At 42.2% G+C, this 72,089-nt stretch overlaps 2 protein-coding genes across 4 annotated transcripts in view; one reads left to right on the top strand and one right to left on the bottom strand.

Moving 5' to 3' along the window:
• The window catches only part of LOC122655199, a 15,447-nt gene extending 5,647 nt beyond the window's left edge, over positions 1–9,800 (bottom strand). The window contains exons 1-2 of the mRNA XM_043849415.1: positions 9,648–9,800; positions 7,303–7,650 (exon numbers count right to left, since the gene is read on the bottom strand). Coding sequence (XP_043705350.1) covers positions 7,303–7,650; positions 9,648–9,800 — 501 coding nt within the window. The remainder of the gene's footprint in view (positions 1–7,302; positions 7,651–9,647) is intronic.
• Positions 9,801–20,902: 11,102 nt separating this feature from the next.
• LOC122655988 (peptide chain release factor PrfB1, chloroplastic) lies at positions 20,903–69,889 on the top strand. Of its 3 annotated transcripts, XM_043850400.1 has the most exons (8): positions 20,904–21,121; positions 21,823–21,894; positions 25,484–25,704; positions 42,844–43,047; positions 55,645–55,860; positions 66,657–66,843; positions 68,600–68,948; positions 69,872–69,889. In XM_043850400.1, exons 1-7 carry the CDS (start codon positions 20,938–20,940, stop codon positions 68,902–68,904), a joined length of 1,389 nt encoding a protein of 462 aa, XP_043706335.1. In that variant the 5' UTR covers positions 20,904–20,937; the 3' UTR covers positions 68,905–68,948; positions 69,872–69,889. The 3 variants fall into 3 exon arrangements, with proteins under 3 accessions (XP_043706336.1, XP_043706335.1, XP_043706334.1); XM_043850399.1 differs by lacking the exon at positions 69,872–69,889 and having other exon boundaries at positions 68,600–68,962; XM_043850401.1 differs by lacking the exons at positions 42,844–43,047; positions 69,872–69,889 and having other exon boundaries at positions 20,903–21,121; positions 68,600–68,962.
• Positions 69,890–72,089: the final 2,200 nt, after the last annotated feature.

Below are 72,089 nucleotides of genomic sequence, written 5' to 3'. Positions count from 1 at the left end.
TGAGGGACCACCTCATACCCTTGGTTCACTGTGGACCCCACTAGAGTGCCCAAAATCATTGTAAATCAGTTTAAAAACTCATTTTCAAAAGGGGCCTTAGCAGCCAAACAGACCCTAGTATGGGTTAGGCCTATAAATAGATGAGCCTAGGGTTCATTTAGAGCCTTTGGTACTGCTCATTTCGTGGGAGAGAAAAGAAGACAAAGAAGAGACAAAGAAGAGAGGAAGAAGAAGAAGAAAGAGAGGAATGAAGGAAGAGGGGGAGCTGCTCACACCTGAGCCCAAATTTCGTGGCATCCAAGCTCAGCTCAGGTATACAGATCTATACCCAAACTTGCTGCTCCTTTTGATGCTTGTGTTTTGGATGGATTTTTGCTCTCTGGCAGCCCAGAACAGCTGGGAATTGCCTAGAATTTCTCTAGATCTTCCATGCAAGCATGGAGCATGGAAGATCTGAGATTTTTGAGTAAAAATACAAGGCTGTTATGCTGGTCTTGGAGCCGAATGCTAGCTGTGCATAGCTGTACTGCTAGATGCACAGCTACTTGACTGATTGGAGCCCTGGATGCAAACCCTGGTTGCATGGGACCAAGCCCTAGGTAGTAGCAGCCTTGAATCATCATTTTACATCTGTTTATAGCCTTGCATACGACCAAAATCCAGATCTGCTATTGTGGAAAACCCTGTGACACTATTTACTGGGTTGTCTGGGCAGCCTCTGGTAGCCAAGTGGTGGGCCTAGTGGAGAATCCACATGGACCAAAATGAAGATCACCCCTGGGGGTACCTAACACCCTAACATGCATAGGGAGATGTTTTGGTCACTGCCCATAAGCAACAACCTGGGGATCTCAGCCAAATCTCGGTGTGAAGACTCTGGGCGATGCACCCAATGCCCAGAGCCATCGCCCAGGTAATGAAACACTTCTATTTTAGCATTCTGACTTGGGGGACCTCACCCATTGGTCATGGTACTATGTGGGAAGGTGGAAATGACCTAAAAGCCCCTCTCCACATCTGTCCATAGGAAGGGAATGCTTGGGAACCCAAGTGGACCCCGCAGGTGATGGAAACCCTGCCTGTGCTTAGTCCTGCAGCACTGCCAAGTTCAAGATAGCACTGTAAGCCTATTACGACCTAAGGTCAGGTACTAACACTGAGAATGACCATTTTACCCCTAGACTACCATCTCTGGATGATGCACCAGGACATAGATCTAAGGCCCAGTGCAAGGCCCAGAGAATTCCAAGTGAAAACCAACTGAACACCGGATCAACCCAGTGAGCTTAGATTAACCCTAGGACCCCCAGAGATAGATTGGAATATTTAAATGACAACTTCTGATTTATATCTAGGATTTGTTCCCGCGCTCGAGGCCTACAACCAGACTGCAATTGGAACTGAATTTGCGATCGAGTTCCTAGAACCAAACCCAGGTGAGTGAAATATTATTGTGTATGTACATGTAACTGTGATGCTATGCCAACAATTAAAATTCATAATATAAACGCTGTGTTATTTAATTCTGTTCAATTACTCAAATTACTACACAATGATTGTCTATTGATCAACACTGTGAATATTATCTGATGATTATGAATGTTAGACTAGATGCTGTAGTCGACTTGGAAATGAGGCATGTGGTAGCCCGTAGTATAGGATGCGGTTGACACCACCTGACTCATACGATGCCATATAGACATGGGGTTAGAGTTTCATCACCCGTGCTACGCACCCTTGCCAATAGGGGTTAAGGTGTTGGATGCCTGTGAGAGTGACCATATGTGTATATGAGAAAAGAAATGAAATGAAATGAAAAGAAATGTGTTTGCAGCAGAATGGTGATTATGGGCTATATGCCAGGAATGAAAAGAAAAGAGAAAAGGAATGGATTGCCCTATAGGTTAATCACAGAGGGTTGGTCGGGCTAACCTTGGTGAATGAATGCGGGAGCTGACTGGTCCTCTCCGACAACTCAATGGGTGTATCGCGGGAAGGGGTAACCAAGCCCGCACCAGGGATACATGTATTGGGGATTGTAGTAGCACTGACCTAACTTAGTTGTATTGCTAGGTGGCTAATAATTAATCTGGACTTGCATATCATGTAGGATCATGTGGATTGTGGTTGCACGTGCATGCATGATGATATGTTTTGCTCATGAGCTCAGTGGGGCTCACACTCTGTTATATATATGTTTTTCTTAGATGATTTTACAGATCGATGCCACTGTGGGATGGAGGCTCATTACGAGGAGGAGAACCCTGATTGTTATGATGATATTGGTGTGGACCCTGACGGAGGTCGTGCCGATGATGTGTGCATTCTCGGTGGTCATTGATGAAGACCATTGAAGAGTGCACTTGATGCTTTTTATCTTGGGGACTCCTTTTTGCTTTTGTTAGGAGTTTATCCCCATTCTGCTTGTGGTTCTGCAATAGTTTTTCTTTCTTTCTTTTTGGGGTTGAGTTATCTCACCCTGTATATATATGTATGTATTTCTTCTTTTCTTCTAGCTTTTGTCAGCTTAGTTTCTCTTTGTGGGTTATATCTGGGTGGGAATGTTTCAGAACACTTTGTATATATATATATATATATATATATATATATATATATATATATATTACCATCATTCCCGTATCGCTACGCTATCTCTTTTGTTATTATAATTGTAGTATATCTGTAGCACTCTGATCTTGCTTATGGTAAAGTGATGAATGTGGGACCGTAAATGTAATAACTGCTTCTAGATCCATGGGATTTGGCGGATTGCCGTTACGCAATTCGGGTCACCTACCTAATCCTCCCAGGGGTAGTTTGGGGTGTGACACTCCCAGTTTGATTTTTGCCCTCTTTCAAGCCTTTGTGAGCGCGGTGTTCTGAGTTGTGGGTAGATCCATCGATTACCCACTCGAGTTGTGGGTAGATCCATCGATTACCCACACCTTCGAAGAGAAATCCCATTCTGGTCAAGTCGTTATCCCATCTGTATACGAATAACGAAAGTTTCTTTTTATAGCCGTGATTCTGTCCGATTACAGATAGCAAAACTTCTTCTTTACTAGCCGTTATTCTGTCCGCTTACAGACACATTCAGAGAGCCGTTACCCTGCTCAAGAAACCAGGTGTTGGTCCATTCGTCCGTCTTCCCCTGACCCAGGGGATCATCGAGATCTGAGGTATACCCCTATGAAGGTATAATCATTACATTTTTGTCGTTACAATGTAGTCTTTTGTGTTTTCCCGTTTTAATGTATATATTGTAAATATAGGTATAATGTACATTATATAGCCTCATTGTTGTAGGAGGAGAGAATATTCACCCTTTAAGCATCTATAACAGAAAGACTGGTTTTTGTCGGGTAAGATGGGTGCCTAACACCTTCCCATGCTTGTAACCTGACCCCTTACCCGAATCTCTGCCCAGACCATATGGAGCTCTGTAGCCCATTTTCGTTCATATTGGATAGAGCTACACCTATTAGGTCCTAGGCCCTAATCCTAGGTGGCGACTCCTCATTTTATTTTATTATTTTTATGAAGTATGACCCTTACCCCATGATGATGTATCAAAATCATACCCCTATTATTAGACCGATAGTTTGTCACCAATAAGGCTGAGGAAACCTTGTCGCAGAGGACCACAGTACTTACAATGAGATAAATTTTGAATCTTCCAAAATTCTTTGTGACAATACTAGTGCTATTAACCTATGTAAAAATCTTATTCTTCACTTAAGAGCAAAAGACAGAGATATTCGCCACCATGTCTTTAGAGACACTGCTCAAATAGGTGAAATTGTCCTCGAACATATTTGAAACAGATAAGCAATTGGCGGACATTTATACAAAACCATTGAGTGGGGAAAGGTTTTTTATTGAGGCGTGAATCCTATTCGAGTAAGTTTGGAGCACACAAGTGGTAAAACCACCAAAAACCAGCCCATTATACAACGCAAAGTTGTATTTTGCATAACAAGGGAATCTGGACCTGTCAGATTCCATGCACTGCATGAACTGGACTCGCAGGTTCCGCTCGGGTTTAAGTGATTTAGGCAAACCCAAATCACTCATTAATCAAACTCACTCTCTCATTTTTGTGCCTTTCATTTCCAAACCTAGGGTTGCCATCCTTTGGGGCAAGAAACCTTAAATCTTGCCCAAAATCTCTTACTTTTCATCTCAAATCAAATCCATTCCATCTCCATTTCACTCCTACACCAAAACCCCTTTGTCAAACTCAACCCAACACCTTAGTTCTTGAAGTTGGAGTAAATAAAACCCTCCCAAGAGACAAGAGAAAGCACTTGCCACAAAGTCAAAAGGGAAACAACAAGCCTACACATTTCAATGGTTCCTATCTCTAGAAGCAAGAGACAACTGGGAAGAATATGAAAAATGCCCCATTGAGCAAGGTAGAGAAGTTGACATTACTTCTTTCATTCCTTTAGGCTTGAATGAAAGATTCTACCATATGCGTTGGTCCCCCCATGCTTTCTTTTAAGTTTCCTTATTATCCTAGGCTTGTGTTTTATTGCAATATGGAAGTTAGCGGATCTGAGTATACCTTCAAAATCACATCTCTTGTTAAGGGTGTTTCTATCGAATTCACTGGGTCATATTTTTGGCACACATTCTCAAAGTTTCCAATGCAGGTCTCATGAAGTTCTGGGTCCCAAAGACCAAAGTAGATACTCTATTCAATGTAGATGAAGTCTACAAGGATTACAAACACACTACTATCGTAAAAGCCAAATAACTTAAACCTCTACCCAGGATTGTCAGTCGCATAGTGCAGCACAACATCATTCCCCGTAGTGGTCATCGGGATGATGTGTTAACCCTCCAAGTATATATCACATACTGCATATGCTCTTTGACTCAAGTCAATCTTCCATTCATACTCATACGCTATATGGAGGCTAGCACCAAGGCTCACAATATCAGTCTCCCATAAGGACAACTTCTGAGTACGTCTTCCACTACTTCAAAGTCCCTTTGAAAGATGAAGAACTAGTTGATACTCAAAACTCAATCACTACATCTCACTTCCATAACATTGGTTCCTCCCGATCCATCTTGTCGAAGCAATAAAGAACCCTCACATGCAGAAGATACACCTCCAAGCACATCCTTTACTCACGCTTTTACAGAGAAAATTCCTGTCATCTTGAGCACATTGAAAAATAGATGGGTTAAATACGTGTACCCCCCTAAAATGCACCCAATATTACTCGTACCCCCCCTAAGGTTCTGACAAATCCACGTATCACCCCTGAAAATTCCACGTAGCACCCCTACTTTACCCCCTAAAGCCATTTAAGTCCACACCAGGTGTTAAATGCTAAAAAATGACCAAACTGCCCTTTCTTCTATCTTTTCTAAAATTTAAAAAGACCTAATTGCCCTAACCTATTTACTAAAATTTGAAAAGACCAAAATGCCCTCATCTTCCCCAAATCATCATCTTCTTTTACATAACCAATACTACCACTACCACCACCACCACCACTACCACCACCATTAACACCATCACCACCGTGAAGCCCCACCTCCCGATACTCTTCAAACAAGGTCACCATCTTGGGCAGGTGTTGAACCTTGAACATCATCTCAATCCAACCCAAAAACACCTTTAGTGATAGCTCTTAATCTTCTTCTTGTTCAAATCAGTTCGCCGGAGAATGTTTTGCTGGAAGATCAAGTAGTTCTCTTCTCTCTAGATCCCAAGACTAGTTTTCCATTGTTTATGTCTGCTCTTACTTTTTCAAGTTATTGTAGTAGTACGTAAGTGGGAACTATGCATTACCATTTCTCCGGCGGTGGTAGGAGCCCTCCTTTTTATGGTTTTGTTTTTATTAGTGTGAATGAGTATCCTTAATTCATTGATAGTCCAAGAGGACAATATATATACAATGTGTACAATTGAAGATGGATATGGTAACCCAATATTGGGTTGTACAAGAATAAGAATAAACATGGTAACCTAATATTGGGTGGTACAAATATGGATGAAATAATATGTAACCATAGGAGATGCCCAACCGATTGAGTTTCCATAATAATCCTGATCCATATCACATGTGATCATAAACCGAGAAAGGTAAGTATATCGTGATCTTTCTCTCTATACACCCCCTCAAGGTGGAGAATCAGGAATCCGAATCTTCAGCTTGTCCCGTAATGTCTCAAAACGTGAATATGCCAAAGGCTTGGTTAAGGTGTCAGCCAGTTGATCCTATGAAGAGATAAACTGAACCTGTAGCTGCTTCTTGGCCACACGATCACGCACAAAGTGAAAATCAACCTCGACGTGTTTTGTATGCGCATGGAACACAGGATTCGCTGATAAGTAAGTGGCCCCTAGGTTGTCGCACCACAAGATCAGTGGAATAGATATGGGCTAGCCAAGCTCCTTGAGGAGAGATTCAAGCCAAACGAACTTGGCAGAGGCATCAGCCAAAGCTTTATACTCAGCCTCGGTAGAAGACCGGGCCACAATTCTCTGTTTTCTTGAGACCCAGGAAATGAGGTTTGGGCCAAGGAAAATTGTGAATTGAATTTCTGGTCAGAACCATCCCCGACCCAATTTGCGTCTGTGAAGGCCTGTAGGGTATGCAATGGAGACCGTTCAATCAATAAGCCGACCGATTGAGTGCTTTTCAAGTATCGAATAATCCTCTTAGTAAGCTGCCAATGTTCCTTTGTTGGTGAATGCATGAACTGGCAAGCGCGATTCACCATAAAGGAGACATCTGGACGGGTCAAAGGCACATATTGCAGGGCTCCCACAATTGACCTGTACTTCATTGGATTGGTCAGCAGTGCACCCCCTGAGTCAGAGAATTTTGTAGTGGTGGCCATGGGGGTTCTGACAGGTTTACACTCGGTCATGCCCTTGTGCTCCAATAGATCAAAAATATAACGCCCTTGAGACAATAAAATCCCTTTGGGATGCCATTGAACTTCAATCCCTAAGAAGAAGTGAAGATCACCCAGGTCTTTAATGGAAAATTCATTCGATAGGCACTGCAACAAGGACTGTATCATGGAGGGATCGCTTCCTGTGACAATGATATTGTCAACATAAATTAATATGTAGCATAAATGAGCCCCAGAGTGACGAATAAAGAGGGACGTGTCTGTCCTTGAACCAGTGAAGCCCAGACCAATCAAAAATTCTGATAATCTGTGAAACCAAGCACGGGGTGCTTGTTTGAGACCATATAAGGACCGATGGAGCTTTCACACGTGGTCTAGATATGATGGATCAATAAAACCCTGAGGTTGAGACATGAATACCTCCTCATCTAATGACCCATGGAGAAATGCATTCTGGACGTCCAGTTGCTGAATGGGCCAATTTTGAGATACACCAATGGACAACACACATCGGATCATGGTAGGTTTCACGACCGGACTGAAGGTTTCACTGTAGTCCAAACCATGCTGTTGATGAAACCCCTTGGCCACCAAACTCGCTTTGTAGCGCTCTAAGGAACCATTAGCCTTCTGTTTAATTCTGTAAACCCACTTATTGCCAATGAGATTCATGCGTGGGTTGCGAGGCACAAGGGACCATGTGCCATTACGGATGAGGGCATTAAATTCTTCGGCCATAGCTGTGCGCCACTCTGGAACTTTGTTAGCCTGCGAAAAAGATGATGGCTCAGAGATAACTGTATTAGTAGCATGTGCTTGAGGCTTGGTGCGATGGGACCTGAGGCACATAGGATGTAGAGATGATGCTATTGATGTGTTTGGGTTTGGGTGTTCGGGTGGTTCAGGGACATTTTGGTAGAAGTCATGGAGTGGTCGAGTGCATAATGGTGGTGATGGTGATGATGTAGGTGAGTCAGGAATGGGGCTAGGAGAGCCCATAGAGGTGGAATCGGTTTGATGGGTGGTTGTGGGTGATGGCATAGGTAAGGGCGTGATGGGTGTGCCCATTGGACGTGGGGAAGGTGGCGATGGCATCGTTGCATGTGATAATGGTATAGGTGTAGATAGAGATGAGGAAGCCCGAGGAATTGGAGGGCTAAATGATGGTTGAACTGTGGGTGAGGGGAACTGACCCGAAAAAGGGAAAGTATGTTCATCAAAACGAACATGACGGGCGATAATTATTTTTTGGGTTTCCAAGTCAAGACATCTATAGCCAGAGTGAGAAGGGCTGTAACCAAGGAAGACACACGCACTGGACCGGTAATCCATCTTATGACGGTTGTATGGCCTAAGATGTGGAAAACATAAACACCCAAATACTTTCAAGAATTTATAGTCAGGTGTTTTGTGAAAAACCAACTGAAATGAGGAAATGCCAAGAGAAACAGAAGATGGCATTCTGTTGATGAGAAAAACTGTAGTTTCGAAGGCAAAATGCCAATATTTATGAGGCACAGATCCATGAGCAAGTAGGGTGAGACCGGTCTCAACAATGTGTTGATGTCGTCTTTCTACTGAACCCTATTGCTCATGGGTATGTGGCACAGAAACACGATGGCTAATACCAAGTTTTGAAAAATAGGTGGGGAGGGACCAAAATCCCCCACCCCAATCAGACCGCAGGGCCTTTATTTTCCTGCCAAATAACCGTTCAACCAAGGCTTGAAATTGGGGAAAAATATGGAAGACATCTGATTTGTGGATTAAAGGATAAAACCATATATATTTGGTGTTATCATCCACGAAAATGACGTAGTAACGGTGATTAGAGATAGACGGGGTGGGTGATGGTCCCCACACATCAGTAAAAATTAAATCAAGTGGAAAATTACTTTTGCTACTAGATAAAGGAAGAGACAATCGGCTTGCTTTGCCAAGTTTGCAAGCCTTACACATTGATTTAAAACTAGAATTAGAAAAATTCAAATTATTGGTGCGTAGCATATTTTGGAGAATACGATGGTGGGGATGCCCAAGACGGTTATGCCAAAGATCTAGGGATCCACGAACAGCCAAATGCACAGAAGGGGAAGAAGATGGAGTTGATAGAGGCCATCCTTACTCGGTCTGGAGAGCAGTGTTTCCTTGGTTACCTGGTCCTTCACAAGAAAGTGAGAAGTGTGAAACTCAAAGAATACATTATTGTCTTGAGAAAATTTCTGAACAAATAAAAGTGATTTGGATAAAGAGGGACCATGCAAGATATTATGTAAATAAAATGCACAAGAAGATGAAGATGGAATGGAGGCTGAACCAATATGAGAAATATGCAAACCCTTACCATTACCCACATGCAACTGATCCGTACCAATGTATTCATCATACTGTGAAAAGGCCTGTAGATCTGGAGTTACATGATGAGATGCGCCAGTGTTTGGATACCATGGTAAAGTCGTGGAAGGGTGGGGTGTGGGTAACAGGGGAGGGTTGTTGGATTCGGGTAGGTGTAATGGGCTGCTGGAGTTGGGTTTGGAAAATTGTAGGGTGAAGGGTTAAAAAAGGCATTTTGTGGACGATAGAAGCATCTATCAATGGAGTGATTTGTACGCCTGCAGATTGAACACCAAAACCGACCATAGCCCATAGGAAAGCTATGGCCACGACCAGCACCTCGACCCCCCGCCACGACCCCACCGACCTCCTCTACCACCACGGCTTGGTGGAGAGGAAGCCGAGGGAGTGGAAGAAGAGGATCTTTGAACAGTATTCGCAGTTATTTGAGTTCCAGGGGCAGCAGGCTCAGTGATGGCAAGTTTCTTCAGAGATTTGCCATGTAAGAACTCATGGCTCAACAACATTGCATGGAGATCATCATAACCGATTGGATCGGTTCGTGTAAGCAACGAAGACACCATGGACTTGAATTCAGGTTTCAGCCCACGATATACATGAAGATTAAAGGCTCCAGGATGCAAAGGATGACCCGCAGCCTCGAGTTCATCAGCAATAGACTTGGCACGCTACAAGAACACTGATACGGTTTCATCGGACTTTTGTTCAAGGTCTGTGAGAGCCATGTTAAGTGCCATCAATCGACTCTTAGATGGAGATGAAAAAGCAGTCTACAAGGTCTCCCAAATCTCACGGCTGGTACGCTTACCAACAACCAGAGGAAAGACTTCTTCAGATAGGGATGCAACAAGCATACTACGGATGAGGGAGTCCTGACGACGCCAAGCAGCAGCTTCTGTAGGATCGGTGGGACAAGGCTTGGAACCATCAATATGTCCAAAAAGGTTTTGCCCATCCAGGAAAGGTTCAACTTGTGTTTGCCAGAAAATGAAATTTTTAGAGGTAAGCTTTAAAGATATGTAATGATGGGCATGGTTGAGAGATGGAGGAGAGACCGAAGTAGGGAGGGTAAGAGGGGTGGGCTGTTCTTGGGCGGCCAGAGTAGTGCTACAATCGATGGTGTTGTTGGTACCTCCGGCCATTGCAAGGAAGAGAAGGAGGACCGGAAAAAAAAATTAGGAGTGGCTCATTGGAGCACTTGTGGCTCTTGATACCATATTAGTGTGAATGAGTATCCTTAATTCATTGATAGTCCAAGAGGACAATATATATACAATGTGTACAATTGGAGATGGATATGGTAACCCAATATTGGGTTGTACAAGAATAAGAATAAAAATGGTAACCTAATATTGGGTGGTACAAATATGGCTGAAATAATATGTAACCATAGGAGATGCCCAACCGATTGAGTTTCCATAATAATCCTGATCCATATCACATGTGATCATAAACCGAGAAAGGTAAGTGTATCGTGATCTTTCTCTCTATAGTTTTTACCTAAATGCTCAAGCTGGAGCTAGGGTAAGGATGGTTTAAAATGGGTTAAGTTTATCTCTTCGATGTTAGGGTTTCAGATCACCTTCATACCTCATGTACTCATTTCTCTCTGAAGCATTTCATTGATGCTTCTAAGAGAGAGATTCATAGTATTAAATACATGCCATGAATGCAAAATATCACTATCTGTACCAAATTTGACTAAAATCAGAAATCATTATCACTCTGGATGAACCCTAATTAATTTGTACCTTCTGAGTTCTGATCGCTTATTTTATTGGTTATGGAATGTGTTTTGCAAAGAAGATGTTACTAAAGAAGCCATCTCACTCGTGATGGTTTGACAGTCACAACAGCCCAAGACGTTCTCCATGGCTTCAATCCACTCTTTCAGGTACATTTCATCTATTGACCATTAAGATCTTTGATGGTAAAGCATAGGGGTTTTTAATGGTTTTATGACAAATATGGTGGGTTCTATATTTTTATCAAATTCTAAGGGAACAAACACTTTGTATCATGATCAGAACATCAGATTCTCTAATTTTACTTGAGCAGAGCTAGTAATCTGAAAGATTAATGTTTATTTTACTTTGAGCAGAGCTAGACTAGAAGACGGAGGCAGTGCTGAAATTGATCGAGGAGGATGCAAACTCCTTCGCTAAGTGAGTAGAGATATACTACGAGAAGCAACTGGAGCTAATAACCATGGTTGAAGATTTCTACCGTTCCTTGGCTGAGTATCGGGAAGCCCCACTTCCCGATACTCTTCGAACTGGGCCACCATCTTGGGCAGGTGTTGAACCTTGAACATCATCTCAATCTGACCCAAAAACACCTTCAGTGGGGCTTCACGGTGGTGATGGTGCTAATGGTGGGTGGTGGTGGTGGTGGTAGTAGTAGTATTGGGTATGTAAAGAAAGATGAGGACATTTTGGTCTTCTCAAATTTTAGCAAATAGGTTAGGGCAATTAGGTCTTTTCAAATTTTTGAAAAGATAGAAAAAAGGGTAGTTTGGTCATTTTTAGCATTTAACCTCTGGTGTGGATTTAAATGGCTTTAGGGGGTAAAGTAGGGGTGGTACATGGAATTTTCAGGGGTGATACGTGGGCTTGTCAGAACCTTAGGGGGGTACGAAGAATATTGGGTGCATTTTAGGGGGTTACATGTATTCAACCCAAAATAAAATGAGTAGCTCTTCTAGTACATAAAAGCTCTATCTCTTCATGTTGGACTTCCATCACTTGATGACGACTAGGCTCCTCATTTCTTTATAGCTTCAAAGTATTTTGATATAGTACTCTTTGAAAACTTTTAGTGGAGTAATTTTTTGAACATTAATTGTACCTTCATGAAATCAAAGTCATATGTGCTCCATTTTGATCATAAAATGACAGTCGGATATAACTATTTATACTTGTTTGCTCATGATGATATATTATTGTCTTGCATTATTGTTCTCCCATGCACCCATGTAGGGGTAGCATCTCCATATTTTAAATACAATTCTTTGATTCTTCCCTAAAATGATTTTAGGGGGAGCCTTTTGGGCTTTGCCCTCACCATTTGTTGATGACAAAAGGGAGAGAAATTGCAAATGATTCTCATCCCAAATTTGACATTGAAATTGGTATGATATATGAATTGAATGAGATTAAGTGCATAAATATAACTCTTTTATTTATCATTCACACATTTGTGCTCCATTTGATATTACATTTATGATCAAATCAATGTTTTAATAATCAAGATTTATTATGAGAATCATATGTTTGTCATCATCAAGAAGGAAGAGATTGTTGGGAAATGCTCTTCTATAACAAACATATTAAAATGTATATAACATCTTGTTCAAAGTGTGAGAATGTATAGTGATCACATTCAAGAGGACAAAGGCAAGAAGAAGACAAGATCTATCAACCCATCAAAGCTCAAGAAAGACTTGAAGAAAATTGACGACTCAATAAATAAAACTAGAAGATGTTCGTGTGCACCTAGCTTAAGATAGAACACTCATTGCATAATTTAAAGTTGCATATGCATTGCATATATATTCATTACCTAGATACACTCTAGGCGATGCCTAAAATACTCTAAAAATGACCTAAATACTGTAGGAGGTCATTAGCAAAGAATTGGAGAACACCCAAGTGAAAACAAGCCAAAACTAGGCAACCAAAACTGGTTTGGCCTACTCTGACGAGCCCGGATTTCTGTTCGAGAGGAAACGGCATAGTCCGAATGTCCCAGACCTCTCCAACGGCTAGTTCCCAATGGTCATTTGAATAATCCGGTGAGTCTGATTTCTGAAGCAGCGAGTCCGGATGGGAAAAATTCTATCCGTTAGAGTTTTTTTGTCACCAAATTTTTGGGCAATAAAGGCAAAATATAAAGATAAACCTTGTACTCCTTTATGACTATCAACTTCCATCCAAACTAGAGCTTTATTGTTGAGAGATCAAATCAATTCCAAAGAACAATTTGTCTTTGAATTCAAGAATATTCTTCAAGTTAACATCAACAAGAACTCAAGCTCTCAAGCCTCTACACTCTCTCCAATCTACTACATCAGATGAGTGTACCAAAGAGCTTAAAGTACATTCATCATCATATCATCATTTGCACTCATCACAAGGAGTAGTGTCACACTACTTGTTAGGTAACAGTTCAATTCTCCTATTGAAATTACTTTTGCTCTTGAGTTTGTGTAAACTCTAGATTGAGCATTGTTGCATTGCATTAGTCTAGATTGCACTTAGACTTGTGCAATGATCCTCTTATCCTTAAAAGATTAGATTCTCTTATCGTTAAAAATTTGTAACGGATCCTCTTATCCTTGAAAAAAAGTTTGTAAAGGTGATATTTCTTCACCTGTTGTATTGAAAGAGAAATACTAGTGGAATTCTCTCAAGTGTTGAGAGTAGTGGATGTAAATTTGTGAAAGTCGAACCACTATAAATGTTTGTATCTCTTCTATTTGTATAGTTCCTTATTTATTAATTGTAAATTTCAATAAGATAATTTTGCATTATAAATCATAATTCACATATCCATCTAATTAATTGAAAAAAGAGGCAAAATCCACTAGTAATAGCCTATTCACCTCCCCTCTAGGTTATTTCACAGTACAGATTTACATAAAAATCTTACAAACTTTCCATTTGGAATATGGTTGAAAATTGTACTGTATATGTCATACACCATATCCAAATGCTCCAAGTTTGCCTTCGAAAATTGAAATTATCTGAATTTAGATTGTTGAACCTGATTTTGTTTTCTGCGTTCGGTTCCTGTCTTAATCTGTCAATTCATAAATGCAAACCTCCAATTAAAAAAAAAAACAAAAAACAAAAAAACCATATACAAATACTTATACTTGTTTGGATCTACCAACTTAATTTCCACTACCATCATAATGGTAGTAAATGGTCTACACATCCATCCTGTAATGGTTAAGAATTAGGCAAGCATTAGTTGCTATAATGAAGAATTTTACATAGTTGAAGCATGGACAATAGGAATGCATCAATGAGTTAATAAATCTTCGAATACAGTGCAACGCATCAATGTAGGTATTCATATATTTATAGTTGCATACATTCACCAAGAGCTGTAGCATTCATTAGACATACCCATGCAATGCAGATGCCTCCTCTTGTGTATAAATGTATCTATAGGAGTCAGGCAACTGATGTGGAAGAAGAGGAAGAGCATGTATAATTGTATCCATGAATAATTTGTATCTATGAAGCATTGTATCCATAGCAGTCGTCTAATTTATCTTTATTCAGGAGTAAATTGCAGGTCAATAGAGAGGAGGCTGACTACCTACACATGGGGCCTGCCACTGTATTACAAAATAAACAGACATGTGGGCTCTTCACTTATAATTGTTAGGAAGAATTTAGTAGATCTGATGGTTAAAATCTAAAAAATTTAGCACCTTGGAAGCTTGTTAGTGATAATTAGACCGACTCACTATCTGTCCCATATAGTCCCAGGATCCCCTTAGTCTCCTCAAGTGGTGTTTGTACTTACACTATGCTATGGGGTGATCCCCTTAGTTTCCTCAGATGGTGTTTGTACTTACACTATGCTATGGGGCCTATTCACAATTCCACTGTAATGGCCTCTCTCTCTCTCTCTCTCCAAAGTTGATGTCGAGGTGTGTGGATCATCTCAACTTGACGCAACAATACTCTTATCGGATATCCATCCGGATACACACCATCTCACCTACCTCACCTTCCTTATCCCTCTTTCCATAACTGTTGTAACTCCACCTTGTAATTAGCAGTAGATTGATTGTAGATTGATTCATTTTACTTGTATATATACACCATATTATCAATGAAATATATACAATCCATTATTGGATACAAGTCTTAACATGGTATCAGCCAAAGCAATCGATCCTTGGACATTTTCTTAATTTTTTCTTCATCTTCTCTTCACCATGGGCGATCAATAGCCTTCTGTAACCATGCCGGCAGGTTCTTCTCCTGCAATACTAATCTCCTCACCCCACTTTCTTCATCCCTCTGATCAGCCTGGAATTGCACTTGTTCAGCCTCTGCTCGACAGGGATAACTACCCCACTTGGCACCGATCCATGATCATGGCCTTTGAAGCAAAAAATAAACTGCCATTCATTGATGGTTCTTTAACCAAGCCTGAAGCTACTTCATCTGATTATCATAACTGGGTCCGATGTGATAGCATGGTTTGATCGTGGATTGTTCATTCCACGATACCATCCATCTCCCACAGCATTCTTTGGGTTCCCTCAGCCATGGCTGCATGGTTGGATCTTCGTGAACGATTCTCGCCGAAGAACGCTCCCCAGATATTTAAAATCAGGCGTGCCTTATCCACCCACGATCAAGGAACCGAGTCAATCTCGGCTTATTACACTGCCATTAAGTCCTACCGTGATGAGCTCCTCTCATATCGCTCGTTACCTCCTTGCTCGTGTGGTTCTATGAAGCCTCTCCATGAGTTCTTAGAGACAGATGCCTTGCTTGATTTTCTCCAAGGGTTAAATGACTCATATGCCGCTGTGTGGAGTCAAATTCTTTTAATGGAACCGCTGCCCACCATCAATAAAGCTTATTCCCTATTACTTCAAGAGGAGAGGCAGCGATCCATCACCATTGCAAAGCCCTCCTTACCCGATCAAGCTGCTATGGCCGCTGGCCGTACCCCTGTTGCCCCATCTCGCAAGGCCGATTCCTCATCCAAGCCGTAGTACCATTGCACTCACTGCGACAAGGATGGTCACTCGGAGAGCCAGTGCTTCTAGAAACATGGCTATCCGGAATGGTGGATTGCTCGCTGCGATTCCAAATGCAACGATGTAGCCTCTTCTCGTGGCACTTCTTCTCGGTTTGCTGCCAATGCAACCACCGAACCTGCTGCACCACCAACCGGCATGCCCTCTCTTACAAGTGATCAGATTCAGCACTTATTGACACTCATTCCCTCTGGTAATAGCACCATAGTTAATATGGCAGGTATTATTCCTCATTCCCATCCATATTCCCCTTGGATTTTGGATTCAAGGGCAACCGAACATATTACCTATGATGCTTCCCTCTTCACTTCATTGTTTCCTTGCACTACTTCATTACCCATTACTTTACCTAATGGCTCTACTGCACATGTTACTCATTATGGTTCCATTACATTATTTCCAGGATTTGTCACTGAACATATGTTACTTGTTCCCACTTTTAAATACCATTTGTTGTCCATTAGTAAAATCACTTCCACTTCTAAATTAATTGTGACATTCACTTCCACTTCTTGCCCTTTTCAGGACCCACTTTTGAAGAAGATTATTGCGATGGGGAGTAGGCATGGTGGTCTTGATGGGGAGTAGGCATGGTGGTCTTTACATCCTTGATTCCACTCCTCCATTTTCAACGGCAGTCCCTGGCAATCATTATGATGTTTGGCATTGGAGGTTGGGCGTCCGGGTCCTTCTATCATTTCTTCTTTGCATCGCACTTTTCTTGATATTTCTAGTTCCAATAAGTGCACTTGCACAGTCTGTCCTTTAGCTAAACAATCTCGTCTTCCATTTTCGAACAATTTAATTACTACTAGTTCTTGTTTTGAGTTGGTACACTTTGATGTTTGGGGTCCATATCAGACCACTTCTTTATCTAGTGCTCGTTATTTTTTAACGATTGTGGATGACTTTTCTCGTAGTACATGGACTTTTCTCCTGAGTAATAAATCTGAAGTTAATTATTTAATTCCTAATTTTTTTGCCATGGTCCATACACAATTTAATGTCACTATTAAATGTATCCGGTCTGATAACGCAACTGAATTTTTTAATCACCCTATTTCTCAATACCTTCAATTTTTGGGGGTTCTCCATCAATCCAGTTGCGTTGCCACCCCACAACAAAATGACATTGTCGAACGTAAGCACAAACATCTTCTCAATGTTGCTCGTGCCCTTCACTTTCTGTCTAGCATGCCTATTGAATTTTGGGGAGAATGCATCCTCACTGTTGCGTACTTGATCAACCGCCTCCCTAGCCTTGTTTTGAAAGGGCATTCTCCATATGAAATCCTTCATAACAAACTGCCCAACCTCTCCCTTCTAAGAGTGTTTGGGTGTCTTTGTTTTGGAAGGAACCATGCCGCCCAACATAAGTTTGATCAACGGGCTTCACCTGGGGTTTTCATTGGTTATCCTCCTGGTCAGAAAGGTTACCGTATTCTTGACCTCCAGACAAACAAAGTTTATGTTTCACGGGATGTCGCTTTTCATGAACACATATTTCCATTTGCCATCTTACCCAAGCCTGTTCCACTTGGTTCCCCCGTTTTACCTCTTCCCCCATCCCCCCTTGATGACCAAGATCCTGAACCCACAGCTACCACAACTGCAACTACTGAACCCACACCCACCACCACTGCCACTGCTGAACTCGAATTACCCCCACCAACCCCTGACCCTGCACCAAATCCGTTACCTCCCCCCCCCCCACCTGCCCTAAACGCAATACACCCCCTGGCCGCCGCTTGGATGACTACCATTGCCCTACTTTACCTATGTAATCGTCTTCTTCAGGTACTTCTTCTTCTCACTCTTTAGCCAATTTTCTCTCTTATGACAAATTTAATTCTTCTTATAAGGCTTTTCTCACCTCTATTGCTCTTGATAAAGAACCTGCCACATTTACTGAGGCTATGAAGCATAGGGAATGGAAGGATGCAATGCAGGCTGAATTACAGGTTTTAACCAAAAATGATACTTGGACTCTGGTCCCACTCCCACTTGGAAAGAAACCCATTGGTTCTAAATGGGTCTTCAAAATTAAGCGTTGTTCTGATGGCAGCATTGAAAGATACAAGGCACGCCTTGTTGCAAAGGGGTATACTCAAATTGAGGGGATTGACTACCATGATACTTATGCTCCAGTGGCTAAGTTAGTCACTATCCGAGTTCTATTGGTTCTTGAGACTGCTCGTGACTGGCCCCTCCACTAGATGGATGTAAACAATGCTTTCTTGCAAGGTGATTTGGACGAAGAAGTCTATATGTCCCCTCCTCCTGGATATCGTCGAAAGGGGGAGAACATTGTTTGTCGCCTCAATAAATCACTATATGCCCTAAAACAGGCTTCACGACAGTGGTATTCCAAATTTTCTGCGGCCTTATGTGCATACGGCTTTCGCTATTCCACTACTGATCATTCCCTCTTTACCCTTCACAAGGAAAAGCTTCAATATTTATACTACTGTACGTTGATGATCTTGTCATCACTGGTTCAGATCCCTCTCTGATTGTAGATGTACAAGCCATGCTCCACAGGCAATTCCATATCAAGGATCTGGGTTAGCTCAAATATTTCTTGGGCATCGAGGTCGCCCGTTCTAAGACGGGTTTATATTTATGCCAACACAAATATGTTCTTGATATCCTGAAAGACTATGGTTACACTGGTGCATGCCCGGCCGACACACCAATGGAGCAAAATTTGAAGCTATCTACTAATACAGGTGATATCCTCCCTGACCCTTCTAGTTATCGTCGGCTTATTGGGCGTCTGATTTATCTCATGGTCACTCGGCCCGACATTGCCCACACAGTCAACATACTGAGTCAGTTCATGCACTAGCCTCGACAACCTCACCTAGACGCCGCTCACTGTCTACTGAGATACCTCAAGACCACTCCAGGGCAAGGATTTCACTATCCATCCAACACCACCTTAGACCTCATGGTCTACTATGATTTTGACTGGGCCAGCTGTCCGATGACACGGCTCTACTACTGGTTACTGTGTCTTATTGGGCCCTAGTTTGGTATCCTGGAAGACAAAGAAACAACAGACTATCTCTCGTTCTTCCGCCGAGGCTGAGTATCGTGCCATGGCAGTCACTACTTGTGAACTCATATGGTTAACTTACTTACTTCGGGACCTCCACCTCCCTTACAACACTCCGGTCCCACTATACTGTGACAATCAGACGGTCCTTCACATCGCTGCTAATCCGATTTTCCACGAATGCACCAAGCACATTGAAATCGATTGTCACATAGTTTGAGAACGGATGCACCAAGGGCTAATAGCACTAAGTAAGGTGCCTTCAAAGGACCAACTTGCAAATCTCTCCACTAAGGCACTTGCCCAAGAACCGTTCCATCAGCTATTATCCAAGTTGGGCGTTCGCAACCTCCACGCTCCAACTTGAGGGGGAGTCTTACCGGATATCCATCCGGATACACACCATCTCACCTACCTCACCTTCCTTATCCATCTTTCCATAACTGTTGTAACTCCACCTTGTAATTAGCAGTAGATTGATTGTAGATTGATTCATTTTACTTGTATATATACACCATATTATCAATGAAATATATACAATCCATTATTGGATACAAGTCTTAATAGATACCCTTTTGGATAAACTATGAATGTATGAGCAGGAAAGGTAATAGCATTAAAGCATGATTGAAGGTTGTCAATGGATATGGATTCATGCACATCTAGTCCCTGAAGAATTTTCTCAAACAAATACTGAAGATTTAAAGTAATTTAGCCAATATTCTGTTGGGAATTTTCTCAAACAAATATTGAAGAATTAAAGTAATTCAACCAATATTCCTGAAGAATTTTATTACCCTTTGTATGTCCTGAGTAATTTCCTTCAATGTACACCAATTGGGTTTAGTTCATTCTATTTTATTTGCCTTACTTCAGATTAGCATTGAACTTGTCCAAATTGGAATATGAGAATCAGGTTCTACATAGTACTTTACACAATCAAAATTCCAATTAAGGGATTTCAGCTCAATCAACAACTAAAACTAAAGGATTTCAGCTCCCAAAACCCCCTCCCCCCAAATAAGGGATTTCAGCTCAATCGACAACTAAAACTAAGGGATTTCAGCAATTTACTAAACCCCCCAAACCATAACACTAAGAGATTTCAGCTCAGTCGAGCTTAAACATAGAGATAGAAACGAGGATGGCAGTGAACATAAGTCACTTACATGTGACGTGAGAACGATAGTTGCTGGTGTGAAAGGCTGTTCGTCAGAAGTCGTCTGTTGTCGCCGGAGTTAAAATCATGGTCGTCGGGGTGAAGTGGAGGTGATCAATTGTTGTCGGAGTGTATGGATGCAACCAACTTAGTTGTAGGGTCCATATCCAGATCTCCTACGGCCCGCCCGTAGCAGCCTGTGTGATGTGACAGGACCGTGCGCGCAATGATCGCCTTACCCCTGCTCGGGCAAGGCACAAGGCAGGGGGTAAGACGGTCATTGCGCAAGCGACCTAGTCTGCGCTACACAGGCTGCTACGTGCAGCTGGGCCGTAGAAGATCTGCATTGCCATCTTTTTCATATTAATGACTAAGGGTTTTGGTCAAAAGGGTAGAATAGGTAGTTCACTACGATAAAGGGTATTATTGTCTTTAAATTTTTTTGGCCTAGATGACGTCACTATTTAATAGCGATTGATTAACGGAGTGGGTACGTTTGTAATTTACTTCCAAAAGTAAGGGAGTTTTGTGTAAATTCAGAAGGAAGGGGTAATGGTTTTCATATTGGGGATAAGTTCAGGTGTTCAGGTGTTCAGGTGATGGGAGTGTAATTTTCCTTAAAACAATTCACCTTATCGGTTTGTATAAATTTTTCTTCTTTTTTTCGGCTCCACTTGCTTTCTCCATGCCATGGAGTGTCTGCGTCTACCTGCAACGTCTCTTGGACTGCGGCCCTTCTGTTTAACGTTCACAGACGGACCAAGTAGAACCTTTCTCAATCCCAAAAGAATAACTTCTTCTCTTCCTCTTTTATTGCACTCGAGCATCTTTTCCTCTAGAAATCTTTCAACCCCGTCTCAGTTTTCTCATCTTAGTGAGTAAAACTTCAACTTTTCCTCCGCAATTCTTCTACTTGTTGATGTTTTCAGATTCTTCCTTTCTTTTATGTATACTGCATTGTACTTCTAAAAGAGCTTGGTGGGTTTGCTGAGTTTAGCTAGAAATTAAACGAGTTTATTTTATCCTATTCTATTTTGTACTTTGAACTCTTTATCACTGCAAATAATTGTTTCTTGAGACTTTCACTTCGTTTTTATTTTATATTATTTCATTAATTGGTTCGTATTTGGGCACAAATTGAAAGCCTGTAGAATTATTTTCTGAACCCACTTGTTCAATTTGCTCTGGAAAAATGCTTTTAGGGACGAATTTTATGACATGTTTTTCTAATGTATTTACCAATTTTCTTGTCCAGTACAATTTGCAACTCTTGAAACCACGTATGTTTATTTTATTTCTGAAAGAGCTTCATAGGTTCGCCCAGTTTAGCATGAATTTTGATGTGTCTATTTTATACTAGTTTGTTTTTTTACTTTGAACTATGTATCAGTGCAAAGTATTCTTTCTTCAGACTTTCACCTCGTTTCTGTTTTTTCTAATATCATGAATTGGGTCGCATTTAGGCACAGATTGAGAACCTTACCCTTATTTGTTCAATCTGCTCTGGATAAGCTCTTTTAAGGAGGGATTTTATTAAATGTTGTTTCTGATGTATATACCTATTTTCTTATTCAGTACAATTTGCAATTCCTGAAAGCCAATCGAGTGCTCGAGTCAGTACCGAAACAGCTGAATGGGCAATGCAAGGTATGTCAAGTGTTTGAATTTGGAGCTTGCTGTTGGAAACTTTTTCAGTTAAGTTATAGCAATACAGAGTACTTCTACGTCTTTATTATAATTAATATGGTAGAATGTAAAGATTCATGTTTTTGGTAAAAATGGATCATTAGAGGTGGCATAATATTAAATAATTTTTCCTATTAGATGGACTTACAAATCCAGATGTCTACATTCACTCTGTTTTCAATATGAATGCGAAAGTAGATCATGATTATGAGAAATGGACATGTCTGATACAGCTGTATGAAGATGTAATATTTTTCTATGGTTACAACTTCCAGAGGGACATTGGGAATGCTTGGAGAATGGATTTGCATTGCAAAAGATTCATTGAAACATCTTTTGGTGGATGGGTTCATTTTCCCTTTGGGGGAGGGACACAGGGAGTTTCAAGATGATAACTTACTTGGCTGTCCCAAAAGAGGAAAAAGAAAAGAAAGCCCAATCTTTGATTTCTATGATTGTTAAATCCTTTCTCCGTTTTGTAGGTTTCGCTCTGATGAATGACCATTAGAATATTAATGGCCTCCAAAGTTGTACCTGAAAACTACCAGACCATTTTTTTCTTAACACATCAATGGGAGGCTAGGACATATACTTACTTTGGTGCCTAATTAATCATGTAATTACTTCAGTTGCTCTTGGTTTCCACGGAATTATTTGGTCTCTTTCAATTTCTAAACTAGGGATGGCAACAGGACTGGGAATAATACCAGACACAATCCATTTTAAGACACATCCCATCCTGTGAAACATGCATTGGGCCTACCAATTTTACAAGATAACTGAGGTGGGCCAAGGACCCTAGGTTTCTTAAAACTCAGAGACGATCCTAATCTGTTTGTGGTTACGCCAGAGCTGATCAATTAGGGGTGGGACAAGCTAGGGTCATCGATTTGACTTGCTCCATTGCTATCCAAATTGTAAAGAGGCATTAGAGAAAGAAAATTTGATCATTTTTCTAATTTGAATGTACATACAAGCAAAACTAGCACTTGACTTGGTGATCACCTTGCAAAAATTAATGGTTGGAAAATAAGCAGATATTGATATAGCTCAGGTCGCCACTGCCTAGACCTTCGAAACCAAGAGAAGATCTTGGACAAAATTGCGTAAGAGCTTGCAACAGATAATTTAGCACCATTTCCTGTCTGGCACATTGAAATAAGGTCCATAACCTGGTGCAGGTTCTCCTTTTGCAAGGTCCTAGGAGGGGTGGATTGAGGTCTTGCACATCTTAGTCCTAATAGGTGAATTGTTTCGTGGTATTGAACTTGGATATATTTCTACAACCTCTAAGATGTCTCAAAGTCCAACATTTGCAGGTGATGGAACTGAAGAGATTAAGTGGATATTAGGGAATGCTTCCAATGCGCAGCTTCGTGAAAAATAGAAGCCAGGATGTGATGTCCGGGAGGTGCTTCTTGGCTTCTGGTGGTAAAGATTCCAAGCGCTAGCTTCTCATTGGATCCACTTTTTTAGAGATTCTCTTATGGAGAAGCTGGCTCCCCCAAACATGCACCACGACACACTTCCACCAACATTCTTTATGTAAATCTTGATGAACTTTAGATACCCATTTCCTTCAAAATTCCTGTTATTGATGTCAAAGAGTGTGGTTTAGCTGATAGAAAAGTAAATGGGAGGATCTTTCACAGCTCCACCTTTCTCCACCATCCTTTCGAAACTATATTCCAGCCAGAAAGTTCCAAAACTTTAGGATCCTTTTGCTATGTCATATTTTTTTGCACTTAAATTTCCTTAGTTATACTTTCTGTGGATGTTCATATCAAAATATTACCAGATTCACCATTCTCACCAATTAACTGCGAAACAGTTGACCTGAATTGATTCTTGATTCAAAGCAAATTAATTTAGACAATGGGGTGAATTTAAGCCAAGTCTTGAATCTGGTTGTTGTTCTTGAGGACCATGTATCTTTTTTATAATGAAGAATATAAATAAGCTACAGAAAGTGATTCATGTATGATCATGTTCATCAGTACATGGACATTCCGTATGACCTTTTGAAAATGCCAGATTAACCTTCCAAGCTTAATAATCAATGTCATGAAGCCAAAATACACATCATGAATTACAATTTTCTTACAGTTGAATTATGAACCTGGAAATTATGGTTCATAATGGTCATATAAACAAATTTCAGGATATGAAAGTCATTTCTATCTTTCTAAAGTTATTTATTGAATACAAATATCTGTTAATAAGAAGAGACCAAAAAACAAAGGCCTTTGAGATCAATAGATGAAGTTGCTGTAAGGGCAAGGTTTAAATTATCGGTATTGTGTACTGTATCGATCGGGTGATTTTAAGAGACATATCGTATTGTATTGGAGATACGTATCAAACACTACAAATACGCATAGAAATGGGCAAGATACACATGGAAATACACTTTTGGAGCAAAAAACAATATAAATAAGTAATACATAACAAGTATCATGCATAAACACTAAAATGGAGACTAATGTATAACCAAACAAGTGCATTAAATTGAAATTGTTATACAAGATGAGGTTTCTTACATGTTTTAATCGCCTATAGCCATGAAGAGATTGGATGATGCAAAGGAAGAGATTGGATGATGCAAAGGATGATGTTGTAGCACTCCTTGATTCGTTTTTTAGTCCAGAAGTTTGAAAAACCAAGATTAAATGCAAGATTTTAGAGTCTTGGTTGAGAGTTTTCCTTCATTTTCCCATTAGAATAGGAGCTGTATCGAGTCTATAAGTGAAAAGGGCTTTTTTTATAAAATGCATGATGGTATCAGTATGTATTGGTATGTATCGAGATGTATCGAGCCGTATCGGCCAATATGTATCAATACATATTGATACGTATTAAACCACCCACAAAACCCTTTACTGGACGTATCGATATGTATCGGTCGTTTCGTAACCTATCGGCCCACATCGACCGATACATTTCGATACAATCCGAGACAGTCCATTTAAAAAAAAAGAAAGATACATATTGGTATGTATTGTATCGGTACCAACCGATACCCATACGTATCAGCCGATACGATACAATACGTACCGATAGTTTAAACCATGTGTAAGGGAATACAAAGAATGAACAAATGACTAGGATAGTAAAGACTACCCTTTGTACATTTCTGCCTACTTACTACCAGATTCAGTGAGGGGATCTGCCATAACATTTGCATAGCTCAGCACCAAATTTTAGTTGGGGGTTCCTTGCGAAAGTGGGAATTTCCAAAGAGACCATATCAGAAATAGTAGTCATAGACTTCAAACATTTTAATGTTATTAGATATTATTTGTCCACTTTGTTGATGTTATATGCCATTTATACTATAAACGTGGTTTAGACTTATTGCATTTTAGTAGATAAGTACGTTTAACTTGTTTAGGGTCTAACCGTAAAAGGGCTGGTTTTCTATACCATTTCTTCCATTCTACTTTAATAAAAAGAGTTGAGTTCATGAACTTGGTTATCTGAAATTTGTTTAAAATAGTTCTTAGAAACCAGTTGAATAGAATTTCAGTTATCTCCTTTGTATTGGCCACAGATTTTTATACCCTAAGAAAGGATGTGGAAATAACAATTGAACGTGTTGAAGAGATTAGGGCATCTGCTGGTCTTCAGCAGTTAGAAGAAGATCTTGCAGTTTTAGAGAAAAAGGCTGCAGATAGCTCTTTGTGGGGTGATCGAGCTAAAGCACAGGAAACGCTTCTTTCCTTGACAGATGTCAAAGACAGAATTAAACTTCTGACTGATTTCAAAACCCAGGTTTGTCTGTTTCCCTTCTTTCCGATTGAATCTTTCTTATAACTGGTTGTATCTTTTGATTAACAATATTAAAATCAGTATTTTAAATACAATATTCATAAGATCCTGATGATTATATTTTGGGAAAATATCATCCCCCTCCCCTCTAAGTTTCCTTAATATCAACCCAATACCCAAGTTTTGGAAAATGATAATGCCCTCCTGTTGGTGATAAAACTCCCAAACACTTACACGTGGGGTACGCACGTGGTGCGAATAGTGCAGGCGTGCCAGAACCTTTGCGCAGGTTCAAACGAGGCCGAGATCAGCCTAATCTGACTCCTTACCAGGCTAGTAGGTTTCCCTCCTGCCTGAGTAGCTCTAAGGTCTTTTGGGTTAAGCCAACAACTACGGACTGCAGCCCGAGCTGCTATTGCTCAAACAAAAAGGGAAAGAACTTCGAGACACAAACAACAATGAACTGAAATAGTAAATGTATTAACCAATCATACCAGATACAAGTGTGAGCCTTGCGCATGCACCCCCGCTGCCCTTAGTATGTGACCGTACATTCCCTTCAGCCTCAAATGACAAAAAGCAATAAAGAGATGCAGAGCAAAACAAGTAAAGGTAAAATGTAAAACGAGTAGAGACAAAATGCTGGTTGTCAGATGTATTTTTGTGTGTTTTTCGGATAAGCCCTCCCCCTTATATAAGATAAGCCTTGGCAGTTATCAGTCTGCGCAACCGCTCCCTCCAAGGCCATCCTCCTCGGCCCATATCTCCTAGGCTCTAATCAGGCGCTGCCACGCAAGCCACCACCCCTGCTCTCACTCCAACTGCTGCAGCAGTGGCGGGCCCCACCAGCATCGCCACCATCCTCGCTCCTTGCGAAACGCAGACCTGCGCCTGGTACTGTCTGTGTCTTTGACACGTGGGCCAGCCCCTAACCGCTATGGTGCAACCACGTTCCGGCTTCCTCTCTCGACCTTGGTCCAACGCCGAGTACCAGCCTTGGTTCTCTCCCAACCCTGCCTGGCCAGAACCAGGTGGTTTGGGCCGCAAACAATGCCCCTCACAACCTTCCTGAGCGATGCCACGTGGCCCAAGCTCAGAGGAGGTTGTGGCCGAAACGGCAGTCACCTCCAGCTGATCCATCGCGTGCAGACTCCCTTGCCGCTTCATCTTCTCGGGCCATTAGGGATTTTGAATTTCAAACCCCCCGCCATAATGATGGCGTAAGTTCCAGCCCATCATTAAGATCCCTGCTGATTACCGAGAACTCTCAACGGAGACTCTCCCCGCCTGGCTCCTCATATCGCCCTTCGCCTATCTTCTTCTCCATTCTTTCTTTCTCGCCTCTGCTTAGCCCCCCACCCTGACGCCATGGCCAAGAAAAAAGAACCAGCGGTGGCGGAAGAAGCAGAAGACCTCCTAGCGCTAAAGCGCTCACTGTTGCCTCCATCAGTCCTAACCGAGGTACAGATCCATTGCTCTGAGCCCTCTACTTTTAGACTAGGCCCAGCCTTCACCTCTTTGCCCCATGGTTTGTCTAACTTCCTGAAATACGACCAGGAGCAGCTGCTTGCCCAATCGCCAGACCCCCTGAAACTCAAGGATAAGGCCTATGCGCGCCTATGGCCTCATTACCTTCTAGACTGGAAAACCTGGGTTGACAGAGTAGTCTGCGACTGTTCTGAGCTGTTAATCAAACTCGGCGTTCCCCAAGCCCTTCAGCTTTCAACCACCTTTGTTCCTCTTGACCGTCCCCTGCTCCAGGCTGCGCTGCAGTTTTGGTCACGGTCTACCAATACCTTCCATTTTCGTTTTGGAATGGCAGCCCTAACCCTCTTAGACGTTGGAGCTCTCACAGGCCTGAGGGCCGAAGGCGAAGAGTTCAACGGCTCCTCCCCTGGCCTGGTTGATGCCCTCAAGGCTGAGGTACAACACGGTCTCGAGTTCACCAAGCCTGCCAGCTACAGCTTCTACCTGCGGACCTACCGGGAGACCCGTGGCTCTGTTTCCCCTAAAGAGCTCACCCCTGTGGTCAGTTATCTATTTGCCTCATCCCCTCATCATGACTTGAAGACCCTGCGAGAGTATTATGATTTCTTCTCTTCGTTTGAGCCCGACCCAAGTGGCGCTTTCTTCCTCCCCTATCGGACGGGAGAGTCCATCCCTGAGTGGCTTTCGTTAGCCCTTGACTGTCCTACCTCTGAACCAGCCCTATGGGGAAAGTTCCTGGTCTGTCAAGACCTTCATGTAGGGGTCACCTTAGAGCCCTCAGGAAATAACACTGCGGCTTTGAGATGTACAACCCCCATTTCTGTACGCGCTAGTTCGGTCTCCGTCAGGCAATCCCTTGCCCCAACTACTACTCAATCACGGACTGCGCACTGGACAGGATGATCTACTCGAATGTGGCCGACATACTCCATGTATCGGCCATGAACGCATTAGTCCTCTCACAGTTCTAGTTGCAGTTCTTTGTCAAGGAGCCTTCAGCAACCGAAGATTTCACGGCCTGGTGGGGTACATACTTTAGGTCCCTTTCCCCACTTTGGTCTTGTCATAAAAGCAGCAAGCGTCTTCCCTCTTCTTCAGGCACCACCAGTCATCAGACCGCCGCCCCGAAGCGGAAAAAAGCATTAGTCTCCAAGCAAACCGCTGGTGAGCACTAACCCTCTTTTCTCATTCTACAATTTTGTCCGTCTTTTGCTGACCGATTCTTCTGTGACCTCAGCCAAATCCTCCGTCAGGCCGATATCCTCCGTCCAGTCAGCCCCAAGTGACTATGGGTCCACTCCGAAAGATGATGAAGATACTGAAGATGACTCCCCCCGGGTAAGTAAGAGGCCCAAAAGCACTAGCCCGATGAAGTCTGCCCAACGCCAGGCCTCCCTGCCAAGTATGTTTCAAGGAAGTCAGCCCGCCAGCATCAGGCCTTATGCCTCCATCACAGCATCTGCCTCGGTCACCTCCCGCTTAGTAAAAGACCGTACTCAGTCCAGTGCCCGTCTGAAACAGGTTGTTACCGTGAAGTCTCCTCAGGTTGTTGTCACTAGTTCCTCATAATCTGGATCCTTTTGTCATTTGAACGGCGTTTCCGAGAGTGGTTCTGAAGAAGAGGAAGAGGAAGAAGAAGAAACCGGCGCGGAGGCGCCTGGTACCTATGATGTGGCTGAGCCCAGTGGATCCAAGACCCCAGTCCACAAACCAGCCTCTCCATCCCCTTCGAGTCCTACCCTTCCTGCAGCGCCCCCCACGGTATGTGTACCTTAGTTCCAACGCTCGTCTCCTCACCTCGCCGGTACTGACTTATCCTTCTTCTTCTCAGGTCACGAGCCTAGAGACTCTCCTAGCCGTCCTGAGTTCCTCCGACGACGAAAAAAGCGACCGGCGACGCCCCGAGCCCTGGACTTGTTTCTACCCAGGTGACCGAGGCAAAAGCGCTTCTGCACTCTTTCCTGCAATCACCATTCTGAGAGGCCGTGGGTGCCGGAAGCCTGACGTCTATTGCCGAGGTGCTTCGCACGCTGCTGTTGTTGCCGGACCTTCCCGTCCCAATCAAGGAGTGGTTAGACGGGACCGTCGCTTTCATGTTTGATATGACCACCTCGGCCCCCTTGGCCCTCCAGAATGCCCAGAAGAACGAGGCCCTTCTCAAGGAAAGTGATGTCATGGACGAGGACTTGTGGAAACGACGGGACGATCTCAAGACTATTGTGGACGAAGTGAAAGAAGGATAGGACCGGTTGGCCCAAATGGATCAAGACATAGCAAGCTTGGAAGCCCAGATTGCGACGCTACGGTCTGACAGGGCTGCTTTAGACCAAGAGGTTAAACAGAAGCTTCTAGGCTCCGAGGCCGTGTCTACAAAGGCCTCCTCTGTCAAAGCCCAAGTCAAGCAGCTGAAAGCACCGAGGACAAGCCGCGAAGCCAACCTAACCGTAGCTAACGAGCGCCTAACAGTGATGGAAAAGAAATGGAATGAACTTCGCGAGTCCACCCCCCAAGACTTTCTTTAAGTGGGCCTGCGTGCCTTCCCTTCCCCTGCCAAGAGAACAATGATACTTTGTTTTGTCTTTTGTCTTTTGTCTTTTGTCTTTTGTTTGTTCGGCCTACTCAAGCCGTGTCTAAACTTCTTTTAGGAGTAAAACCTGCTTTCCTTTAACTCGCGGTCTCGCTCCTGTGGTGCGATTCCTTTGTCTTGCTCACCCCAAATCCTAGATTGTAGGATGAAAAGCCTTAAGGAACTTGTTGTTGATAGGCCTATCTGGATGCATCCTTCTAAGTCGCGCAGCCTGTAGGCCCCGCCCCGAAGCACCTGGCAGACCGTAAAAGGTCCTTCCCATGTTGGGGACCATTTGCCCAGCCTGGGATCCTTTGTCCCAACCGGGAGTATGGCCTTCAGGACGATGTCCCCTTCTTGGAAGTGCTTTGGGCATATCCTTTTGTTGTAAATAGCTGCAACCTTCCTCTTCTGAACCTACATCCTGTTCAGCGCGGCCAAGCGCTATTCTTCCAGATCATCGAGCTTAGCCATCATTGCCTCACTGTAGGCCGTTGGCGTGAGTCCCTGTTGGAATGCTACCCGAGCTGATCTTACGCTAACCTCAACTGGTAACATTGCATCGTGGCCGTATGTCAACGCAAAGGGTGTAGTGGCCGTGCTGGTCCGCTATGACGTCCTGAATGCCCACAATACCTCAGAAAGCATGTCTGCCCATCTTTGTGGGTTGTCATCCATAGCCTTTGCTAAACACCCTTTGAGAATCTTATTACTTGCCTCGGCCTGACCGTTGCCTTGTGCGTAGTATGGGGTGGAATGGGTGAATGTTATCCCTAGCTCCGCTGCAAACGCCACCACCTCATCCCCAACAAAAATGCTCCCGTTGTCGCACATAACAATCTCTGGCAGCCCAAACCGGTGAATGACGTGACTCTTAAGGAATTTGATGACTTCGGCCTGACTGACTTCCTTCATTGGCACGGCCTTAACCCACTTGGTGAAATAGTCCGTGGCCACGATAATGAAGCAATGCCCCCGCGTTGCGGGCGGGGTAATCTTCCCTATGAGGTCCATCGCCCAACCCCTGAATGGCCATGGCTTGACCACTAGATTGAACTCTATTGTTGGTAACCGCTGCACCGGTCCATGAGTTTGACACGCCCAACACCCCTTAGCGTATTTGACGTAGTCTGTAGTCATGGTTGGCCAGTAATACCCATGACGCCGGATCAACCACTTCATCTTCGGCCTGGCCTGGTGCGCTCCGCAGATGCCCTCGTGAATTTCGGCCATGACCAACGTTGCCTCGTTCAGGCTGACACATTTGAGCAATAGGTCATCCCTTGCTTTCTTGTAAAGGTCTTCCCCAATCAGTATGTACCCCGTGGCCCTATCTCTGATCCTTCGGTCAAACCCTGGCCCAGGGTTGCTCAAGAACTGGACGATCGGTGTTCGCCAGTCAGGTTGCGTATCCTAGACGTGGTTGACCTCTAAGTAGTTGCCTTCATGGACCACAGACTGTGCCTGCCTTTTGATGACGATGGTCTTCTCTGTACTGCCCTTTGGTAGACCGATGCCAGACGCCGCCTGTGCTAACCCGTTCGCGGCCTGATTCCTTGATCGTGGGACGTGACGCATCGCTATGTCCTGGAACCCTTTGATTAGCTTCTTGGCCTGCGCAAGGTAGTCCACCAAGTGTTCGCTCTCACACCGATATTCCCCGGCCAGCTGCTTGATCACCAGCTGTGAGTCTCTGACGATTTCTACGGCGTCAGCGTCAAGGCCCAAAAGCAGGCCCAACCCCAGTATGAGAGCTTTGTATTCGGCCTGGTTGTTTGAACAAGGGAAGTCGAGCCGAAAGGCTACCTGAGTCTCCGTTCCTTCTGGTGACCGCAAGACAACTCCTGCCCCGACCGCTTGCTCGGTCTTGGACCCATCGAAGAAAAGCTTCCATGGCGTCAGGCCGAGGAGGGAGACCTCCATTACCTCCCTGGCGGCCTCGATGAGTGGGTGATCTGCCAGAAAATCTGCAAGCGCCTGCCCTTTAACTGCTTTCTGGGGTACATATTGGAGGGCGAACTCAGTAAGAGCGAGAGTCCATTTTCCAACCCTCACCTTAGAAATTGGGCGTGTAAGCATGTACTTGATGACGTCGGTCTGGCAAACTACGTCCACCGTTGCCGGCAATAGATAGTACCTAAGTTTGCTGCAGGAGAAGAACAATGCCAGACAGAGCTTCTCGATCGCAGGATACTTCCGCTCTACTTTCGTCAAGGCCTTGCTTAGGTAGAACACAGCCTGCTCTTTTCCGGCCTCGTTATCCTACGCGAGTAGGCTGGCTCCCTATTAAACCTTCCGCCGCGGCTACGTATAGTTTTCGAGGTACCCCTTTTCTTGGAGGCATTAGGACCGGAGGCTTTGTTAAGTAGGCCTTATCTGGTCGAACGCCTCCTGGTGGGCCTCTTCCCATTTGAAGTCCTTGTCAGCCTTCAATTTTAGCAACAAGGAGAAGACCTTTGTCCGTCCTGCGGAGTTAGCAATAAAACGCCTAAGTTCACCTGTCCCAGGAACTTCTGTAACTCCTTTTTGTTTGTAGGCGGCCTTGCCTCCTGGATGGCCTTAGCCTTGTTCTTGTCTACCTCAATTCCTTTCTGATGAACTAAAAACCCCAGGAAGTTACCGGCCGCTACCCCGAAGGCACATTTCAACGGATTCATCTTTAGGCCGTGACTCCTCATTCTGGAGAACACCCGCCTCAAGTGCTCAAGATGTTCGTGCTTCTGCTTTGACTTAACCACAACGTCGTCAATGTAGACTTCCACAAAGGTGCCTGTCATGTCGTGGAAAATCAGGTTCATCTCCCGTTGGTAAGTAGCGCCGGCGTTCTTTAAACCGAACGGCATGACTAGCCATTCATACGTCCCTAGAGCGCCTGGGTAGCGGAAGGCTCTTTTTGGGACATCCTCCTCCACAATGAAGATCTGATTATATCCGGCGTGGCCATCCATAAAGGATATGATGCGGTTTTTTGCAGCCGCGTCAACCAGCATGTCAGCCACTGGCATTGGATACTCATCCTTTGGGGTGGCCTTGTTCAGGTCTCCAAAGTCGATGCACACCCTTAGCTTTCCGTTCTTCTTCACGACCGATACTATGTTGGACACCTATTCCACATGCCTGGCGGTCCTAATGAAACCTGCCTTAAGTAACCGTTCGATTACGTCCTTAATTTTCAGGATAACATCGGGTGCCATTCGCCTGGGTAGTTGTTTACCGGTCTGTAATTATCTTTGATGGGCAGTCGATGCTCTACCAACTTTCGGTCTAAGCCAGGCATCTCAGAATAGTCCCAAACGAAACAATCTTTAAATTCCTTCAAAAGACTTACAATATCCCCCTTTAACTCGGGTGGGAGTAGACCACTAACATAGATAGGCCGGTGGTCTTCGGCCGTTCCTAAGTCTACCTCTATCAGTGGATCCTAGACCTCTGCCAATGTTTCCTCCATCTTTGGCGGTGCCGGTGGCAGATCTTGCAGCTTGATTTCAGGGCCAGCCACCGCTTGCTCCCTGGCCAAGACCTCAGCCACCAATCCTGTTTCATGAGACATCTTCTGCTCCAGGCTTGCAACTGTCAACCGGCGCATTATGTCTACTACAACCTTCTAGCTTGTCTTCATAAGTAATCTTCATCAGTCTTCCTCCGCCGTTCTCCGAGATTCGGTAGGGCTTTTGTCTACGGTCTGTTCAACGGGAACACCTCTTCCAGGACCATAGACGAAGTAATCAAGGACGTAGGCCTCCCATGCTCATCTGCCCCAGTGAACTGGATAGGGCCGATGCATCCATTGTGCAAAACGGCCTCTGCATGGCTGGCGTCGACCACGAACGGCCAGTTATCAGCCATCACCAACTCAATCTTCCCTTTTCTCCATAGTACCAGGAACTGGTGCAAAGACGATGGGACGCATGAATTCGTGTGGATCCAGTCTTGTCTTAGGAGGGCGTTGTAATTGGCTATCGCGTCCATGACAAAGAAGGCCGTCAAGGACGTATGGTTCCCCACCTTCAGGTCGATCGGGAGTATTCCTCTGGGCCTGGTGAAGCCACCCAGGAAATTTGTGACCGACACATCGGCGGGTAGCAAATCGGTCTCGTCTTTGCCGAGACGTTTCATCATCCTTGAGGGTAAAATATTCACAGCCCTCCATTGTCGACCAAAACCTTGGTTATTGGTTTGCTGTCCATATGAGACTGAATGTATAACGGCTTCAGGTGCCGCGTCATCTCACGAGTTGGCTCCTCGAATATGTCGGCTACCTTTCCCCGTGGTACTGGATTATCGAAGGTGTACTCTGTTTTTTTGGTGATGACCGTTCAAACGTTGTCTTTGGGGCCCTGCTGGTTTGGCTCACTGTAATCCACATTCTTCGCGGTCTGTTCTTGATTGGGCGCCAGTTCTATCCCCAATATTTCTGGGTGTGAACCCCCTTCGTCTACATCCCCTTCCAGCTGCATCGCCTGGCCGGGCTGATATTGAAAGGTCTTTGGCAAGATGTACACCATTGAGATCTGTACCTGAGTCGGGATTGTGTCGAACATCATTTCAACAAGCCTACCAAAGTCGATGTCCGGTGAGTGGATGGGGGCACTGTTGTCCGTACTGTCAACTTTTGGGCTGGTGCCTGTCACTATGTCTCCGAAGATTTCTGGATCGCTGTCTTCGGTCTTGTAGTCTGACACCTCTGGTTCCAGAGCTTCTTCCCCTGCAGCAGCGTTTGGGTCTTTTGCCCTTGATCCCCCTTCGATCACTTGGCACTGCTCCCAGGAGCTCGTGCCTTCTTCACCTTGGACCTGAAGGGGCCCTCTGGTGCGGCCCTCGTTGACTTGGGCATGCTGGTGCCATCTTTGGGCCGCCCTTTTCCTCTGCCGTCTTCTTTTCTGTGCTCTGGACAGGCGAGATGGATCAGGACTGGCCGGGAACTTTAGATGTCTTGCAACCGTCCATTGTTCTCCGTCCACCTTAGGAGCGACCATCCTCGGCCTGTGGCTCTCCTAGTACTGAGCCGCCTCCCATCCGGAGTACTCTAAGTGGGAGTAGCCTAGCCCGCATTGCTCATACGTCAGACGCCTTCTTATCGAAACCCTCCCAAGCCGGTCTTTGGCGGACGGCCTAGAAGTGTTAGTTGCCTAATGAGGAGCCGGCCTCCTATCTGCTGGACCCGTCTCTCCTCGAATCTCAGGGGAAAGCCGCATGCCCTGTTCAGAGGGCGCTCGTCCTGACCAAGCTGTGATTCTGCTCCGTCGTCCCTCGACTAGGCGACTGCAACTGGGACAGACTTCCCGGTGGAGCTTTGGTGCTTCCCTCAACCTGGGTGTGGCAGTCCCAAGTCCTTCCGGCCCTCCTTCTTCTCTTTGTAGACTAAACTCATAAAGGGGGTTCACCGTAAGCCGTCTGCCCCTCCTTCGCCGTTTTTGGACATTGACCTGTTCTTCAGACTAGGCTGGTACATTACTGGACTGGCCCATGACAGGTGCCCTGGGTCGCTCAGGTGGGGCCAGGCGCGCCTGCACCGTTTCGCCCATCGCGTCCCCCAGACTGCTAGTTGCCTGGCTGCTGTTGGCCTGGGTGCAGAAAGGAGTGGCCCATGGGTTCAGACGGGATCCTGACGATCGTGCCGATGGATTCGGCCGAGGTGGAGGGCCTCCCTGCCCGATCCTCACAATCGGTACTATTCCCTCTCTTGGTCCGGCCATCCTTAAAAAGTCGGCGCTGACCATGTTGAGTTGGAAAGGGTCTTCATCAACCATCATGACCCCTTTTTCCTTTCCAGGGAATTGCAACCGTCTAGCTGTGATTGCTTTTTGCAAGGCGTTACGTGAAACCACACAGCTAGTAGTAGCATGGGTGAGGGTGTTGTGCCACTTACAATATTTTTGGTCTTTTAGCTCGTGGCTGGGCGGTATCTGGTGCCCAGGCGGCAACTTGATCTGCTTATCCTTGAGCAACTGGTCAAAGATCAATTCGGCCTTTGAAATGTCGAAGGAGTATGTTACCTTCGAGTCAAAGGTCCTTTGAGGAGCGGTCTTGGACGGCTCGGCCTGCTTAGCCTGATCATTCGGCCTGGCCAGAGCCTTACATACATAGGGCTTTCCTTCTGCGATTTCTGCAGCATCTACGTCAAACTCCACATAGTCAACCTGTTTCTGCTCGTCGTTTCCCAACAACGGGAAGGCATGACTAGCCGCATCCTTATAATATGTTCCAATAGAGGCCGCTTTTCGCTGACCCTCTTCCTTTAGGAGCTGTTCATAGGGCGCAGCCTGTAGCACCAACTGACCGAGGTCAGCAAAGTACTGACCAGCAAACCTTTTCCGGAGCTCAAAGTTGAGGCCCCCCAAGGCCATCCTTGCGTATTCGGTCTCGGGCAAAGTGGTTGGGCATTTGTACTTGGCCGTCTTAAACCGGGTAACGAATCCATCGACGGCCTCACCCGGCTCTTGGGTCATTTTAGCCAGGTCGTCTATGGTGATCTCAGGCTCAGTCCGGTAAAACTGAGTGTGAAAGAGCTCCTCCATCTCCTGCCAACTCTGGACCGAGTTGGCGGGTAGATTGAAGTACCAAGTGAAGGCCGACCCAATAAGGGGGTTGGGGAACAACCTAAGCTTGGCCGCTTCCAGTCCGCCCAAATTGCCACACTGGACTGTAAAGCGGGCTATGTGTTCTATAGTGGACACCTTATCCTCGCCCGAGAACTTGGTGAATTCCGGAATCTTAGGGTTCCTTCCGAGGTCCACTGCGTCAAAGTACTCAGGGTAAGGCTTCTTGTACTTTGGGCGTGGAGTCGTCCTGTAAAAAGGGTTAATGCTGTCCTGAATGATCCTGGTCAGCTCTCCTCGGTCAATTACCAGTGGTGCCCCGGAGTTGCAGGATATCCCGCCACGTCAGGTGGCCATGGGTTACCGTGGTAGGCCGGGCCGGGCTGAGCGTTTGGGAATGCCTCCCGCCTTGGTTCGAATCCGGGCGCACTTTCCCTGAGGTGCACCCCTACAGGTCTGTATCCGGACACTCCGGTGGTCGCATAACCGCGTCTCGGAGGGGGGTACCCTCCTAAGGGAACAACGTTGGCCCCTGTGGCGGCCATGTTGCAGGTCCCTAGGCTGGGCCTGATGCTCCCTACCTGGGCAGTACTTGTGGCAGCTGACCACTGTGGTGCCGATGGGATAGCCGCTATGGGCACATGGCCTGCCCCTAAGGCGGTTGCCTGATTAACGCCCCCTGGGATACCTGTGGGAGGGCTGTTGACCACATAGCTCCCAACAGGGTTAGGGACGTTGGGTGAAGCGGCCTGATATAAGGGATTGGTGAAAGTCGTCGCAGGGAGACTGACCCTAGGCCAGTCCCCAGCAGCGGGATTTTGGCTCGAACTGCGGCCATACGTGGGCGGAGCCAGCAAGCCTACTCGGCCTACCTCAAGTCCTCTACCTTCGGCGCCTACGGCAGCCCCATTAGGTGGTGTGACCGTGGCGTTCGGTCTTGCCCCTAATGTGGCCTGCTGTCTCAAGGCAACGAAGGTTTCACGGAACTCTTCAAACTGACTTTGCTGACTGGCCATGGACTTATCAACCGTAGCCATCATGTGGCGTAAGTCATCGGAAATGGGTCTAAAGACGTCCACAAGCTGTTGTATATTGCCCGCGAGGGGGTCTACAGCGTCATGCACCATAACCACCAGCTGATGTGCTGAGTCATAGCTGGCGTTACTGCCATGTGAACCACACGGTTCGTCCTCGGCTTGGTTTGCAAATTCAGCCGCCGTAGGATTCTCCATTTCTTCATCCACCATATTTTCCTTTTGGATACGAGGACGTCCTGGCCCTCTCTTTTGCTTGACCATAGCAGTCGTTGGCTTATGAGGGTCCCATCGGGCGTGCCAAAAATGTGTTAGTGATAAAACTCCCAAACACTTACACGCGGGGTACGCACGTGGTGCGAATAGTGTGGGCGTGCTAGAACCTTTGCGCAGGTTCAAACGAGGCCGAGATCAGCTTAATCTGACTCCTTACCAGGCTAATAGGTTTCCCTCCTGCCTGAGTAGCTCTAAGGTCTTTTGGGTTAAGCCAACAACTACGGACTGCAGCCCGAGCTGCTATTGCTCAACAAAAAGGGAAAGAACTTCGAGACACAAACAACAATGAACTGAAATAGTAAATGTATTAACCAATCATACCAGATACAAGTGTGAGCCTTGCGCATGCACCCCTGCTGCCCTTAGTATATGACCGTACATTCCCTTCAGCCTCAAATGACAAAAAGCAATAAAGAGATGCAGAGCAAAACAAGTAAAGGTAAAACGTAAAACGCGTAGAGGCAAAATGCTGGTTGTCAGATGTATTTTTGTGTGTTTTTCGGATAAGCCCTCCCCCTTATATAAGATAAGCCTTGGCAGTTATCAATCTGCGCAACCGCTCCCTCCAAGGCCATCCTCCTCGGTCCATATCTCCCAGGCTCTAATCAGGCGTTGCCACGCAAGCCACCACCCCTGCTCTCACTCCAACTGCTGCAGCAGTGGCGGGCCCCACCAGCGTCTTCACCATCCTAGCTCCTTATGAAACGCAGACCTGCGCCTAGTACTGCCTGTGTCTTTGACACGTGGGCCAGCCCCTAACCGCCATGCTGCAACCACGTTCCGGTGTCCTCTCTCGACCTTGGCCCAACGCCAAGTACCCAGCCCTGCCTGGCCAGAACTAGGTGGTTTGGGCCGCAAACACCTCCCCTACTTTTTAAAGATTATATCAACAGTACCCTAACCGTTAGAAAAACGTCATTAAGTGATGACGTGGTATGTCCAATTTTTCTAAAACCCCAGATTACCCTTAATCTAATTTAATTCCATTTTTACCTCATCAATGGATTACCCCCTTAGGATGTTGACACCTGTCTTGCTTTAATCCGGCGGTCAAAATTAAAGACTCGATTCCCAAACTTAACCATGGTTAAGAACCCAACCCTCCTCTCTCTCCAGTGGCAGCAACCTCTCCTCTCCTCTCCGTCGCCGGCCTGTAGTCCCCTACCCCTCCTCTGGTCTGCAGGTTGTCCTCCCCCAACCAGCCTCCTCTGCTCTTCAACTTACCCGTCGGAGTTCGGAAATCAACCAAAGGCAGCGACATATCGAGCTGCTCGGATTTCTCCAAAGATACAGGCCATACTCCCCTTTCTCCGTCAAAACTTGTTTCTGTGCTTATGTAGGAATCAGAAACATAGATGGATTATAAAAAATAAAAAAAAAAGGCAGATGTAAAGCAGAGAAATCAAACTCAAATAGGCAGTGGGACTAGGAAACTTCTCCTCAGTATTTTTTTGTTAATTTAAACTGATGAGGAATTCGAACTTCAACCCAGGCTTTACCTGACTATAACATTTATTGACTTTTTCCTTTAATGTCCATTTGGAGTCCATGACTTGCGAATATATGTTCCTTAAGATTATTTCCATCCAATTCCTGAAATCAGCGGAAGCAGGGTTTTTGAAGACTAATTCATGAGTAGAGAAGTCTTAAACCATCACTTCTCTTTGAAACATGCTTAATTCCAGTTCTCTTTCCTCACTTGGAAGTGATTTTAGTTATTGAAACTGCTACTAAATTGCTGATAAATAAATTCCAGTCCATAGAAAACACCATAAAACCTAACTTCTTTTCTTCAGCCTAAATTCCTGCATGCTTTGTTGGCTTGTTGGAGATCAAACTGATCCTATGGTATGGATTTGTAACATTTACTTCATTTTCATCTGATTTCGTCTCTTTGAAGAATGTTTTGGAACTCAGGATGAGTTAATAGGGAGATTGGGACAATGAATCTGCTTCTCTTCTCTCCAACATAAAAAGTTTGAATCGGAAAGCCTTGGTGCCTTGGTGTTGGTCGCCCCGCTGATTACTACGATGGAACCCTTTTTCTGCTCCGGCAGAGATAGAGAGTGAGGAAAGGAGATCAGCCCAAAGACTTGCCGCACCGAAGAGTGAGAGAGATGAGAGAAACGGGTAACTCAGGTTAGGTTAGGTTAGGGTTGGGAGGGTGAAATTTGGGGATTGAAATTTGACTGTCGGATTAAAGCAAGACAGGTGTCAACATCCTAAGGGGGTAATCCATTGATGAGGGTAAAAATGGAATTAATGCCATTTTTGAACGGTTAGGGTACGGTTGATATAATCTTTAAAAAGTAGGGGAGGGTATTAACATTTTTCAAAACTTGGGTATTGGATTGATATTAAGGAAACTTAAGAAGGGTGGGGGATGATATTTTCCCTTATATTTTATTAGAAACTTCAATTTTCTATAATCATGTTCTCCTGATTATTCCTCAAATCATGTTATATATTAATACCTTAAAAATGCTAGTAACTATAGGAGGAAAAAGCTAACCACAATTATCACCACTGTCATGCGTTGAAGAAGCTGGGAGATTATATGGGAATTTCTGAGTTCACATATACAACTATACAAGCTTCTCCTGATGGTAAGTGGGTGGAATAATTGCCTCACAGATATATTGCTTTCAAAAATAGTTCAAGCTTTTTTACATAAATTTATTTATGAAATCATTATCTGTATTAGGAAATGGAAAATGGAGTTGGGGGGATGTCCTAAGAAATGTTTCTTGGATTCTTTTTTCCCCCTTTTGGCAGCGATGTGGAGTTCAATAAATTTTTTTTCTCACTCCTGTGGTGATGTAGCTGTCAAATCATACTGATTATACGTATGAGTATGACTATGTTGTTGCTTGCAAATATAGGTGGATACAGTGAAAGCAGGTGACCTGGAGAAGTGGTGAGGAAAGACATGCATAGCTTAGGCCTTGTATCAAGTATGACCTCGAATAGATCTGATTGGTGGGCAAGGATCCATTTAGCCGACCCCATTAGTTGGGATAAGGCTGAGTTGTTGTTGTAGTGAAAGCAGGTGCCCCGGAGTTGGTTGATAGGTCTAGGATCTGAGCCATCTGACTTAAGAGCTTGTAATTGAGAGCATAATTGTCAAGGTAACCCTTAGGCACCGTTAGGCATCTAGGCGCAGGAGGTACCAATGTGACAACATGCCTTTTTTGATGCAGGAAAGGTGACCTCCTTGGTCACTTGGGTGTCGCCTTAGACAACTTGTCCCACCTTATGACCTGGGTAGACTCCTTATGGTTTGGTCTGCTTTTTATTTTTTATTTTTATTTATAATAAATTGATTTCAATTCTGACTCTCTTATTGTTTTTTATTTTTAAAATTAATACAACAGCAACTCAGCTTTATCCCAACTAAATGGGGTCGGCTACAAGGATCCTAGCAAAGACAAAATAATAAAGATAAAAGAAACAAAAACAAACACAACAACAACAAATCAGTCTTAAACAAACTAACTGGGGTCGGCTATGCGGATCCTTTTCCTCCAATCAGCTCTATTCAATGTCATACTAGAAACAAGACCTAAACTATGCATGTCTTTCCTCACCACTTCTCCTAGGGTCATTTTAGGCCTGTCCCTAGCTCGTTTAGTACGTTCAATCGAATCGTCACTCCTCCGAACTGGATCATCCGAAGGCCTCTGTTGAACATGGCCATGCCACTTCAGACGACTTTCTCGTAGCTTATCTTTAATCGGAACAATTCCCAAAGCCAGCTCTAATATTATCATTTCTTATATTATCCTTCCTGGTTTTGCCACTGATCCATCTCAACATTCTCATCTCTGCTACACCTAGCTTATCTATATGACGCTTCTTGACAGCCCAACACTCCACACCATTCATCATAGCCGGTCTTATGATTGTCCTGTAAAATTTCCTTTAAGCTTTAAAGGAATCCATCGATCACAAAACACTCCAGATGCACCTCTCCAATTCATCTAACCTACTCTAATCCTTTGTGAGACATCATCTTCTATATCACCTTTCTTATTGACGATTGACCTTAGATACCTTAAATGGTCACTTTGCGGAATCTCCATCTCATCAACTTTTACCCCCTCATTTTCCGTCTTGGAGTTGCTAAAGTCACGAACCATATACTCCGTCTTCGTTCTACTTAGTCTTAAAACCTTTTGATTCCAAGGTTGATTTCCATAACTCCAGTTTGGTATCAATTCCATCCTTTGTCTCATCCACCAAAACAATGTCATCAGCAAAGAGCATGCACCAAGGAATCTCGCCTTGGATTTCTCTGGTTCACTCATCCATGATAAGCATGCCCATAGGACTCCTATGATATATCAGTTTCAGCTGCATTGGGCTTTTAGTTTGCGAGTTCAATTTATTTCAAGTTTCTAACATGTTCCTCAGATTTAGGTTCCCTTTATAATTCTGTTTTCTGTAGGTTTGCTAGTGTTCATTTTGTTTCTGCCTAGCTTACCTCATCAATTGCCCATCAATTTTGGGAGGGAGGTATCGGGGAAAAAACGCATGAAAAGCTCTCATGGTCAATGCTCTAGTGGTACACATTTTAATGGCTCAAGACTAGTATGTAATTAAATTAGCACATCTCAAACTTTCCCAGGCTAAATCTGACATATTCATATAGTTCTAACTATATGTATGTAATTTAAACTAACTTTGACCTAGAAATTTCATCAGTCTGGTACATATGATAGTGGAGTTTTCAGTATATGCTCCAGTTGGGGTGGATTCTTACATTGCAGCAATGGAAGAGTAACTAGAAGAAAAAAGACCATTACTTTGAGAATAGAATCATTTGATTTGACTAACGAACTAAGTGGGGAAATGGACCTTCTTTCTATGGCAATTTTTTTTTTTTAAAAAACAATTCGATTCAGTAACTTCAGTTTGGTTTCGGTACTTCTTCCTGGCTCTTCCAGTCTTTCCTTGATTTGTGTCTTCTACTTGTATTTTTGGTGTTTCTGTTTGTATTTACAGGTTTTATTGATAATTCTGATTCTGATCTCCCATTCAGGTAGTATCTCTCTCTCTCTCTCTCTCTCTATACATATATATATATGTATATATATATATTGATAGGTAGGTAGTATCTTATATTGATCAAGGTTCTGAAGAGACTGAATTACCTAATATATTACATATCATATAACTATATTAGCCCAGCAAGTACAACAAACTATTTATGCATATGGTGTTATACATCTTGGACCAGGTTGAAGATGCAGAAACAATTGTAAAGCTAACTGAAGAAATGGAATCCATAGATGCTTCACTTCTTGAAGAGGCTGCCAATACTATTAGAGATTTGAATAAGGCTTTGGATCAGTTTGAGTTGACTCAGCTACTTTCTGGACCATATGACAAAGAAGGTGCTGTAATCTCCATCACGGCTGGTGCTGGGGGTACAGATGCACAGGTAAAATAGTTCTTCCAATTTCTAATATAAGTAGCAAATCTTCTTTAGTTTTAATTTTTTTTTTCTTCAACTATTTATAGATGTCTGCATCTTCTATTGCTGTTCATGCAGTATGCATTGGGCACAAATGTACATCATACTTGCCACATCTGACTATAAGGTCCTACTGGCAGACATAAGCATCTGGTATCTTAGGCATTTTTTTTCTGCTTCTTTCTGAATGGTGCGGAGAAAAGGACATGTGGATTCAACACTCCCAAATGGCAGATTGCCAAGGTCCATGTGGATGAAGAAGAGAAAGAGAAGAAAAGTGTTGCTGCAACTCTAGGGAGTCACAACAGTGTGTTGGGACTCCCTACTTCCATTCATTATATAATAATCACTTGAGGGCAAAACAGGAAAAACAAAAATAAAAGAAATAATCTAACACCCAAGGCATATCTGGATTAGTGCTGATGCTAATCCTGATACCTTATTTTCATAAACTGCCCCTCAAGCTGGAGCATACATGTTAATCATGCCGAGCTTGTTACAAATATAATCAATCCTCCCACTTCCTAGAGACTTCGTAAACGCATCTGCAAGTTGTTCTCTTGTGCGACCATGCTGCGGAGAAATTAGTCCTTGTTGCAGCTTCTCTTGAACACTGAATTGAATGCAATGTGGACAACAATTTAATGCAATGTGGACAACAGCTTGGTTATCACACCATAATTGCATAGGAGACGCATCTGCAAATCCAAGTTCAGCCAACAATTGCTTCACCCATATCAACTCACATGTGACATGCCATAGCCCGATACTCTGACTTTGCACTGGATCTAGCCACAATGGTCTGTTTCTTGCTTTTCCACGACACAAGATTCTCACCAACAAAAGTGCAATAACCAATAGTTGACCTTCTATCAATGGGAGTCCCAATCAGCATCCAAAAAACCCTCAATATGCCCATGGCCATGATCAGAATACAATAGACCATGGCTTGGAGCCTTCTTAAGATACTACAAGATACGAATAACAACAATCCCAATGAGATGTCCTTGGAGAAGACAAAAACTGACTCACAACACTGACCGGGAAGGCAACATCAGATTGTGTGACAGTCAAATAATTTAATTTTCCAACAAGCCTCTGATACTTCTTGGGATCATCTGGAATATCACCATTATTAGTTGTAAGCTTTGCATTGGGGTCCAGTATCTAGAGGTTTGGACCCTAACATTCCTATCTTTGTAAGCAAATCTAGAACATACTTTCGCTGGGAAAGCGAAATACCTTTTCTAGACTGGGCCACTTCAACACCCAAAAAATATTTTAACCTTCCAAATCCTTTGTTTGAAATTTCTGCTGTAAGTGAATCTTCAAGTGCTTAATACCCTCAACATCATCTCCGATAATTACAATATCATCCACATATACAACCAGGAATATCCTCCCTGCACTGGACTGTTGATAAAACATCGAGTGATCATTGTTGCATCGTAACAGTCCAAACTCAAGAACAACATCAGTAAATCTTCCAAACCGTGCCCTAGGAGACTGCTTCAAACCATATAAGGATTTCTTGAGCTTGCACACCAAACCAGACTCTCCTTGAGCAATAAAACCAGGTGGTTATTAACAGCCAACTGGTACAACAGCCAATGATGAGAAGCTGCTAGAGAAATCAAAATGCGAACAGAGTAAAGTTTGGCAATAGGGGAAAAAGTATCCAGCCAACAATTCCTCCTTCATAGCTGTCCTCCAGCCGGTACTAGACAATGCCTCTGTAATAGACTTAGGAATGGGATGACAAGCAATAGTAGAAAGACATGAATGAAATGAGGAAGACAAATGAGAATAAGAACAAAATTGGACAAGGGATGTTGGGTACAGATCCGAACAGCCTTACGATGAGAAATAGGAATATCCAAATCAGAAGGTGGAATACTTAGCTCGGGACTAGGATCCACAGAGGAAGTCGATGAAGGTGGTGGCGAAGAAACCGGGAGTGAAACATCAACTCGAGGACAACGAATATAAGTAACCCGAATAGGTGGCGGAGGTTGTGGCGCTGGTGGAGATGGCGTAGTAACCAATGGAACCTGTGAAACAGAGTGTTAAATAATAGATATAGGAAGATCATCGTTCAATTCAGATAAAATAAAGGACTCCATCTGGATATGACATGGATTCCAAGAAAGATGCATTGGCTGTGACAAAATATTTTTGTAATGCAGAAGAGAAACACCAATAGCCTTTTTGGGTACACAAATATCCTAGAAAAATACACTTGATACTTGATAGTTTTAGAATCTAATTTTGATAAACCCGGATACTGATCACGAATAAAATACACACACCCAAAAATACGTGGTGGTAGAACAGTGGTTTAGACAGACAACAAAGAATGAGGTATTCCACCATGTAAAATAGAAGTGGGCATGCGATTAATAAGATAGCATGCAGTCAAAACATCATCGACCCAAAAAATTTTAGGCACCTTCATTTCAAAAAGAAAGAACCCAGTAACTTCCATCAAATGTTTGTTCTTCCGTTCATCAACATTGTTTTGTTATGGTGTGTCGGAACAAGAAGACTTGTGAATCATGCCGCGGTCAGTCATAAAAGAAGAAAAAGGAGAAGAGAAATATTCTTTGGCATTGTCACTGCGTAAAATGCGAATAGACATATTAAATTGAGTCTGAATTTCAGTAACAAATGCACAAAAAAGGGAAAATAACTCAGAACGATTAATTAAGTAAAGCCAAGTTACTCTAGAATAGTCATCAACAAAAGTAACAAAATTGCAGAATCCCAACTTAGACGCAACAGGACAAGGACCCCATATATCCGAATGCACTAAAGCCAAAGGGTACGTAGACCATTTATTGACCCGAGGGGAATAACTCACACAATGGAACTTCCCAAACTGACATGACTCAAATTCTAAACTAGAAAGAGAACTAAATCGAGAATCAAATGTCTTTAAACTTTATAAAGACGGATGACCCAAACGGTAGTGAACTTGATGCGAAGGCAAAACACTTGAGCATGCAACAGAAGAGGAGTCCTCAAGTAGATACAGCCCCCCTTTTTCACATCCCCTACCAATCATCTTCTTCGTTGTAAGATCCTGAAACAAACACAAATTAGGATAAAAAGGTTACCAAACTTTCATATACCTTAGTAAGTTTACTGACAAATAATAGATTAAAGGGAAAATCAGGTAAATGAAAAACAGTAGATAATGACAAAGGAGTTGGGATGAACAGTTCCAGTGCCAGTAACCTTTGCTATTGGCTAAATGTAACACTGGAACTGGAAATGTGAAAAGAAGAAAAGTTACCTGAAACTCCGGACATATGATCAGATGCACTTGAATCAATGATCCAGGGATGAGAAGAAGAGGAGAAACATGTAGTGGCATTACCTGTCTGGACAAAAGTAGCAGTGGAGGGTTGGGAAGGTTGAGAGATCTGAAACTGAGTAAACCTTGCATAATCTTCATCAGAGATTTTCACCGTCCTACCCTTAAACTGTGAAGACGGTGGAGTAGTAGGTTCAGTACTAGCAGTTGAATTGGCAAACTGTTACTGAGATGGTTTGCCATGAAGTTTCCAACAAAATTGTTGGGTATGACCTGGTAGACTACAATGGTGACATCTCGTCACAAAACCTGAACTATTTGAAGTAGCCTGTGTACTAGGATTTGGAATTTTACCAAAACCACTACCATTCCCACGACCACGAGTACCACCATTACTAGTTCCATTGCCATTCCCACCGTTAGGAGTATAAGTTGCAAGGGCTGAACTATCAACCGGTGTAGAATCATGAGCGTTTTCATGGACTACCCGGAGAACCCGTGAGAAAGTGTCCGCAAGAGAAGCCACCTTCACCACCAAGAATATTGGAACGAACAGAGTCATATTCCTTACCAAGACCGCCCAAGAACCCATAACCGCGAGTTGCTCCCGTTGGTTCTACATCTGAGACACATCAAAACTAATAGGAAGTAGTGAATTCAACTCTTCATACACCTCTTAAAACAGCAAATTATTGGGTCAAAGGACTATCCTTTCTATCATCCCGATAGAATTCCCGAGATAACTCATAAATCCGAGATAAATTGTTTTGTTCAGAATACAAAACATTCAAGTACTCCCACAACTCCTTCACAGTGTCGATGTGCATTACCAGATCAACAATGAGGTTCTCTATAGAGTTTAACATCTGTCCCAAAATCTGTGCATCAACAATGTCCCACGACTCATCAGTAGTGGGTTTTTTTGTTGTCAGATGACTGTTGATCACAGCCTGTCAATAACCATTGAACAATTTTCTTCCATTGCTGAAAATTATAAGCTCCTTCTATTTTCTTCTCATTGTTCTCAATTATCTGATGAGAAGATGCAGACACCACCTTAGTCACAGTGTTCTTTAAATCAGCCATCAAACCACAGAAAATCAATCCCAAACTGAAAAGAGATCCCACAAAAAATCGATCCCAAACTCAAAAGGGATCCCACAGAAAATCAATCCCTAAAAAAAAGGGATATCTCAAAGAAAATCGATCCCAACTGAAAAGGGATCCCACAAATGATAATTAAACACTTACCAAATTGATTCAGGAAGAAAATACCACAACCACCAAAAATCAATACATGAAAACTGCACTCAAGGAGACCTGAACCAATGCAAAATCCACAACTACCAAAAGAGAGAGATCTAGTTCTTTAGTTTGATCATGAACTAGTCTCTACATGCAACCAAATAGCAACATCGGGTTCTACACCCCTTTAGACTGAAAACCTTGAGAAGCGCAAACCTGAATATATTGATTGAGATCAAAGAAAAGAGATGAACAATAAATCCTTCGTGAATGTGTAGCAGTAACTAAGGATTTTGCTCTGATACCATGTAAAGAGAAGAAGAAAAAGTGTTGCTTCAACTCTAGGGAGTCACAACTGTGTGTGGGACTCCCTACTTCCATTCATTATATAATAATCACTTAAGGGCAAAACAGGAAAAACAAAAATAAAAGAAATAACCTGACACCCAAGGCATATCACGCTAATCCCGATACCTATTTTCATAATAGTGATAATTAGGATGGATAGGATCAGTTAATCAATAGCATAGTACTATATCTCGCGATATATCGGTATCTCGAGCCTACCGAGATATCCGAAATATCCGAGATATCGCAAAATATGCCCGAAATATTGCATTTTTTCTGCAATATTTCAGGGGTCCATCTCGGGGGGTATTTGGCCATATCTAGGCCTGAAACTTCATGGACAGCCTTATTTAAGCTTAATAAACACATTTAAACTATAAAATTGTAAAAATGTGAATTCAAATTGGTGTTTTGGGTTTGCACCCTTGATTGACATACGGTCGCCGACCCTAATGTATAAATAGTTAAATACACATAGATTAATGAAATCACAACTTAAGTTACAAATTACAAGTGCTAAACTGCTAATAGTAGTTGCTGTGCCTCCCTGGATCAATCCCACTCGTGCCTCGCTGGAGTCGACGTCCATTGCTCTCTGTTTGAAGGACATATGTGGACCACGGTATAGAATCGGAGAAGAAACGAATGTAGTCATCCACAAGTGTCACGTAAATGGAATCATCAACATCTTAGGTAACCTATCCTAGGATATAAACTAGGGTTACCAATCGATCCAATCATGAAGAAGATGATCCACTGTGATATGATGTTGGCGCCGGCGCAAGAGGCGATGGCGTTGGGCTGCGATGTATGGTGGTGAGGTTGGTAGCTAGGTCCGCTAGGGTATGTAAAGATGTTATCTATAAAAGATGATCCAAGATGTCCCTGGGCGGGTCGTAGTCATAGTCCCCTACCCCACTAAATCGCCCATATGATGATGATCCATATCCATATCCACCGTAAGGTTGTGATGCACCATAATCCGATGCCAATGGAGTGGCATGTGCGTCAAAAAGATGGGGCACGCCAATGTCCATCGGTCCTCCTCCCTATCACCCATACTCAAACCACCAACAGAGCTAGATAGGTTATCAATGTCCATGTGATCGAGGTTGCAATCGTGTTTGTCGACCCCTACGCTTCTGTTGTATGTATGTAGGGGCCTCTCGAGGGTGGGGGTGCGGGGGCACGTGCTCCGTGGTCCGTATCTTGTGTGGCATGATCAAACCGTGTCTCTCCAGGTGAATCGGAGTGGCTCTACAGTGCCGTATCCTGGGCCTCCTGGCCTACCACATAACGCTCTCGCATGCCGTCATATTCTTCACCAAAGATCACCACCACCAACATCACCACCACCGATTACCATCACCATCACCATCACCACCACCAAGATCACCATCATCACCATCATCATCATTCGAGGACTTAGACCAGTCTTCATCATCGCAAACATTGCCACCAGCTGGGAATGGTAATGGTAGTGAGGCTTCCTCGCATGTATCTCACCCTCGTCACCATATACTCATCCACATCGCACCAATCTCGGAAGCTATCATGGGGTCGGGCCTACCTCCCTCCTCATCCAACACTGGCTCACCTCTATCCTCACCAATCCACAATAGGGTCCTCATCGCCTGGAGTCAACTTGAAAGATGTCGCTAGATCAATGGTGCCCCTCGTCCCTCATGTCCCATGCGTATGTGTTGCGATTTCAGCCTCAAGTTGTAGAGCACATACACCATGTCGATAAACGTTGAGACCCCAATCTGCGCCTCTTGGAGTGGATGAGCGCAAAGGTACTCCAGTTCCTCTCTCAACCAGATGCAGAACATGTTTGGGCAAGGACTTTAATTGCTATTCTTCTTAAGTTTTCAGCCAATTTCCCATACAACACCCACCATTCAATTGCATTACAAGTTTACAACAAAAAGACATGTCAAATGTTGTTTCAACTTTCAACTTTCAAATTTCAATACATATGTAATTTAAAACTTAAAAGAATTACCAAGATCACCACGTGCTCGCCTTGTATCGCAGCCTCGGTTCCAAAACTTCCCAATGCATCCCTAAATACCTTGATCTACACCCATGTGGAAAATTAGTAAGTACTTCTTCACTACTTATTTGAAAGCATCAATAAGTTGAGTTTCCAAATGAACTCACTTCATTGTTGCAAATTGCTTGTAGTGCACCATCCGCTCCAACTTCTTCACTACTTGTTTCACAAAGATCAATAAGTTGAGTTTCCAACCCAAGCCTATTGTTATATCGATACTTAGGGTTCAAGTAGTATGCTGAAATATGACATATAGAATAGAGGTATTGTCAAATGCATAGGAAATTAGTAAATAATAATACTATGAATTAGTAAACATAAAACAAATTTACTCACACCTTTATGCAGGGATGCATAAGTTGATTCTCCCAATGAGCATTTATGATATCTAAGAAGTGTTTGCACATCTGAGGAGCCACACTATAGACATTATCTTTCATCAAGTCTATTGCAGATATAGACTGGCATGGTTGGGCCCTTTAGAGCGGAGTCGAACATGTAGAACTTTAACTACGGCTCTAAAACTTTCACCACTTTGCTTAGTTTGGTCCGAAGTCCTCGATGACATCGTTGTTTGTGCTTCCCTCCCATTTGCGCCTTGGAACCCTTCCATTCAAACCACTCCTCGAAGCAAACATGCTTCTCACCGCCTTCTTGTCTCAATGCTTTTGAGAGCAATATAGTTGGTGGCAAATCTTGTGATGCCAGGCCTAACCAAGTCACCCCCACATTTTTCCCTCAATAGATTGAGTGCATAGGAGTGGTTGTATACAAAGTTGGTGACTTGTCTTGCACTTTCAACCACAGTCTTCACCAACTTTAACTTTCCCATATCTTTTAGCATTAAGTCAATGCAATGGGCTGCACAAGGAGTCCAGAAGAGCCGGTACTTACTATTGTTCATCATCTTCTCACCGGCCAGCTTGAAGTTACTTCCATTGTCCGTTACAATCTGGACAACATTCTCAATACCCACATCTTTTTCCACTACTTCCTTTAACAATCTGTAAATATATTTTGCATCCTTTATCTCTTTGGATGCATCCACAGATTTGAGGAACATTGTCCTCCCATCACAATAAACCATGAAATTGATGATGGACTTTCTTGTAGGCCCAGTCCATCCATCTGCCATTATAGTCACCCCATATGTCTCCCACATATTCCTCATCTCACTAATGTACTCATCAATCTCACTCTTTTGTTGAGGTAGATAAACATTCATTACCTCATATGGGGTAGGGCCCTTGAATCCTGGGCCAGCCTCTGCAATGGTATCTATCATGGTATCATAATGGGGGCCTTGTGCGAGCGTTCTTTGCCGGGATGGTATGGTATAGCATCCACTTAGCTATTGATTCTTTAACCAATCTCTTCATCCCCTTCCATGCTCCTTTGATTCTGGGTTGACTGCTTCCTTTCTTCTTATGCAATTTAGGATCAGATGTTGATGGTGGTACTGGTACTGGTAGAGGTGTTGGGGTTGCCCTCACACTTTGTGATCTTTTAAAAGGATTCAAAGTTCTAGGACCTCCAGAACTGCCAGCTCCTCCACTACCCCCTACTCTTTATCTCTGCTGATCATCTTGAAAACTTCCTCTACTCCTTGAAACAGTCCGCCTAAAATCCCTAGCCTCCTCTGTTGTTTGTATGTCATCAGGTACTGCAATGTCATCATCATCAGAGGAGGAGTCATCATCATCATCATCATCATCATCATTGTATCGTCTTCCTCCTCCCATCGAACTCCTCACTGTATCCTCATCAAGTTGTTCTCTTATCCTTTGCTTGTCGACCTTCCTCTTCTTTCTTCCCCTCAAACTATCACCAATCTCCCCAGGCTACTTGAGGGACCATATGACAACCTACAACATCTTTAGATCCTCCATGATGTTGTTTAAGTCTCACTGGACCCACCTCCCATAAATTGCATGTGACAATAGTTACATATAGATTTTCTCTTATCCCCATCAATGGGAGTACCATGTAACTATGCAATGTCACTCCTATGCTGGCTGGCTGGTCTCTCTTGTTCCCTCTGTTGTCTTTGTTCCCTCCGCCCCCTTTGTTGACTACTTTCCCCCACCTTTTGCTTGCCCTTCGCACGTTGTCTATCACGATCCGCCATAATGATACTTGTTTACTGCAATATAAGTAACACAAATAATTAAAAAACTTAATGTAGATGCACTTCAATTGACACTTTTAGATTACTAATACACTTGTATAATTATTTAATATTTTTCCCCTAACCCTTATATTTTTCACATAATTAAAACCAATTTTTTATATATAATGTTAATATAAGTATTGACCTAACACAACAAAACCAAAAATTAGTAAACATAATATACATGTAATGCATCTCAAAACATATAGAAATAACTTTCATATTTTTTCATTATTTTTTAAACTTAAAACTCATATTTTTCCTTATTTATTTCTGTTTTTTTAATTTTTTATATATTTTTCTTAATTTTCGAAAATTAAAAGAATTATTTAAGAGCAGAAAAATAAATCCGACACTGTGAAGCCGTAGATCGGCCATTGGTGTCTAACATATATTTAATTCATTACCATCTAAGTCATATTACCCCTAATTATTTCCTATTTTAGTTGTAGGAAAATGAATTTTTAAAACCAGAAAAAAAAAAAAAAAATACATATGGGAAAAAAATTTCGACACCGTGAGGCTGTAGATCGGCCTCCGGTGTCTAACATATATTAATATCATCAACATCCAACAACATTCGTACAAAGTGTTTTAAAAAAAAATAGTTTTAGAAAAATATAATTTACCTTAAATAATGAAAATAGGCTTGGATGATGAGCTTAGATGACCCTCCGACGTCTTCCCGGCGACAAGGAGCTTCAACAATGCTTGGATGAGGCTTGGAAGGGAGGAAGAAAAGCAAAAAATGAGGAAGAAGAGAGAAAATTTGATTTTCAGCAGCTCTCGGTCGAAATATCGACCAAGAGCTGCGAAATATGGAATTATAAGGCCCTTAGTGTGACACTATTTGTCACTTTTACAATATCTCGCGATATATCGTGATATCTCGCGATATATCGTGAGATCCACGATATATCGACGAGATATTGTATTTTTATGTTTCGGAAGTGTTTCGTATCTCGGACATGTCGAGATTCACGAAATATGGCGATATATCGCCGATATTTCGCGAGATTTTATACCATGATCAATAGGCAGTCATAATTTTGCTTCTCATTTCTCTAAAAGAATATATACAGTTAGAACCATCAAGTCAATTTTGATTCCAAGTTATCTTCTAGCCACAACTTACCATTTAATGCCTGTTGCAGCCGAGAAAACCAAGTTGGTGTTGTAAATGTTCTTGGCATTCTCCTTGGTACATAATGTTATAGGATACATTCCCAGTGTTCTTGGTAATGAAGGGTCCTGGTGACAATTTGTTATTTTTCCAATGTTTCATGGATATTTAATCCAGTAAGTACTTTGAGATGGCGTAGGAGTAGTTTGCAAACTTTAAAAAGTTTGAGGGTAGAGATCCTATAGGAATTGGCAATTGAGGTTTTTGATTCCAGTGGTAGGGAGTGATAATGTGATATGATGCAGATTAGACTTCAGAGGAGTTAAAAGACCAAGCAGTAGACCAAACACGACTTGGAAGAAGTGAGAAAAGATAAGATTCATTAGAATATCTTTGGGTTGACAACAAACATAGCTTTGGACAGATTTGAATGGTGAATAGGATCTCTGTATGGTGCAGTTGCACGAGCATGGTTGGACTGATACGAACCAATTTGGAATCCCAGGCCAAGGAGAACTGGGTCTAAACTTGGTTTTCAGTTTTTAGGGTATTTGTTTTTTGGGAAATGATGTCCACACTAGCGGAGTGTAATATAATTGTTAAGTTTAAGGGTATTTTTGTCTTTCTAATTTTCAGCTCTACTTCCCAGCCTTACTGTATAGTCGTGGGGTTCTAGGGTATACTTGTCTTTTGCACTTATTTTATTTTGTGGTGTAAACATACATAAGAAAGGGTTTGCTTGTAATTATCTAATCATATTTTGTCATAACAAAGGTGACTGCAGCTGGTGCGATACACTTCTTTTCTCCCACTCGGTTTGCCCTATTTTTTCCCATCTTCTTCTTCTTCTTCTCTTGAGCAACCTTAGACACTGGTTAGTTTGTAAACTGATTCTATTACAACCTCTATGACTACCATGTATTCCATGGCTTCTATTTCCATGGTTCGTTTAAGAAACAAGTTTTGATCCATTGTGATTTAAGGAAATAGGCATTGCCTCCATGACTAATTCGTAGTAATCTTGATATTATATCATTGAATGAGGAATGCACCTACTATGAAGTATCTGTACTTTAACATAATCCAATTCAGATCATAACCCAGATAAGAACACTTCTACATAGTAACTCATCATGCTGTTATCTTTGAGTCTGCTTCAGAAGTAATAGGCTAATTACATATTCAGCTTTTCCAAAAGATTAGGAATGACTTCCATGTAAGAAGCCTTTAAACTAATTGTGTGCTTTCTACGATTGGCTGCATGAATTGTCTCATATTCGAAGCTGCCCAAATATGAATACAGTTTGCACATAGATGTGATGAACAGAGATATGGCTCAGTATTTTTGATGTTCAGAATTTGGATGCTTTTGCAAGTACTCCTTTCTGTTTTTTCTTTTTTCCTTTCTTCTTTTTACAATTAGTTTTATTTGCATCAGATTAATTTTTTTTCCTGGTGTTTAGGGCATACAGATTTGAGAAAGCCTATACTGTTGAAACTCCTTTTATAACTGCTATAAAATATTTTTACCTAAAAAAATTGCTAGGAGTAGAAAAGATTAACAAATGATTTGACACAATTTGAAATAGAAGACGTAGTACTATTAAATGTGCAAGCAATACACTGTTCTTGAACCAGTTTGAGATTCTTGCTTTATTATGCAAGTGGAAATATCAGGATATCATATTTATGTTTTCCTTTCCACCTATTGCATGTGGTTATTGTCCTGGTTAGAACAAATTCTGGAATAATTTTTTACCTAGTTGCTGTATAGATGAAACATCCTCATTTTCTAAATTTTCTCTCTTAATTCCCTGATCCCAGTTCATTCAATTAAAGTACGTCCTTGCCATTTATTTTGTCCATATATTGTCGATGCTGAGTAAAGTTTAAACTTTTTGTTATATAAAATGTAAGATAACTTTTCCTAGCTCCACACCCAAGAGATTTCACTGAAATATGAAATAAGAAAATAAGCATGGTAGGGTGTTCATGACAATCAGGCCTTTCAACTTGTTTATCTGTTGAAGATATATGGTGAGCTTTGTGCAAGAGCGTGTATATCTTCAGTCAATGAGGGTCTTTTAGTCATGTCTACTTTTGACCTAAAAGATCTACTAGAGGGAACACAGAGCTCTTAATCTATGTCCCATTTGATTACATATCGATCATCTCAAGTCCCACTTTATACTTTATATGTCCATAGTTGTGCAAGCCGTGTGGGTTACTTCCACCAAAACAGCACGGAGAAAGTTTCTTTCACACTTGATTTTTGTGTAACGATGTTTTAATTGTTTCCAGTGCAGGATTGGGCTGACATGCTGCTTAGGATGTATGTGAGATGGGGAGAGAAGCAGCGGTACAAGACAAGAGTGGTTGAGAAATCCATGGGTGAGGAAGCTGGAATCAAATCAGCCACGATTGAACTAGAAGGCCGTTATGCATATGGGTATTTGTCAGGGGAGAAAGGAACACATCGTATTGTCCGGCGGTCTCCATTCAATGCCAAAGGTCTTCGCCAGGTAACTATGTTGTCTAGTTGGCTTTTTATCCTTTTAATTAGTAAGAAAGTTGATGTGGGGGTCCTCAAAATGGTAAAAAGATATTCTGGTTTTTCTATTCGAATGATTTGGTGATTGAAAGTGTGCTAGAGTGGTAGCATTGGTCAGATGGCTTTTGGCCATAGAGATGAAAAGCTTCAACAAATGCTTAAGGTTTTTTTTTACTAAATTTTCCAAGTAATAGCATACATGCATATCATAGATTAAGCTTCTGATTTAATCATGGTTTATGGCATTCTGTGCCACATTTTGTTCAGCCATCTGTTTCTGAGTTGGGCGGTGAAATTTTGATTTCTACTTCTTCGGTTCACTAAACACTATTTAGGCTTACTTTATATCTCAAGCATCTAAGCTGCTAGAATTGCTCTGATTTGTGTTAAATTATGCAGGGATACCCAGGTTTCATTGGAATTGCATCCTCTATCTTCACACTTCAATTTCCATCAGGTGACCACCATTAGAAATTGAGACCTCTATAATGACTGGGTGTAAGTTGAGCAAACATGAGGCTCTATCAATTGACCAAACCATGTATAGGTCAATGATTGGGAGTCTATTGTACTTGACAGCTACTAGGCTAGATGACTTATTTGCAAACCAAGAAAATATGATAGTTTGCCAATCATGTACATCTCAAATTTCTTCTGCATCTTCTCTGCAAAATCTCTGCACAGCTCATCTCTATGGCTTCCAAAAATTATGTCATCAACATATACTACCACTATGATTTGGTTGTTGTCCTCAAACTTAAATGTAGAGGTTCTTGTCCACTAGTCCCTTCTTGAATCCCATATTGCATAGGTGGGTATCCAATCTTGAGTACCGTGCCCTTGGTGCTTGCTTCAACCCATACAAGGCTTTCTTCAGTTTGCACACCTTGTTGGGATCATCTCCCTTTTGATCAATGGGAGAGTTTGTTGGCTTGCAACCCAACATCCCTGTCTCTTTCAAATAAAAAACAAACTTCCTTTGACATATGTTGATTCCCCTTTTGGACCTTAACACTTCAATTCCTAAGAAATACTTCAAGGGACCCAAATCTTTAATCTCAAATTGTTGAACCAGGTAGGTCTTCAGCCTAGCTATCTCAGCTCTGTCATCTTCTGTCACTACAATGTCATCAACAAAGACAATATGGACTGTAATAGTACCATTACCTCGTTGGGTAAATAAGGTGTGATCAGCTTGACTCTGGGAATACCCATTCTTCAGAATAGCCTGTCTGAACCTTTCAAACCAAGCTTTTGGAGACTGTTTTAGACCATATAAAGCCTTTTTGAGGAGACATACCTTCCCTTCAGCCATAGTTGTCAAGGTGGCAAGGAAACCCAAGGCGGTGGAGGGGTGTCTAAGCGCTTAAGCGACAATGTGCCCGCCTAGGTGTCGCCTAAGCGACCAAGGCCGCCCCCAAGTGTTAATTTTTATTTCCCCGCTTTTCTAACATTGTTTACTAGGCTAAAATATTTTAGTATGCTACAAATATCATCAAAAATCAACATTAAGTCACATCAAGTCATCAAAAATCAATATTAAGCCACATTATATCATAAAGAATCAACAGTAAGCTACCTCAAATAATAAAAAATCAACATTAAGTCACATCAAGTCATGAAAAATCAATATTAAGCCACATCAAGTCATCAAAAATCAACACAGAAATAAAAGACAACAGAACAGAAACAAACATTTGGTTTATACTAATCTCATATTTGGTTTATACTGTTCTTAGAAAATATGATCTTATCTATAAGTAATTAAATTGCTCTCGATTTAGAGAAATATTTCTTGTTATCTAAGACGTTTGACTAGTCAAATGATTTTATTTCTACATGAGACTTTTAGTATTAGTTAGACCACAAAGCCTGCTTTCCAACAAATCCAAAATTGCTGAAATCTGATTTATATTGAAGAAGTTATGTTCCTGCCAAACCTTATTTGGTATGCACAAATGCCGTCAAAATCGCTCTGAATGAAAGTCATTTTTTAGGTATCAAAACAAATGAATATTTTACCGCACTTTTGGTTTTTAGAAATGTTTTACCATATTAAGATTTATAGAATTTTTTGATTTGAGAAAAACCCCAGCATTAGAAAGTTGAAAATTTCACCTACCGTCGAAAATCCAGTTTTTTTGTTCTTAAACTGGGGTGTTGACTTTTTATCCTTTTGGAAATTGGTTTTTAACTATTTTTACTGGATTCAAATAGGGGGTATTTGCTTATTTATAAATAATATCTTAAGTAAATTAAATACCAAATATAAAAACATTTACTTAAATGATATTTGACATAAATAAGTTCTAGAACCGGGTTTGATACCAATAAAACCAGTGCAAGGCGCCTTCCAATAAGGCACCTGCCACCTAGACCCCTACAAAACCGCCTAGATGCCAAGGCGGTGCCTAGCGAGGCCTTGACAACTATGCTTTCAGCTGAAGGAAACTTGAATCCTGGAGGAGGCTACATATACACTTCCTCTTGTAAATCACCATGGAGGAAAGCATTTTTCACATCCAACTGATATAGTGGCTAATCCCTATTTGCTGCCAATGATAAGAGAACCCTTATAGAATTATGCTTAGCCACAGGAGCAAATGTCTCCTGATAGTCAATCCCGTACACCTGACTGTATCCTTTGGCCACCAACCGGGCCTTGTATCTCTCGATTGTACCATCTGATCGGTACTTGACTGTGTAGACCCACCTGCATCCAACTGGAACTCTCCCCCTGGGAAGGTCAACCCATTTCCAAGTACAGTTCTTCTCAAGAGCCATCATTTCCTTAGACATGGCTTGTTTCCACTTTGGGTCAGACATAGCTTCGGTGACATTTTTGGGAATAGAAATAGAAGAGAGGGCAGCAATGAAGGCAACACTTGTAGGAGAAAGAGCATCATAGGAAATAAACTGAGCTACAGGATTAGTGCAAGCTCTTTTTCCTTTTCTAACAACAATAGTAAGGTTTAAATCATAAGGAAGAGGAGGGGTGTCATCTGACTGAGGAGGATGTATCTCAGGATGTGGATCCAAGGAGGACTCTTGGCAGGTCTTCTTTTGCTTGTTCTCTCTTTGGTATACAATATGGTAACCTTCTCATTACCAGAACAACCACCTGAATTATCATCAATAGCACTAACGGCCCTTTCTTTATGTTTCCCAATTTCATACAGAAATGGAGAGGTAGGCAAAGGTGGGAGGAAAGGGATATCAACGGCCTCTTCATTCCCACTATTCTCCCCCTGAAGAGGATGTTTAGAAGAAGTGAAGAATAGTATAGATTCAAAGAAGGTAACATCTTTGGAGAGAAGTCGCTGTGGGGAAGAGGGATGGTAGCACTTATATCCTTGGTAGAGGTGGAATATCCAAGGAAAATGCATTTAAGTGCCTTCATTGCCTTGGGGTCAAGCTTAGTCCTAACCGATTTATTGACATAGACATAGCACACACACCCAAAGACCTTAGGAGGAAGAGAGAAAGCAGAAGTTTGGGGAGACAATGTTTCCAAAGGGGATTTGGAGCCAAGAAGTTTGGTGGGCATGTGGTTGATTAAAAGGGCAGCAGTGAGGAGAGCCTTGGACCAAAAGAATTTAGGAACATGCATGCCAAATAAAATACTCCTAGTGACCTCCAATAAATGGAGTTTTTTCCTCTCAGCTACCCCATTTTGTGGGGTGTGTCAACACAAGCTACCTGATGGATAGTGCCATTATTAGTGAAAAAGTTTTGGAGGCCACCATACATGTACTCCCCTCCTTTATCAGAATTCAGAACGAACGATTTTGATTTTAGTTTCAAACTGAGTAAGAACCATCTGATAGAAATTTTTAAAGGCAACCTAGACATCACTTTTATTCTTCATCAAGAAGGTCTAAGTGGACTGAGAATAATCATCAACAAATGAAACGAAATAATGGTAACCAAATAAAGATGTAGTGGGAGAAGGTCTCCAAACATCAGTATGCACAATATGAAAGGGAACTATGGATCTATTATCATTGTAAGGATAAGAAGAATGACTATGTTTAGCAAATAGACATGGTTCACACTAAAATACATGGGAAGAAGGAATGGAAGAAAACAAATGTGACGATTTTTGTCTTATAACCCTAAAGGAAGGGTGGCCCAAACGTTGATGCCACATCATCACAGAGTCAATGGTACTATTGTCACTACGCCTACGTAGGTAGGGGTGATAATCCTGGATCAAGAAGGTAGAGTCCATTTTCATCCCATCCACTGCCAAGAATCCTTTTTGTCACCAAATCTTGAAAAACACAATGAGAAGGAAAGAAGGTAACACAACAATTCAAGGATTTGGTTAGATGACTTACAGATAGCAGATTACTGGCAAAGTTAGGGAGATGAAGAATAGAGTTAAAAGAAATAAAAGAAGTGACTCGAACAATACGCTTACCAGAAATAGAAGAATTGGAGCCATCAACAATTCTAACCTTATCTCTACCTGAACAGATTGTGGGAATCATATCTCTGAGACATACTAGTCATATGATCTGTGGCACCAGAGTCAATGACCCACGTAGAGGTAGTGGAAGGAGCAGATGTAGAGGCCTATACAGTGGAAGCTAAAGAATTAGGCACTACAGGTGTAGAAGTAGAGCGATCTAGATATGAAGACCCTGCAAAATGCGATAATATCCTCTTGAGTGAGAGATCTGATGTCGGTCTGCAGTCCAGATGGAGATCCCATAGGGGCAACTTCAGTCATCAAAGTGTGAGCTCTGGCTCCCCCTCTCCTGTTGCCTTGCATACCATAAAGTATCCAACATCGCTCTCTAGTATGTCCAAATTTCCCACAGTGGTTGCAGCTGAATTGATCCCTGCCATTTCCTTGGTGTGGAACCGGACCTCTTCCTCCAACAGCTGACATCATGTAAGAATACACGAAAAAGTGGGGAATGATACCCAAATCCAATGGGGAGTACACACTCTAACCGAAGAGAGACAGTTCGTCTCAGGTAAGACTTCTCCAAATAGCCGTTGTTGATTCACTGATCTATACAGGCTGAAAAAACACACTTAAAAGATGGGGGTAATACCCAAAGTCAAAAGGGTAGGATATTCTCAACCCAAAGAAGTTTTTCAAACACTAGTGAACATAGTCCAGCAACCAAAGAAGGCAAACATCTCAAACAAATTCCACCATGACAGTCTTGAAAGTATAACCTCGTCACACAACCACTAGAGGAGTTCAAACAACATTCCTCACTAACACCAAGTGGGCCCACTTCGAAAAAACAATATCCAAATCTGATGGGGAGATCACACTCAACCCAAATACAGAGTCCAACTTCGGAAAAAATACCAGCAAGGACAAACAAGCTCCAAATGTGAGGAACCTCACTCAAACAAAACCTCCGAAGGGTAACAACATCTCGTAACAACCCAAACAACTATATGAGGCATTCCACAACCATTTCAACAACGTAGCAATCAACTGGGGAGTACACTCGACCTTAAAAAAATCAGCAAGTGAACAAATCACTGTTTCTGGTAGAAAAAACAAGTCAAATGCATTTCCGATAACATAGCTTCATTCCAAAGTAACCAAGAAAACTCATATAATATTATTCCTTCAACTAACAACAGCCTTTCAACACTTCGTGAGGCATTTCAGGCAAAACAGAGGATGTATAAAGAATATGACGGTACCTGTCCAGCTGAAAGGTAATGAGTTGTGCTCCCAAAGTGCATCCCTTCAGCTAATGAGGCCTTAAAGGAATCAAAAGCACTTCTTGGGCGATTCCAACAAGCATAGCTACACCTCAAGTGGTTGCTTGATGAGAGAGAAAAGAGAGGAAGAAGGTAGGGCTGACGGTAACTTATGTGCAGCTTCTAAATCTTCATTTCGACTTTCACATCCCCTAAACCTCCTCCCTTGGGTCTTGTGTTGCTCAATGGAACTCCATTAAACCTTCCAATTGTATTAGTTTACATAGTATTGCCTCTATTGGAACCCTCTACCTTTTTAGGGTTCCAAAGAGAGGTGTAGAGAAAATGTAGACTTGGTCGACTCTCCAACCAAGCTCTGATAACAAGTTAGAAAACAAGAATGGATCGGTTCAACTAAGAAACAAGATGGCAAGAGTTAAGAAGAGAAGAGAGGAAGAAGAAGAGTTGAGAGAGAACTGTTAGGAAGTGAGGAATTGATTCCTCTCCCCTATAATGTTTCATTAAGCACTTCACGGAAATTACAGATCACTCCCTAGGGAGGTAAAAGGTAAAAGAAAAAATTACAATATAAGGCAACTAGACAATAATCTAGTTCCTAAAGTACCCTTATTACACAAACTCTAACATCCCCCTCATCACTGCAAAATTCGAGGACGGATTTTTTCAAGATGGGGAGAGTTGATGCAGATACATCACCAAAAGAGGCTTATTTTGATGGGAATAAGTCTATGGTTAGGTTATATACATGTTGGGCCTTTGGTCCGATGGGTTTTCAATATAATAGGTTACTTTTATGGACCTAAAGTAGGGGTAAATAGGTTGCATACGGGATTAGCTTCTATACTTTGTTTATTTTCATGTTTTAGTGTTTTAAATTGAACCGGTCCAAAAAACTGGTTTGACCTAGTGGTTCAATTTAAGTGACTTGAGTCACCTTTTTTTTATCTATTTAGATTATAAGTTGGGTCCACACCTCTCCACAAATTTGAGAGAGGTTGTGCTGTGTAATTAGAGTAGCCTAAGAGCTTTTACACTCCTAGGCTGATTAGGACAGCAGGCCTTTTGGCTAATATAAATAATAGAAATCGTGGGGGTGCTCATTACCTCACAGATTTGAAAATTTTGCTCTTGCAAGCTGCTGCAACTTCTCTTCTCCTTTGAAGAATCGTCTTGTGTTTGATCAAGGCTGGTGGGATCGGTGTTTGATTTGATTGACACCTTGCGGTGTGAAGCTCGAGTGGTTCGTTGGTGGGATTGGTGTGTGAACCAGTCGACACCTTGCCGTGCGAAGCCCGGGTGGTTTCAGTGAAGATCTTCTTCAAGTTCAAATTCAAGACTCAATTTTCATTCAAGTTCTACCTTCAAACAAGCTGTTGCCAGGATAATTCTGCAGCTCCAGTAAGTTTGAAACATTCCCCATCACCCCAATTCTTCTTCTAACCCTCTCACACCCCAAACTCTAACTTTCCTCCTTTTGTTTTTAAGTTCCCCATAACCTAAAACCTGCACAGACCAAACCCACCATCACAATCTGTCCATACTTGAACCGAACCTCTCTCACACACCCAGGAACACTCAATACAAACCCTACGCCAAGAATCCCAATCTAAACCCTAGATTCTCCCTTGATTCTCTTTTCAGAAACCCGTAGACCTAAACCCAATTTGCTGTCCAACTCAAGTTACACTCTTAAACCTAATAGACTTAACATAACCTTCACTGATAGACTTCCCATCACTAACCTAACATAACCCTAGCTGCAAACCCTAGACTCAACCAAACCCTAATCCTAATTTGGCCAAAATTCCCAATTTTAGCCTACCCAAGTTTACCAGTTCATAGTAGATCCTGGTTATTGGCTTCTAGTTGGCCTACTACCAATTTAGAACTACATTAATTATTTGGGGTTAGTTTACTTTGTAATTCTAACCTTACATTACTTCTCCTCCTCACATGCTTTTCCTTGACACTTCAATGGCTCTTGAGCATAAGGAACTCTCGTGTCTTGTAGAATGACTCGTTTCTTCTCCTCTTCACAACCTTTGATAGTCTCTCTGATTCTCATGAAGAATGCTTCTCAAATACGTAAAAATGATTCAATGAAAGTGTAACAGAAGGGAAACCAAGAACCAGTCCTCAAGAAGGTTGAAGAAGAGAAGAGGAAGTGAGAGAGAGAACAATAGAAGAAAAACCAACCTGCCACGATAGGATTCAGTGCCTCCTATCATGGCTTCCTCCTTTATTTATAAATCAGCAAGTATAAAAAGCAAATCTGCGGTTAAAAAATCATATAGGTGATTTATAATAGGAATCAATGTAGGTACCGGATGGCCACCAAATTAGGGTTGAAGGACCTACAGGAGTAGCGCAACATTGCCCTAAAATTTCAAGATGATCTATATCAAAATTAATTTTAGAAACTGTATTTTCATCATCAACTAGGGCCTCAGATCGAATGTGGGCAGCATAGGTTGCTGCAACCAAATGAAAACACAGTCCTTGAAAGGACTATCAAACCAGAATTTTGAGGATGAAGACGAAGACTGATTATAACGGCCTCTGATACCATGTAACAGAAGAGAAACCAAGAACCAGTCCTCAACAAGGTTGAAGACGAGAAGTGGAAGTGACAGAGAGAACTACTGAAGAGAATCCAAACCTGCCACGATAGGATTCAGTGGCTCCTATCGTGGCTTCCTCCTTTATTTGTAAATCAGCCAGTGGAGTCTTAGTAGCAAACCAACTGAGACTCCAACACCTAATTACAATCTAATACAAGAAAACAACAAATGAAAATAAACACTAATATTAATCACTTATAACTAAACTCAAACTCAACTTAGATCACTATAGGGACACTTCCCCTATCATGATCAACACCTAACACAACTAAAACATAGATATTATCCCACGGTACACATCTTAACAGAAAGGCTTTAAGGTAGTCTTCTAGGGTCTCTCTCGTCTTGGACTCTCTCTGTTATCTTTCTCTTTAGTGGGGAATATTCTCTGTAATTTTCGTAGGCCAACAACCAACTATATTACCCTTTAACGACTTAAATATATATGCCCATGAGTAGTCACACTCGATGTCGAATGCTTTCGGTTCATCGTACGATGCAACTAAGTTGATGTCAAGCGCATGTCGGCCAACCGTTCTTTCATGTGGACTCGACCCTTCTTTCATGCCTAACAGAATATGATGAACATTGAGTTTGTCAGTAACACTTCACGACGTGAGATGTTCTCTGTTCGACACTATGTCGATGGCAAGCATGTGTCGAGCAGCTCGCTGTTGGTGTCGACGATACTCAATGTCGAACAGTGCTAATTCGACATCGAACCTGCCAGGATGCTGCACATCTCAACTTTGCTGAAACTTCGCCGCTTCTTTACCACAAACCACACTTCCTTGTCAACATCGGCAATCCATCCAACTTCTTGAGAGAGTGATGATCAACTGACTGTGTTGACAAGAATGACAACACCTTTTACAAAAAAAAAAACGCTTTGCTCAACATGGCCTATTTCATATCCTTCTTTTTCTTTTCTCATATGTAAAAAAGAAGTGTTGGGATTATGTTCTTAATACTAATTTGTCCCTATATGTGATCCTTTTACGAATGATCTATTGCTGGATTTACTAGTTTGAGATTGATTCTCCATTACCTGCGCTGGTCTGTGTTTGACTACTGTGCCCAAACTGATATTCCATTCTCTCTCCCAGCTTCCGTGGCGTCCTCAAACGACTTGTATTTGTTTTGGTGCCTACTGTTCAGATGTCAGTGTCCTGCAGAAACAAGAACTGAGATGTATTTACAGTCAATACATTAAGGGACATACCCATAGGGAGTAGGCAATCCAAAGTTGCACTGAATGTTTTTCTTTGTAGTCCTCCCTTTCTGGTTACCGATAAACATAAATCTTCTACTGTCTATGCCTCTATGGCTGTGTAGCTAACATACAATGCATGCATGCCTAGGGAGCCTAGGCGATGCTTGACGCCCGCCTTGGCGACAAGGCGCGTAGCTACTACCTTGGGTCACCTTGTTGCCATGACAACTATGAGTCTTACCCAAATCTGCAATGGTGACACTAACATTGTCTGATGATCTTATCCATCTGATTTGTTTTATTTTTCTGACAACCATGCCAAATGGTGGTTACCAAGAAAGTAGTATTTAGTTCCAATGTTTATGATGATCGTACTTAGCCCATTTGTGATCTTGAGGGTGGGAACTGCTGAATTATGGCTTCTGTTTTGGTAATGAAGCTCCTAGCTGTTGCTAGATTCTAGCTTATGATTGCACATACACTGGTGAGACTATGTTTGGCATTTCATACTGCAAAGAGTTGATTTACATGATTTAGTTCAGCCTAGTTTGTTGGTAATGTAAGGGAATTTTAGACATCCATATTGGATTTTCCTAAGCTCCCTATTGCCAATCAGCTGGCTGGCTTTCCATGAGAGGAAGGGCCCACGGCAGTTTGTCTACAGTACAGTCAAAATCTGGTTTATGAATTAATGTTCTGGGTGGTGTTATACTAATAGTGTTTTTGGCGGTTGCAACCATCATAATTAAAACAATGAATTATCCTATGTGCCACCAAAAGGCTCCAATTGCTATGTTAAGGCACACTTGTTAAACTAAATAACTCAGAGACTGATAATTTGGCTGAACAATAGGAGAAGGAAAATTCTAAACCTTTGCCCCAGACCCATGTGTCAATTTTGAGGAGAGGGATACGCCTTCTTTCTTCTAATAATTCATGTATTTTTGCATATATATACACTGCATGCTTAGATCCTGCATTGCTACTAGTTCTATTTATAAATTAGATTTAATTGAACAAAGGGTTCACATTGTTCAAAGGTTGGACCAACCGGATCCAAATATTCAGACAATATTTAATTATCAATAAAATCATTCAGAACAAAGTATGATATCCTATTGGTAGATCATTTATCAGGACCATCTTGATGGTATTATTTATATATATTTATGTTCATATATACATTTTTATTATTTATTTATTCTACATGACTCCTTTAGTTTGCTATCCCAGACAAGCTTTTCTGGTGTAGAAGTTATGCCACTGCTTCCTGAAGAGTCACTGGATGTTGAGATACCTGAAGAAGACTTGGAAATAAGTTTCTCCAGGGCAGGTGGAAAGGGTGGTCAGAATGTGAACAAGGTAGAGACAGCTGTTCGAATCGTTCACATCCCTACTGGCATTGCAGTTAGATGTACAGGTTTGCTCTCATGCTGTACTTTTGCAACATTCTTTTGTAAATATGTATGTATCTGTTACGGCTAGGCCAGTTCCTATTTCAAGCTTTCCAACTGCGTACTAGTTGAGTGCCAATTTGTTGTACTGGTGAAAAAAGATCCAAAAGCAATAGTCAGTTTCATCTTATTGAGTGAGAGTGATTCATCGAAATCGCAAACTTAAGTGGGTTCAATTAATATGAATTATTCTTTAATCTGCATTTTCTTTTGTTTTGGTTTTTTTATTTTATTTTATATATATATATATATATATTTGTATGAGCTGTATATTTTTTTCTGTGCTTGTAGAGTACTACCCAAGACAGAACAAATATTAATAAATGGTTATTTTCTGTTTCTTTGAAGAAGGGTGGGCCTTGGTGCAACGGTAAGGTTGCTCCATTGTGACCAAGAGGCCACGGGTTCGAGTCTGGAAACAGCCTTTCTGCGAAACAGGAGTAAGGCTGCGTACATTATAACCCTCCCTAGACGCCGCAGTGGCGGGAGCCTCGTGCACTGGGTATGCCCTTTTTTTTTTTTTTTTTAAAGGGCTTGTATAAGCAACCTTTCGAAACTCTATTTGGTCAAGTCTATTCAGTTGAATAAGCTCATGTCATGTACATTTAAGCTCTCCACCGCCTCATCGAGTGTTTTCGCCATTGAATTGAGCTCTTTCTTGTTATAAGAAACTGGTTTATCCTTGACTTCAAGTTTTACTGGATTAAACCAAAGGTTTTCTACTCTCCTAGGGGGCATGGTAGTAAGGGACCTCAAAAACTCAGTTTTGGAGATCTTAATTTAGTTGTATACTCAAAAGCTTGGTTGGAAACCTTTTGGTTGGTAAGTACTGATATTTTGATTTTATAAAATAATAAATCCAAGCTTATCCAAGCTTTTTTTTTTTTTTTTTTTTTTTTTTTTTTTTTGGGGGGGGAAATTTTTTTAATTTTTGGGAGGGGGGGGGGGGGGGTATGGGGTTGGGGTTTTTGTGGTTGTGGTGTTTGGAGTGGTGAGGGGTTACTGATTTCAATAAATTATCCAAGCTTCTGATTTCAATAGCAACAAGACTATTATATCCATTCTGAAAACCTTGAAAGATTTAGTTGTTTTTCATGGATGCATTTGTTTGCATTAAGAAAGCATCTTTTACCCATACAGGAAATCTATGACCCTGCGAGTAATGGGATAAATAGAATCCCTCTGAAATCTAGATATGAAAATAGAATTGAAAACCAGGTTATCTAAGCCAGGACACAGCCAGCAATGGCATTAAATACTAGGGTTTTGAAACCATTAATCAGACCTAGTAGCTAAACATAATAAACTATGCTTGAATCCAGATTTCTTAATGAAGCAGAACCCAAAATCAGAATTTCAGAGATTGAACAAAAGAGTGAGAAAGCAGAACAACTTTCACCAGGAATATTGTATTTTTTTACCATCAAAACCTAGAAAGAGGATCCATTCCCATCTAGAAGAAAATAATTCCATAAACACAACTGAACAAAATCTGATTACAAAGTATATAGACCCCAGAACCTTTAGTTTCCCCATATGTACTTTGACTTGCACTCAATACTCTAAGCCAGAAATTAAGTCTGATTAATAACTCAATTCATATGGAAGCTAAATAACTTGGATTTGATTATGTAGATCATGGGTCATGCCTGTCTTTCAGAATCTAACTCCTTATTGTGTATCTTATTAATTGCTTTCAGTTTCCTTTTATATCCTCTGCAGAAGAGAGATCTCAACTAGCAAACAAGATCAAAGCCCTTAGTCGTTTGAAAGCTAAACTTCTGGTCATTTCTGAGGAGCAAAGAGCATCCGAAATCAAACAAATACGAGGAGACGCAGTGAAAGCCGAATGGGGCCAGCAAATACGTAATTATGTATTCCATCCGTACAAGCTTGTCAAAGACTTGCGGACAGGATATGAGGTTTCTGATATCACTTCTGTTATGGATGGTGAGTTGGAGCCATTCATCAAAGCATACCTCAAATACAAATACAATATAACTGCTGCAGCTGCTGCTGTCATATAACTGTTTGTGATTCACAAATCTTGGTTACTCTATAATCTTTATAGGCAAAAATTATGTACACGGCTATGTATAACAGTTTACTGTCAGATTGGAACAAAGTGACAATTTTGTAATATCATTTCTGCCCCCATAAGATGAAGGGGGGGCGGGGGGGCGTTTAGATACAAGATAGTGTACGAAAATCGGAACAATTTTTATATTATGTAATTGTTGCAGGCTTGCAGCTTGAAATCGTCCAGCTGTTCTCCTAGGCAAGGCTTGCATAGAAGAACAGACAAAGGAGAGCCAGCTTCGACCCGCAGTGGACTCTCCGATGCCTAAGTCAGGCTACTACAGCAAATAATGTCCTTGAGAGCTAGAATGTGTTCGAATCCCCTTACCTAGGGTGTACTTGGCTATATATAACTATAACTGAAAAGCCAAGCGGGAGGCGATTATGGAGAGTCTCGGTTTGGTAGGTGTTCTAGTCGTGTTCTAGTCATGGTAAGTGAACCGGTTTGATTCCCTTTTTGGAGAAGGCTTCCTCCTTGGTAGAGTCCTTCCTTGGTTAGGACATGGCACTGGGCCGCTAACTTGTCGAGCAAGTGATTAGACTTGCCGAGTTGGTGGTCCAGAATTCTAGATGTATGACTAACCAATGATTAAGATGGTTAAGTCGCCGACCAGGTCGGTTTGATCAGTTCTGATACCGATCTGTCATTGAGGCGACCTGTTAGCCTGTTCTCCGTGTCAGGTATGGTCTGTAGGCTAACATCACGGTTCGGTCCTGGTGAGTCCTGGAATCTTTCATTTGGCCGACCTCTAAGAGTTGCTTGCCGAGTTTGACCTGTCTAGCTTTTCCTCGAGGTTGGTCATTCTAGTGTTTTTCTTAGTGTTCGGTCAGGCCATCGCATCTGGGCAGCGGTTGTTCGGCTGAGCTGATCTACCATGGGTCCCAGCCTCATTGGTCGGTGACAATTTGGTTCATTATGTAATGTTCCTAATTTTAAGGGTAAAATATACGTACCCCTTTAGAATGCAACTAGTATTCCTTGTACCCCTTAAGTGTCTCAATATTTCACATACCACCCTTACTTTATACCCTAAATGTCATTTAAGTTCACATCAGGTATTAAATGTTATAAAATGACCAAATTTTCCTTTCTTTTATCTTTTTTAAAATTTTAAAAGACCTAATTACCTTGACTTATTTGCAAAAATTTGAAAAGATTAAAATGCTCTCGCCTTCCCCAAATCATCATCTAATTTTACATACCCACCACCACCACCAACACAATCACCATTACCACCACCACCACCACCCATCATTAACACCACTACCATCGCACAATCACCAGTACCAGCACCAGCACCACCACCACCCATCATTAACACCATCACCATCGTACCGAAGCATAGTTTTCTTCAATTTTTTGTAGAGGCAGAGACAGCTTTTGTACTACAGGGACCAGTTCGGTGACAAAGGAGAGAATGTCACCGTCGATCCTTCGCTAGTCTTTGAGAATCCCAGACTCAAGAACGCATACTATGCCTTGCAAGCTTGGAAGCAAACTATACAGTGATGTATGGTTATTATATGCTGCGTTCACTTGGGAGACGACCGAGATGGAAGAGATTGGTAACAGATGTTCAGATCTTTCAATTCGTGTTCAGTTTTGGGGTTTCAATGGTGATGCTTTGGTTCCTTTTTAATGGGTTTGGGTGTTCTGGGATTTGGGGTTGGTGTTTTAATGCTGTGTTTAATGCTTCTTTGTTAGCTCTGTTTATTGATTTTCATTCTAGGAATTATACCGGAAGTAAGAAGAAAGGTTGAGAAGATGGACAAAACGTCCTGATTCTTTGAGATTTTTCTTTTTTTTTGGGGGGTTTTTGAAATGGGTCAATAAATTCTGAAATATATATAAAAAAAAAAAACGTTTGTTTGTTTTACATTCTCATTCTCAGATCTAGGAATAGATCCAAGAAGGATTTCCATTCTAGGTTCTCGTTTTCTTGAATCCTGCAGCCCTCACTTGTTTTCGATTTTGAAGAAGAATCACAGGTAGACGTTTGAAAGGAACACACAGAAAACCTAGCAGATGAGTGGAGATTTACCCTTATTGGCCGAGATATTTCCCAGAACCCCTCATCCTGACGCCATCTTCTGGGTCACTTTAGGCTGCGTGGTGTGCATTTGTGGCCATGGAAGAACCCACGTTCTGTTGTGGGAAGTTTGGAAACAATCTCCCTGTATCTGTTGTAGTTTGGTACGGTGGTGATGGTGTTAATGGTGGGTGGTGGGTGGTGATATTGGGTATCTAAATTGTAAAAGAAGATGATGATTTGGGGAAGATGAGGGTATTTTGGTCTTTTCAAATTTTAGCAAATAGGTCAGGGCAATTAAGTCTTTTTAAAATTTTAGAAGGGATAGAAGAAAATGTAGTTTGGTCATTTTTTAGCATTTAACATAAGGTGTGAACTTAAATGGCAATAGGGGAGTAAAGCAGGGGTGGTACGTGGAATATTGAGGGGTGATACGTGGAATATAGAGCCGCTTAGGGGGGTACGAGGAATATTGGGTGCATTCTGGAGGGTACGTGTACTTTACCCTAATTTTAATGATCTGTCTGGAAGGAAGCACACGCTGCCCCGTATAGTGTGTAGTTCCTTGGCAGTCTCATCTCTCCCTTTTAGATATATTACTTTGCTATCATGTTGTTAGCATTTGGCGTATATGATGCCAGCAGCATTAGTCGGCAGTGTGTAGATCCTTCCATTGTTCAATTATTAGTTTAAATTTAAATGAACCATTCACTTTTTTAAATGTTGGCTCATACCTAGGATAGGCTACAAACCAAAATTAATGATATTTTTTAGGGATGTTCATTAAAAACAAGGAGAAAGTTTTCCTTCATCATGGATGAAAGAATTGTAAGATATGGGCTAAATTAATTATTTGGGTTGATCAGTTGGTGGGAATTAAGTTACACAGATCGGTTCGGTTCACTCTCAAGTTTAGGGATATGCTGACCCAATCCATGGTGGTTTAAGGTTTAGGGTCAGGACAGTATAATTATATATACTTAATTCTGGGTCCTCACAGCACTCATTCGTTCTTCTCCACTTACCACTAAAGTTAGAGAGCAAACAAAGAGGCTTGAAGTGCCGTGGAAGATCCGGGATCAGGGAGCAGAAATCCGTTGGGA

The sequence above is a fragment of the Telopea speciosissima genome, chromosome 3 (genome assembly GCF_018873765.1).
Source record: "Telopea speciosissima isolate NSW1024214 ecotype Mountain lineage chromosome 3, Tspe_v1, whole genome shotgun sequence".
Taxonomy (NCBI): Eukaryota; Viridiplantae; Streptophyta; class Magnoliopsida; order Proteales; family Proteaceae; genus Telopea; species Telopea speciosissima.
The sequence above is the reverse complement of the archived record's forward strand: the minus strand, read 5'-3'. Positions and strand labels throughout refer to the sequence as shown.

Coding starts and splice junctions, on each gene's coding strand:
- LOC122655988 (XM_043850400.1), top strand. CDS start 20,938: ATGGAGTGTCTGCGTCTACCTGCAACGTCTCTTGGACTGCGGCCCTTC. Junction 21,122..21,822: donor GTCTCAGTTTTCTCATCTTA/GTGAGTAAAACT, acceptor TTTCTTATTCAG/TACAATTTGCAATTCCTGAA. Junction 43,048..55,644: donor CTGGGGGTACAGATGCACAG/GTAAAATAGTTC, acceptor TTTCCAGTGCAG/GATTGGGCTGACATGCTGCT.